At 34.7% G+C, this 72,089-nt stretch overlaps 2 protein-coding genes and 1 long non-coding RNA gene across 7 annotated transcripts; 2 read left to right on the top strand and 1 right to left on the bottom strand.

Annotated features, from left to right (window-relative positions):
* The first annotated feature begins 4,759 nt into the window (after window positions 1–4,759).
* On the top strand, window positions 4,760–13,063 carry LOC135120534 (uncharacterized). Of its 4 annotated transcripts, XM_064044857.1 has the most exons (8): window positions 4,760–5,060; window positions 8,681–9,165; window positions 9,276–9,631; window positions 9,685–9,880; window positions 10,258–10,376; window positions 10,433–10,708; window positions 11,716–11,985; window positions 12,036–13,063. In XM_064044857.1, the coding sequence occupies exons 5-8, from the start codon at window positions 10,346–10,348 to the stop codon at window positions 12,365–12,367; spliced, it is 909 nt and encodes a 302-aa protein (XP_063900927.1). In that variant the 5' UTR covers window positions 4,760–5,060; window positions 8,681–9,165; window positions 9,276–9,631; window positions 9,685–9,880; window positions 10,258–10,345; the 3' UTR covers window positions 12,368–13,063. The 4 variants fall into 4 exon arrangements, with proteins under 4 accessions (XP_063900927.1, XP_063900925.1, XP_063900929.1 ...); XM_064044855.1 differs by having other exon boundaries at window positions 8,681–9,631; XM_064044859.1 differs by lacking the exon at window positions 8,681–9,165.
* Window positions 13,064–13,161: 98 nt separating this feature from the next.
* On the top strand, window positions 13,162–14,800 carry LOC135120533 (uncharacterized). 2 transcript variants are annotated; one of them, XM_064044853.1, is made up of 3 exons: window positions 13,162–13,496; window positions 13,552–14,243; window positions 14,299–14,800. In XM_064044853.1, the coding sequence occupies exons 1-3, from the start codon at window positions 13,336–13,338 to the stop codon at window positions 14,649–14,651; spliced, it is 1,206 nt and encodes a 401-aa protein (XP_063900923.1). In that variant the 5' UTR covers window positions 13,162–13,335; the 3' UTR covers window positions 14,652–14,800. The 2 variants fall into 2 exon arrangements, with proteins under 2 accessions (XP_063900923.1, XP_063900924.1); XM_064044854.1 differs by having other exon boundaries at window positions 13,420–13,496; window positions 13,533–14,243.
* Window positions 14,801–15,060: 260 nt separating this feature from the next.
* Window positions 15,061–15,424, bottom strand: LOC135120535 (uncharacterized). The gene is made up of 2 exons (XR_010278646.1): window positions 15,291–15,424; window positions 15,061–15,237 (listed from the first exon to the last, which is right to left on the bottom strand). It is a non-coding gene; the product is annotated as an uncharacterized LOC135120535 (long non-coding RNA).
* Between the last annotated feature and the right edge of the window lie 56,665 nt (window positions 15,425–72,089).

The following is a 72,089-nucleotide window of genomic DNA, read 5'->3' on the forward strand; positions in this document are numbered from 1 at the left end:
AAGGTCGTAGCCAGTGCGTCGCTAGGAGTGTTTACAGCTTGTTAAAAAACTACTTCTATATTACTATCAGTGTTGGGCAGTATCTAGATACTTGTATCTAAATAAAGTATCTAGATACATTTTTGGGTATCTAGTATCTGTATCTAGATACAATCGAATTTAAGCACTAAATATCTGTATCTAGATACAAAATTAGTGGCGCAGATACAGATACATTTTTTTATTTCACTTTTTTTTTCAGTAATTATTAGTTGAGTTATACTACTAGTAGTAATTTTTGATACTTCATGTTGGTGATTTTGGTCACATAAACAAAAATAGAGGTAAGAGGTACACTAATAGTGTTCTGTCACGGAAATTTTCATATTTTAAATACCATCATTTCCTACATGGTAGCCTTCAGTACTTATACATCTTTAAATATAATCCTGAGGGGTAATAAATCTAAGCCATCGTAAGAAGATATTTTAAAAACCATAAACCGCAATTCACTATTCACTGCGTTTTACCCTTGTCGGGGCAATGTACTTTATCTGTGTACCAGTGGCGGCTGGTGGGTCAAAATTTCGGGTCGGCCAAATATTTTGAGTCTACACCTTGGTGTTATATATTTTCGTAATGTATGGCTGCTACTCATTAACCACTGACATTTTACGTGCCAGGATGTACAAAACATCTCAAATGTTTCGACCTGTTAAAATAATTTTTTATAGGAAATTGACTATGTCAGTTTGATTCCAAATACTATTAATCCTTAATTCTACTTGTTCTGCTTTATCATTAATTGAGAACCACCGAAAACATTATTTTTACTGAGTTCCGCGTCGACCGGCGGCTATACGGCTTGCCGACCCCGGACATCCACAATTAAATAATAATAATTAAATAATGACATGCAGTTAAAAAATATAAAAAAAGTAATAATAAAAGTACCAACTGTTAACTATCTTCATTTACATTTATTTATTTTTAATGTATATGACAAATTGTCAAATAAATTAATTGAATAATTGAAAAATTAAAATGATTTAAAACTTTAAATTCGTTTCTGAAATATCTGAAAACGCTTAGATGCTAAAAATACAGAAAAAGCGCATTTATGGTGTAGCTAAGTTATGTACGAAAAATAAAATTTTAGATAATTTAATGTAATTTTTTTCGTTTATTATTCATAGACAGAAAAATGTATTAAATCGACAATTATTATTTAAAAAAAAATAGTATGCACTGAAGAACATCGAAGCCGTTATTGTTTTGTAATTTGGTTAGCTATCTTAAATATTAAGCGTTTTAAAAACTAAATTCGCGTTGCTGGGTACGGCGAAGGAGGATTTCGCCGGACCTGGCACAACATACGTTCCGCCAGGTCTTTGTCTACTACAGTGTACTAGACAAAGAGAACGATGAAACCGTAAGCTGCTACGAAGTCGAAACATCGAGCATAATGCATTCCTGGGTACGGCTTGCCGAAATCTCGCCGGCAAAGCGTGTTTATCAGCATTTAAAATTAGCAACAAATGCTTTATTTTGTACCTACAACATAATAAAATATATTTTTAATATATATGATCTATCCTAACGTACATTCAAACTTTATTTCTTTTTTTATTTTCTAATTTCAACGCTTACTAAGTATTTTAAAATGACTGGTACGGCGTGGCCGACCCTGCCGCCCCTGACCAGCCGCCCCTGCTGTGTACCTGAGCAACCCGGGTCCGGTAGGCCCGCTGTTTGTATTTGTGTTATTAAAAATAAGAGTAATTTTAATAGTGAAAATATGTGTTTAAGGTATGTTATTATTTTTAGAAAATAATAATTGCGTGTTACATAATGATTAATGTTTTCAATTAGCACAAATTAGTTTGTAATCGACTAATCGAATGTTCAATACATACATTTCTCTCGCATAAATTGCATATTTGTTACTGTTTTATATCTTTATTTTTCGGACAAATGTAGCACCTTTTCCTGTTGCCACATGTGTCATTTCTTCACTTTTTCATTGTTGGACCTAACGCGAGGCGGGCTTGGCAGGTTCGTTTTGCCCTAGAATGTGCCGATTATGTTTAAATGTAATTAATTATCTTGGGCAATAAAATTAATATTTTTACAACCTTCCGTAGAATAATTTATCGTGATTCGTGATATATTCTCAGAAATCGTGAAACGAGATTAAAATAAAATGAGTTTCAACAAAAATCTGAAAATTTAAAGTTGCACTCTGGCGATTTCTGCCTGCCAGGCAGCCTTTGATCCTATAAGGGATTTAAATACCTTTCTAAGAAATTGTACTTATTTTGCCTTAAACGGAACCAGCAATGCTTCATAAAATGTATATACCTGCGGCACCGGGATAGACGAATACCGGACATGGTCATAAAAACATCGTAAGCCGATATTGAAGAATAATAATTTATGACAGGTTGCCGCCAACAGACCTTCAGCACAGAATAATCATTTCCGGTATTCTTTTGAAATAATAATTTTAATGCTGGAGATAATTATTAGATATACTCAAACACAATTTGGACAGTGTGGGAATAAAAACAAAAAAACATATTCTTTTTAAGCGTACGTAATAAATATTGGACAATTTGCGACACATCAATCAATGAGAGTTTAAAAATAAATTTCACATGTTCTAAACATTATAAAGGCACTTCTACTGCTATGGAAGTGGACGTTGTTTTAGAAGGGTTTAGGAAATTATGTATGTATGGTCTAATTTATGGCAAAATAATATCCGACGGAAACAGTAGTGTCTACAATAAATTACTGTCATCAGTGTCATTAATTAATATATATCATCTGCATGGTTCATAATTTCATATTCAAAAGATTGAATGTAAGAATCATATTATTCGCAATTACGTATCCGAGGAAGCGGTACAAAATTTGGCGAATAGCGAAGCGATGGCCTATTTGCAGGAAAAAAGAAAAGATTTTTCAGTCTTGCATAACTATGCAACTGTAAAATGTTTATTTTTTAAATTTAATACCACAATCCCTTCTTCTGCACCTGTGGAACGGGTGTTTAGTACTGGAAACCAAATTCTGACACCACGAAGAAATAATTTAGGTGATAATACTTTTGAAATGTTGTTAATTTTAAAAAATTCATTAAACAATACATAAAAAAATACATAAAAAGTTTTCAGTTATTTTATTCGCCAAAGTTTCAAAAAGTATCTGTTTTCTTGTATCTTGTATCTAGATACATTTCGAAAAAGTCGAAAACAATCTGTATCTAGATACTTTTATCTTCCATATATCTGTATCTGTATCTAGATACTTTTAAAAGTATCTGTCCCCAACACTGATTACTATATTACTTCAAATAAAAATACTCGATGCAATTTTTAATTTTTCAAACACAGGACCACACATTTGTGGTCTCCAAAATGTTATATTATGTTGATGTAGTCCAAAAGAAAAATATATTTGTAATCAAACTATCGCCGCGACAGCACTGGATCGAGCGTATGAAACACAACTCCGCGCGTTGGTTATAAATCAGAATGTATAAAGTACGGCGTTCATCGTTTGTAAGTCACAGCGTCCAAAATTTATACTAACTTATATTAGCAGCTATATTCAGAGTTTTCAAAATCTGTCTAACAGTCAGAATGTAAAAACGGAATGTGTGATTAAATAATCATTTATTCGTAAACGTCTATAAATTTGCTTAAGGTGCTTTATTTCCGCGATCCTCATACGATAAGAGACGGCTATTTGGATCGAAAACGTAAATTGGGCCAAAAATTTTGAAGTTATGTTATTAGCATTTCTGTTTGTATTGCCAAAAGGGTGTTGCAATTTTGCATTCATGAAGCGAACAGCTATGCTAAACTTAAGTTGCATATTTATCTTTACGTTTATTTACTCTCGAGTTAAATACACGTTTTGAAATTAAAGAAGCATTTTTTTTCATAGGACGCGTTCCGTCACTACCAAAATTTTAATAGTTAACTCAACAAACTGCATTTTTCTGAATATACCAATTTCTAGAATAGATACGTAAATTTATGAAGCCGCTTTCGTTGTTTTGTAACAATTTTTTTGTAATGATTCATAAAAATAGAATTTTCAGTAAGAACTTGACTTTCAAAAGTTCCAAATCAAAATTTAATATTCATCCCTAAAAGGAAGCGGAATATCTTGTTAAGTAATAATTATTTAGGCATCAAAGGTGAAATCGTATCATAACGTGCTTATCCCCGTAACACCGCTAAGAGAAGTCTCTTAGTCCGGAAAGCAGAAATAAAGTCAAAAATTTATAGGTTATATTATTAGAATTCTCGTTTGGTATTACCAAAACGGTGTTGCAATTTTCCATTCATATTGCGAACAGCAATGCGAAACTTAATTTGCATATTTACAAATAAGATAGTAAGAGATTAACGTCTCTGTTATTTTAATGTTAAACAGAATATCGCTTTTTTAATTAAAAATTGACTTGAATTGAAATTTTCAGCGCTGTTGCCACTTTATTGAGGCTCAAAATATTAACGAGAATGACAAATTTCTAATTTTTTACTGATAAATAGGTAACCATTGATAGCAGTATCGTAGCGTATTGAATAATTTTAAAGTTTATTTGTCTGCGTTATATGCCAGCATGAAAATGTTACTCATCGTTATTTTACTGCAAACATTTAAATCAAATTAGGGAACGATGCATCTGCATCTGATGCATCCAGCGTTGTCTCGTTGACCTTGGAAATCTGTAGCAAGTGTAATAACATTGTGCAATACTGTCTACTGCACTTGCCGCCAACCTACCAGCCTACCACCGCGTCCCGTCAGTCTCCAATTTGTAGTTGTAACGAAGAGTCGAATGTAGCCGCTGTTGTTGTTATCACGCTATTGTTGTTTATTGTGCCATCGTTGTTTATTCTGCCATCGTTGTTTATTCTGCCATCGTTGTTTATTCTGCCATCGTTGTTTATTCTGCCATCGTTGTTTATTCTGCCATCGTTGTTACGTAAAAAAAGTGAATTTTATCACAATATGTGTGACTCGGAAGCAGGAAGTTCTGGCCTAGGTCGTTCTAGAGAAAGGTAGGTGAATAATTTTTTTTATTACGCACTTCAATAACAATAATTTCTGGTGATTCTATACTTTGGCTTAAATTGTTGAACAAAACGTGTTGTGCAGATAACGCTAGGGGTGTTCCGGCCACAGTGGTTTGGTGGTCATTTTTTCACTTAGATTTTTATACATTTTAGTTGTGTATCATTAGTCCGATGTATTTGTTGAATGACGACCGCCATTAACCACACAAAGTAATTATAAAAAAAATCAAAAACTTAATTTTAACGCAAAAGTAGTCGTAGAGTCGGGTGGCGTAAAATAAGGGCCTGAATAGAGAATACTTTCATATTTAAAAGTAAATGTATTTCAGTGTGCCATCTTTTTGAATTCAGTTAGAAATACTGTTAAATTATGTGGTTGATCCATATTGGTAATCAAGAAAAAAAGCTCATTTATCAATGACCTCAGACTTGAAAAAAATTACATCTAAAACAACATTAAAGTTCCGTTATCATAAAAATTCAGATATTTATTTCTTAGCGATCTTTCTGTTAGTGTTATTAAATTGATCTTGTTTCAACGTTTTTGCCGTAGCCTGGTATTTTTTTCTTTTTCAAATTTTTAACTTACTATTGCTTTTGTTAAAGTTTAAAAACATATGCTGCCCATAAGGAATACGAAAGTTGAAAAATGTTGTAGATTGTTTTTAGTACTTGCATTTTTATGCTGCTCTTGTAGTGATACAGTTTGATTTCAATCGATAAGCTTCTACGACAAAAACAAAATTTTTCACAAAAATGGCTTTCTAAGAGTAAAACAATAAAAATGCTAATGCTAGTTTGCTAAATTTTTATAAATACATATATGTCTATGTCAGGGTTGGAAAAAATCGGATTAAAAAAAAAATCAAAAATCAATGATTAGTTTTTAAATTACATTTTTTTTGTTTTTTTTAATGTTTTTAATTTTTCTTTGATTTTTTTAGTTTTTCGGTTACCCACAGTAATTCAAACTTCAAAAGTAGTGAGACAAAAATTAAAAGTTATGTAACTAAATTTTAACTTTTAATTATTTTTATTCAGTTTTTAAAAGCTATATTTTAGTAGTTGTTGTAATTTTCATTTTCTAGGTATTTTCATACATTCACAAATGCGACTCTGCCTAGTTTGAATCGTGCCTCTATCGGCAAATGTAAACTGCAGCTGACGAAATAAATACTTTACGTTCCAAGAGTCTAATTCTATTAATTTTGGGAAAGTGTCGTAAAACCATTGTCAGTTTCTTTTATTGAAAGCTTGAAAGGGTCTGCATCCATTGTAGACGTAAACGTAAACATGCCAGATGCTTGTTTTTTGCTATTAATTTACGACACTGCCAAAGTTAGGAGAATTGGATTGTACTTGTAAATTGTAACGGATCTTTCGCCTTCGTGGTGTCCCGGAAAAATCTACGTAAATTGCGGCGGCACTCAGGTAGTACCCTTATTGAATTAAATTGCATTTAAAAGACTGTAACATGCATTATATGCTCGTAATTCAAAAAGAAAATTTAAAAAATCAAGAATGATTTAAATCAATGATTAAAAAAAAATACTTGGTTTAAATTACGATTTAAATCAAAAAGTCAGGCCAACCCTGGTCTAGGGACAATATCGAGTCTGCAACTTTCGCAAATGATAAAAACTACTTCGCGTCAGTTATACAACAGAACAATAAAATCGGAACGCCCTGCTATCAATTTGAATATATTTTAAGTCCATTGGCTTCAATTAATCAACAAATTTGTCTAATGTGTTACGCAGTTATTTAACAACACAGTAGAAAAGAGTATATGTTAATAGTGCTAGTAGTGGGAGTAGATTAGAGCTTGGGTAGTTATTAAAATCTAGTTGTATTGGCTTGCTTTCTTTCTTCTTCTAACAGACCTGAATTTTATCGCAAAAATTTCATATCATTATACAGGGTGAGTCACAAAACACGCGGTCATCGATAACTCATAAATTGTTAGAAAAAAAGTCAAGCACCAAAATTTACGATACTTTGAGGGCTGTATGCTAAAATTATTTTTATTTAACTCAGAATCTTCAGTTTATTAGGGTTGGGACACTGCTTGTTTTTTTTTTTTTTAATGAAACGCCCATATATTTCTACATTTACTAGCCATTTCCTGGTTTTTATAAGCATAATTTATCATTTAAAATCGATTGCGAGGTTGCCACGTTATTCCTTTTTTTTTAATTCTTTCGACAATGAAAGAGTTATCAAAAAAATCGCAAATTGTGTGTTACAATATTTGGCACTTTGTTGTCGTACCAATTAAATCAAATTTTAAAATACTCATTGTTTAAAAAAGTTCTGATAGTTTAATACAATTTACAAATATGGATATTTATATTTTTCCATTAGCACACAGTGTTTTATTACGATATCTTATTCTAATTTTGTGCTCATTTTTTCAATATGTCAATGTCTCTTAAAAAAGTAAAAAAAAAACATAGGAACTCTCAACTTTAAATATAGAAAATACTTAACAAATGGGGAAGAAAACAAAAAATAGAATGAGATGCGATAATAAAATACATGATGTTGTATTTGAAAAAATTGGAATATCGTTATTTGAAAATTGTAATACTTATTTTTTTGATAAACATTATGTACATGAAGATTTAATTTTATTTATACCACAACAAAGCGCGTCTTTCCACAAAATCTTGTTACACAAATTTAAAAAATAACCCTGCTGCGATTTTATTTGTGAATACTTTCATTCCCAAAAAAATTGAAGAAAATTGGAATAGCGTGCCAACGTGGCATCGGAATTTCAAAAATAAATTATCATTTCTAATAATTGATGAAACATCAAGGAACGCGCGGTAAATGACTCGCCCTGCGAAATTTGTAATATCTCATTACAAAGTATTTTGAAAAAACTACGAATAGGTAATAATAAAAAAATTAGAATACTCTGAAAGTGAGGGAAACTCTGGACATGCACATTTAGAAAAGCAGCGATATAGAACAAAAAAATAACAAAAATGATAAGTACATATCAGCATTTTTTTAATTTTGTAATTATTGGATATATTCTTCCCATTAACAGAAGATAAAAAGTACAGTAACCTATTGTTTACGTGAAATTTAGAAATAGTAAGTTCAACATGCATGTTTTGATTTCATTTTAAAATAATTCACTTACAATTTTATGTTATACAAAGTGTCAAACGATAACACAAGCTGCATTATCACGTCAAAACAAACCAACAATTATTAAGAAGTTGGGGCCATAGTTTGCTCCAATCCGAATTAAAATACGCTTTTGAGGATCTATTAACGCAGGGTCAGAAAGAGAACTAACGGCAAAATTGGCAAGGTCGATAACAGCACATTTGCGACCCCAACTTCTTAAGGATGATTTCTTGCTTGATTTGAAGTGATACAGCTTGCGTTAACGTTTGGCAATTCAAACCTGCCATCCTGTATAAAAGTAAAAAATACGCAACTCCGAAAAAAACGGTGTATATTCAAATTGTTCCCTGAAAACAGTTTTTAATTAATCTCTTTGAAGTCACAATTTTTCAACACTAGATTATATTTTGATTAAAGTGCAACACTTCAAGTCAAAGTTTCAGTATTTATTTTTGTCGTAGTTATTGTACGAAATTCTCGAAGGGGGAATGTAAAGATCCGATGTGCAATTTAAAGCATCCCTATAAGTTCTGTCGGGACTTTCAAATGGAGAGATGTCATAGAGAGTACTGTCGATACCTTCATGTGTCCTCAAAAGATGAAATCCAGTACAGAGAAACGCTATATCAAAGCGACACCATGAGGTACGAGACGTTGAGAACATTACAAATTTCGGGCATTTGTCAAGAATTTAAACAATTCGGCAACTGTAAATACGGAAGCAAATGCAAATTTACTCATAGGACAATAGAGGAACAAGAAAATGATAAGTTTATTTGTCCAGTCTGTTTCTCCGAAATAAGCATGACCTCTTGGTGCATTTTGAACCCTTGTATGCATAGTACTTGCGGAGGTTGTTTAAGAGAATTGATTGCACGTGATATGCCTCAATGCCCTGTATGCAGAGGCCAAATAGAGGAGGGAAGTTGTCCACTTTCTTTTATTGGTACTTTTTTTTTTAATTTTTCGTCTTTGACTCCAATTTAATCGATCAGCTTCAGTAGCTCATCGGTTCGATCCGCTGAAATTTTATGTGCTATATGATCTCGTTTTTAGAATTTTAACACCCACTCCCTGCAGAGAGTTCTTAATGAAGAGATGTAGAAGGGTTCAGTGCAAATACCGCCATGAATTTATTATATGTAACAAGATCCAATGTTTGGGCAGTTTAAAGTGCATCATGGTACATAATTTAACTCCGCAGGAAATAGAGCAGGTTGAAAGTGAGGAGATGCCTTTTTCACAAAATATTAATATCGAACTGCGTCGGCTAGCCTATGTTATAACAAATAGTTATAAAGCAGATATCCAGAATCATATGTGTACAAGGGAGCTCACAAGAACAGAAACTTGTATAAGAAAAACATGTGTAGTCTGTAAGCCTCAAGAAAACTATCCGTTGCCCCTCATGAGTATGTTATGACAAAATGTGTTTGACATTTTATTTTTCACTTTTTTTTATTAGGAAAAATTGTATGCCACTCCTGTAGATTGCCATTGTTGCCCAGTAAGTCTTTCTACTTAGTCACATGCGGGCATGTTATTTGTGAACAATGCTTATCTCATGCCAGAGTGGTGGTCTTAGAAGAGGACGACACAGTTTTATATTTCTGCCCTGATCCCTTGTGCGCTTCAATGACTGAAGTCAAAAGATTGCATTGGTAAGTAGTTTCGCTTTTTGCTTTCGTAGAAAATTGTTAGAAATTTAGCTTGTGATCAGTAGTGGAATCTTGGAACTTCATTTGGTACTTATAATTATGTAATTATTCGCTTCAAACAAAAATACTTAACAAGCAGGAAAAACCCGTTTTCCGGTTTCAAAATAGAAACAAAACGGGAATTTTGTTTTCTTGCTTCAAAACAAAAAAATTAAAACACGATATTTCAAAAGTTCGATACACCAATATGTGGCAAGGTGTATCTGGCTCAAAGCAAAAAATTGTCATGTTTTCGCATTTTTTCTTTTTCGTTTCGCCCAAGAAATTTTAGAACCAGTGTTTGTGTTATGGTCTTAACGAGTTCATCACTTATTTTTCAGAAAAAAAAAACGTCTTACCCATCACCTGACATATTCAGAGGGAACTCCTAAAATCTTTCAAATATGGCATAAAACACTCAAAAAAAGGATGCTGGACAATGTTATAATGAGTAGTTCAGGTAACTCATTTCTACTCTTTATAATCAATCTATTTCATGTCAATCTTCTTCTATAGATCTGAATGTTTTGAAATTGGCAAAACAACATTTAGAGGACACAGAATGTTGGCAAGTTGATTTGGTGCGACCAATAGAAGAGATCGTTTTTGAATACGTACCCTGCAGCCGATACGAGATAAGTGACAGCGACGAAGAACCTTTCCAAAGTAATGCTACCGACGAAGAATATGAGCCAACTTCTGAAGTGTCAGAAGAAAGCGATGAAAATGGCGAAACATCTGAGCACACGAAGTCTCAGTTACAGACTTGCAAGAAAAGATTGTTTGAAGGAGGTAGGTATTTCATTAAGTAATTATAATTACGAAATATTCAGGCTTTTTGTAAAAAAAATCCAAAACGTCTTTTTAATGGCCGACTTAGATTTTTTTACTCTTGTCTTAAACTCAGGTTTCTATTTTCTCGGATTCTGATCAATTTTATTAAAATGTCAATTTTTTTTCGTTAGCTTTCTTGCTAACATTTCCAAAGATGCTATAAAAATGATTAGTACCTAACTTAACATAATAAACGTAACTTACATAACACATGTAACACTAATTACCTATACATTATACATATGCTATTTCCAATATACTTTCGTGCATAAACATAAACCAATATTACACATTTTTGAAAACAAACAACTTACACACATCCATCACATATTTTTATTCGTCCATCTGAAAAATCTTTTCTTAACTCAAATGTTAAACTCCAAACCACCAATCGGGTGTTATGTAAGTTGCAAATAAGACTTTTGGCATACCAAAACTTTTTTTTTTAAATAACTAGAAAAATTTTTTCTAGCTATGCCTGATACCTAAATGTAGTATATTTTAATATACAGGGTTAGTATAAAGTCCCGGAACGGGCGAATAACTTTATTTGAAAAGTTTTTTGCTGAAATTTTTTTTGGATATATACCTACAACATTGATTGCATTGATTACAACATACAGGTTTTTTTGGCATTTTCTGATGCAGAATAAAAAACTAATTTCAGAAATTATCAACTTGTTTATTTCTAGTGAAACAACATCTGGGTGTTCCATTAAAGTTGCCATGTTTAATTATACATCCAAAGCAAATTTCAGAAAAAAAAACTTTTCAAATAACAAAGTTATTCAAACGTTTCGGGACTTTATACTAACCCTGTATAATTCTCTGGAACAACCCAATAAATAATGTATGCAATGCCATTTGAAAAGTAAGTTACTCTCATCTGTAGAGATTTTTACAACTTACGTTATACCTAATATTAGTCGTTTATAATGTTCTAATAATTTTTCAAATATTTATAGAAGGACAAAGTTCAAGTAGTTCTTCAATGCCCACTACCTCGAACCGCAATGAAGACTTTGACTTGATGTTTACGCCATTGGTTTCGCCTGTTGAAGAATCAAACTGCAGGATTTCCGCTCATTTGACCATTTATATAAAGAAATGTTTCGTTTCAATGAAGATACACACCGTTTTACATGAAGGGCATTACGTTTGTGATGCTTGCAGTGGAGATGACAATACCATCAGCGGATTTTTGTATTCTGGTTTGCCCGCGACAGACCATAAATGTATGTATAGTAACAAAAAAATGCAAATCGAAGTTTAATTTTTGTTGTAGGTAATAAACTTTCCGACAAAAACAGAACACTTGTGCTGCTGTCTAGAAATTTTGGCGAACGTGAAATCCAAGTGAAAGTTCGTTACTGTCTCCCCGTCGGAAAATTAATAGGGGAGGAACTGCCGATTGAAGAGGAACGTAAGTTCATAACACCGTTAATTATGGATTGTGGTTCTTCTGCCCTAGTAAACCCATTAACGTCAAAAACCAAAGGAAAACGCCATTGTTGTTATTTCTGTGAACAGTTTTTTGTTGAAATGTCTTCACATACATATTCTTCGAAAACACAAAGATCAGGAAGAAGTGAAAAATATTATGACTATGAAAGCTAATAGTGTGGAACGGAATGCTGCGTTACGAGAGATCAGGCGAAAGGGTGATTATAATTTTAACAAAAATGCCACCTGTGAGGAAAAAATTGCTATAAGGAGAGTAGTGACAGGACAAGCCTCCAATTTAATTACTTGCCCAAATTGTTTTGGTGAAATAATGACCAGAAACTTTGCTCGACATGAACGCAAATGTACTGGACGGCCACCAAATAGAAGAAATGTGCTTAAAGAAGCTCGCTTTAAGATTATCCAGAAGGAATTTACAGCGAATTCTTTCAGTCAGAAACTTTTTCTCGCTTTCTTAGAGCCTGTTCAAGTTGGGCTAATTCTACACGAGATATTAGAAGATAAATGTTTGAAACTTGTTGCTGAAAGATATTCCTTAATGCATCGAGGTTCATACAGCGCATTAAAGAACGATCGCCAACATTTGCGTAGAATGGCACGATTGATTTTAGATGTTAAAGACATAAACCCCTCCATTCTGGATTTTGAAGATCTGATACTCTATGGAGGTTATGATGCCTTACTAGAGGGAGTTTTCAATTTGTGTTCACTTGACAAGGAAACAGGCGAGTTTGGAAAGCCAAGTCTGGCAAAAGCTTTACGATCGAGTATTACATTTCTTTTAGACGCACTTAACGTTGATTATTTAACTCATAATCTTCCCACACAATGTGAAGAGCGTGGCCGTTTCGACAATTTCAAAACTCCATGATAAAAACTATGGAATCTATGTTGGCAGGTCAGCTGGTCGAACCAGCTTGCAAAGAAAAGCAGCCAAATTACATAATTTACCAAAGGCAAAGGACGTTAAATTATTTTCCACATTGATAGTTTCTGAAGCGGAGCAGGCGTATCAACGGTTACAGGACGGTTTCGATTTCGACACATGGCTAAAATTAGGAAAGGCTGCGTTGGCAAGAGTTATTGTGTACAATAGACGTAGAGTCAGTGAAGTTGCAAGTATGTCGTTGGAATTGTATAACAAAAAAATCGAACTTGATGATGAAATACTTCAATCCCTTCCAATGTATCAACGGGAGTTAGCGAATAAATACAAAGTTATGACTTTGATTGGAAAGCGTCTACATATATTACATGTGCTGTTGGACGAAAATCAATGCAGGTAAATGAGTACTTTGATTTTTCTACTTTTTAAAAGATTTTTGATTGTGTTGTAGGTATCTAGATATGTTTCTCCAATATCGAAAAGAAGCTGGTGTTCCCTATTCAAACAATTACCTTTTTGGTATACCTACGAGAGCGATGTTTATCGATGCTTCAGTTGTTTTAAGAGATTACTCAGAGAAATGTGGTGCTGAAGAACCGCATCTTTTACGTTCCACTTATTTAAGAAAACAAGTCGCAACCCTTTCCCAATTGTTAACAATGAATGACAATGAAATCGGTCAGATTGCAAAATTGATGGGTCATAGTCAGAAAGTCCATGAACAAGTATATCGACAAGACGAACTTTTATTTCAACTAACAGGGTGGGCAAAATTTTTGACTATCGTAGATGGAGAAGAACTCTTTTCATACAGAGGTAAAAGTCTCGACGAAATACTCACTATTGCACAAGATTTACCAGTACCTGAAGAGGATCCGGCGTTAGACGATCATATTACCTCTGAAGAATTATTAGGAGACAATCTCAGTTTGGATTCGTTTGAAACTACCTGTTCAACAGAAAGTACAATCAACAGAATGGAAACGAACCTCATGCAGGAGGTATCAACAGACACTCAAGTCTCACAATCAGGTGTGATAGAATGTTATACTACAGACAATATTACTGAAGTGCCTTCGGATCGTCGAAAGTGTGACAAAGTTACACATACTACACAAGAAGCGCTTTCTGAAAAAGTAGGGGGTACGTATGCTGAAAAGTCTAGAAAATTGTATATCATTGCTGATATTTTTTATAGCGAGAGCCAGTACTGAAGACCGGAGGATTGAAACACCAAAGAAAAAAATATCGAGTCACAGGGGAACTTTGAACACGAAGTCACCAAAATCGCAGAAATCACCAAGAAAAACGACAATCGCGGAGATAAAGCAGAAATTGCAAATAACTCCTGTAAAGAGAAGAGGAAAGAAACCATTCACCTCAGAGCAAATGTCTTTAATGCAGAGACATTTTTCGCAATACATATCCAGGGGTCATTTGGCACCACCGAAGCTGTGTGCAGAATTTGTTGAAACGAACCAGCTCTTCTCTGATCGCAGTGGTCGAGACGTGTACAACTGGATCCAGTATCAGAGAACTAAGCGAAGATGAAACTAGTGGATCAGCTGTCTCTTTTGTTTTTTTTTTTGTTTTGTTTACAAGTTGTGATAATTTTTGATATTTTTGTAATTTTAAACACTGACTTTACATGTTAATATTGTATTAAATTTTATAATATAATAAAAAATGTCTTAAATTCACAGCTCGTATTTTTAACTCGAGAGTAAACACAAACGTGCAAGTAATTGCTTTCTGCAAACAGGAATGCAGAATTGCAAAACCGTTGAATTCGAGACTAAATAAACGAAAATATAAAACTTAAGATTTGCATTGCTGTTCTCAAGATGAAAGCTTAATTGTAAAGCCGCTGTGTTCTGTTGTAAGTGTTGCAAATCATTGCGAATGTAGTATGCAACCAACCTTGCTCAATTTTTCGTTTAATTACATGAAAACATATCAATTTCCGAATTTTAAATCAAATAGATTTATTCAAGCTTTCATGTTTACAATATTTTGTATAAATGTTAATTATAATATGATGGTGGAGTTGTCAATGTCCAAGTAGACATCCTGGTAAATTTTTCAACACAGTCAGGATAACACATAAACGTTCCACGGGGCTAGAGAATATTCGGGCCTAAGAGACTAGCTGAGACACACACAAATTGTGTTATGCCATTTCTGACTTACCAACTTCATCGCCATCTGAATATGAGTAGAATCACTATAAAGCCATTAAACTCTTAGGCCGGTGTACCCCCTTCGCCTGCTAAGATGTGTAATAATGGCACGGGCCTAGAGCGTTGTATATCGTCATGGCTATTATTATTATTATTATTATTGAAACGAACACCAACAGGCCCTAACCCAATTAGGGTGTCCGAATGAAAGGCAGAGAATAATTGTTATATATTTATGAAACATTACGAGAAGAAAAAAGAACAAAAATATGAAAATAATTAAATTACGAATAGACATTAGATTTTGCGTTAATTAGGTTTTAAAATGTTTTAATAATTTACTTTTAATTGCTCTCTTCTTGTCAAAATATATATCAATATCTGGTAGGCTTTTTAAGATAGTGTTGTATGTCTGTTGTATCCACCTTATTGGAGAATTTTCTAAAGAGCAAGTTCTTGTTTTCTCAACATAAAATAAGTCTTTGTTCCTCGATCGAATTAGTTGTGCTCTATATGTAATTTGTGTCAATAGTTGTGGATCATTGACAGCACCATTTAACAATGTATTTAAAAATAAGATTCCAGCTATTTTCCTCCTTGTTTCGAGCGACATTATTTCAAATCTATTCAATAAGCTTTCTTGTGGAAAACCACCAAATTTTAGCTAGAAACTGTATTTTTGTCGATTTTTATTGAATTTGAACTATATTTCAACGTTTTTTGATGGTTCTGAGCCACCAAACACACTTAAAGCATGCAGAATCGACTCAGAATAGGAAAAGGAGACGTTTAGGTCAATTTTATGCATTCTGGCGTTCGTAGATACAAGAAAACTGTTAAAATTCTTCAGAAACGTCACTTTTGAAGTGTTTTCTTGTACTTTTAAGCCAATCAGATACCCTACGGGCTCGGAAAGTGCAACGAAACCATCAAATTTTAGCTAGAAACTGTATTTTTGTCGATTTTTATTGAATTTGAACTATATTTCAACGTTTTTTGATGGTTCTGAGCCACCAAACACACTTAAAGCATGCAGAATCGACTCAGAATAGGAAAAGGAGACGTTTAGGTCAATTTTATGCATTCTGGCGTTCGTAGATACAAGAAAACTGTTAAAATTCTTCAGAAACGTCACTTTTGAAGTGTTTTCTTGTACTTTTAAGCCAATCAGATACCCTACGGGCTCGGAAAGTGCAACGAAACCATCAAATTTTAGCTAGAAACTGTATTTTTGTCGATTTTTATTGAATTTGAACTATATTTCAACGTTTTTTGATGGTTCTGAGCCACCAAACACACTTAAAGCATGCAGAATCGACTCAGAATAGGAAAAGGAGACGTTTAGGTCAATTTTATGCATTCTGGCGTTCGTAGATATAAGAAAACTGTTAAAATTCTTCAGAAACGTCACTTTTGAAGTGTTTTCTTGTACTTTTAAGCCAATCAGATACCCTACGGGCTCGGAAAGTGCAACGAAACCATCAAATTTTAGTTAGAAACTGTATTTTTGTCGATTTTTATTGAATTTGAACTATATTTCAACGTTTTTTGATGGTTCTGAGCCACCAAACACACTTAAAGCATGCAGAATCGACTCAGAATAGGAAAAGGAGACGTTTAGGTCAATTTTATGCATTCTGGCGTTCGTAGATACAAGAAAACTGTTAAAATTCTTCAGAAACGTCACTTTTGAAGTGTTTTCTTGTACTTTTAAGCCAATCAGATACCCTACGGGCTCGGAAAGTGCAACGAAACCATCAAATTTTAGCTATAAACTGTATTTTTGTCGATTTTTATTGAATTTGAACTATATTTCAACGTTTTTTGATGGTTCTGAGCCACCAAACACACTTAAAGCATGCAGAATCGACTCAGAATAGGAAAAGGAGACGTTTAGGTCAATTTTATGCATTCTGGCGTTCGTAGATACAAGAAAACTGTTAAAATTCTTCAGAAACGTCACTTTTGAAGTGTTTTCTTGTACTTTTAAGCCAATCAGATACCCAACGGGCTCGGAAAGTGCAACGAAACCATCAAATTTTAGCTAGAAACTGTATTTTTGTCGATTTTTATTGAATTTGAACTATATTTCAACGTTTTTTGATGGTTCTGAGCCACCAAACACACTTAAAGCATGCAGAATCGACTCAGAATAGGAAAAGGAGACGTTTAGGTCAATTTTATGCATTCTGGCGTTCGTAGATACAAGAAAACTGTTAAAATTCTTCAGAAACGTCACTTTTGAAGTGTTTTCTTGTACTTTTAAGCCAATCAGATACCCTACGGGCTCGGAAAGTGCAACGAAACCATCAAATTTTAGCTAGAAACTGTATTTTTGTCGATTTTTATTGAATTTGAACTATATTTCAACGTTTTTTGATGGTTCTGAGCCACCAAACACACTTAAAGCATGCAGAATCGACTCAGAATAGGAAAAGGAGACGTTTAGGTCAATTTTATGCATTCTGGCGTTCGTAGATACAAGAAAACTGTTAAAATTCTTCAGAAACGTCACTTTTGAAGTGTTTTCTTGTACTTTTAAGCCAATCAGATACCCTACGGGCTCGGAAAGTGCAACGAAACCATCAAATTTTAGCTAGAAACTGTATTTTTGTCGATTTTTATTGAATTTGAACTATATTTCAACGTTTTTTGATGGTTCTGAGCCACCAAACACACTTAAAGCATGCAGAATCGACTCAGAATAGGAAAAGGAGACGTTTAGGTCAATTTTATGCATTCTGGCGTTCGTAGATACAAGAAAACTGTTAAAATTCTTCAGAAACGTCACTTTTGAAGTGTTTTCTTGTACTTTTAAGCCAATCAGATACCCTACGGGCTCGGAAAGTGCAACGAAACCATCAAATTTTAGCTAGAAACTGTATTTTTGTCGATTTTTATTGAATTTGAACTATATTTCAACGTTTTTTGATGGTTCTGAGCCACCAAACACACTTAAAGCATGCAGAATCGACTCAGAATAGGAAAAGGAGACGTTTAGGTCAATTTTATGCATTCTGGCGTTCGTAGATACAAGAAAACTGTTAAAATTCTTTAGAAACGTCACTTTTGAAGTGTTTTCTTGTACTTTTAAGCCAATCAGATACCCTACGGGCTCGGAAAGTGCAACGAAACCATCAAATTTTAGCTAGAAACTGTATTTTTGTCGATTTTTATTGAATTTGAACTATATTTCAACGTTTTTTGATGGTTCTGAGCCACCAAACACACTTAAAGCATGCAGAATCGACTCAGAATAGGAAAAGGAGACGTTTAGGTCAATTTTATGCATTCTGGCGTTCGTAGATACAAGAAAACTGTTAAAATTCTTCAGAAACGTCACTTTTGAAGTGTTTTCTTGCACTTTTAAGCCAATCAGATACCCTACGGGCTCGGAAAGTGCAACGAAACCATCAAATTTTAGCTAGAAACTGTATTTTTGTCGATTTTTATTGAATTTGAACTATATTTCAACGTTTTTTGATGGTTCTGAGCCACCAAACACACTTAAAGCTTGCAGAATCGACTCAGAATAGGAAAAGGAGACGTTTAGGTCAATTTTATGCATTCTGGCGTTCGTAGATACAAGAAAACTGTTAAAATTCTTCAGAAACGTCACTTTTGAAGTGTTTTCTTGTACTTTTAAGCCAATCAGATACCCTACCGGCTCGGAAAGTGCAACGAAACCATCAAATTTTAGCTAGAAACTGTATTTTTGTCGATTTTTATTGAATTTGAACTATATTTCAACGTTTTTTGATGGTTCTGAGCCACCAAACACACTTAAAGCATGCAGCATCGACTCAGAATAGGAAAAGGAGACGTTTAGGTCAATTTTATGCATTCTGGCGTTCGTAGATACAAGAAAACTGTTAAAATTCTTCAGAAACGTCACTTTTGAAGTGTTTTCTTGTACTTTTAAGCCAATCAGATACCCAACGGGCTCGGAAAGTGCAACGAAACCATCAAATTTTAGCTAGAAACTGTATTTTTGTCGATTTTTATTGAATTTGAACTATATTTCAACGTTTTTTGATGGTTCTGAGCCACCAAACACACTTAAAGCATGCAGAATCGACTCAGAATAGGAAAAGGAGACGTTTAGGTCAATTTTATGCATTCTGGCGTTCGTAGATACAAGAAAACTGTTAAAATTCTTCAGAAACGTCACTTTTGAAGTGTTTTCTTGTACTTTTAAGCCAATCAGATACCCTACGGGCTCGGAAAGTGCAACGAAACCATCAAATTTTAGCTAGAAACTGTATTTTTGTCGATTTTTATTGAATTTGAACTATATTTCAACGTTTTTTGATGGTTCTGAGCCACCAAACACACTTAAAGCATGCAGAATCGACTCAGAATAGGAAAAGGAGACGTTTAGGTCAATTTTATGCATTCTGGCGTTCGTAGATACAAGAAAACTGTTAAAATTCTTCAGAAACGTCAGTTTTGAAGTGTTTTCTTGTACTTTTAAGCCAATCAGATACCCTACGGGCTCGGAAAGTGCAACGAAACCATCAAATTTTAGCTAGAAACTGTATTTTTGTCGATTTTTATTGAATTTGAACTATATTTCAACGTTTTTTGATGGTTCTGAGCCACCAAACACACTTAAAGCATGCAGAATCGACTCAGAATAGGAAAAGGAGACGTTTAGGTCAATTTTATGCATTCTGGCGTTCGTAGATACAAGAAAACTGTTAAAATTCTTCAGAAACGTCACTTTTGAAGTGTTTTCTTGTACTTTTAAGCCAATCAGATACCCTACGGGCTCGGAAAGTGCAACGAAACCATCAAATTTTAGCTAGAAACTGTATTTTTGTCGATTTTTATTGAATTTGAACTATATTTCAACGTTTTTTGATGGTTCTGAGCCACCAAACACACTTAAAGCATGCAGAATCGACTCAGAATAGGAAAAGGAGACGTTTAGGTCAATTTTATGCATTCTGGCGTTCGTAGATACAAGAAAACTGTTAAAATTCTTCAGAAACGTCACTTTTAAAGTGTTTTCTTGTACTTTTAAGCCAATCAGATACCCTACGGGCTCGGAAAGGGCAACGAAACCATCAAATTTTAGCTAGAAACTGTATTTTTGTCGATTTTTATTGAATTTGAACTATATTTCAACGTTTTTTGATGGTTCTGAGCCACCAAACACACTTAAAGCATGCAGAATCGACTCAGAATAGGAAAAGGAGACGTTTAGGTCAATTTTATGCATTCTGGCGTTCGTAGATACAAGAAAACTGTTAAAATTCTTCAGAAACGTTACTTTTGAAGTGTTTTCTTGTACTTTTAAGCCAATCAGATACCCTACGGGCTCGGAAAGTGCAACGAAACCATCAAATTTTAGCTAGAAACTGTATTTTTGTCGATTTTTATTGAATTTGAACTATATTTCAACGTTTTTTGATGGTTCTGAGCCACCAAACACACTTAAAGCATGCAGAATCGACTCAGAATAGGAAAAGGAGACGTTTAGGTCAATTTTATGCATTCTGGCGTTCGTAGATACAAGAAAACTGTTAAAATTCTTCAGAAACGTCACTTTTGAAGTGTTTTCTTGTACTTTTAAGCCAATCAGATACCCTACGGGCTCGGAAAGTGCAACGAAACCATCAAATTTTAGCTAGAAACTGTATTTTTGTCGATTTTTATTGAATTTGAACTATATTTCAACGTTTTTTGATGGTTCTGAGCCACCAAACACACTTAAAGCATGCAGAATCGACTCAGAATAGGAAAAGGAGACGTTTAGGTCAATTTTATGCATTCTGGCGTTCGTAGATACAAGAAAACTGTTAAAATTCTTCAGAAACGTCACTTTTGAAGTGTTTTCTTGTACTTTTAAGCCAATCAGATACCCTACGGGCTCGGAAAGTGCAACGAAACCATCAAATTTTAGCTAGAAACTGTATTTTTGTCGATTTTTATTGAATTTGAACTATATTTCAACGTTTTTTGATGGTTCTGAGCCACCAAACACACTTAAAGCATGCAGAATCGACTCAGAATAGGAAAAGGAGACGTTTAGGTCAATTTTATGCATTCTGGCGTTCGTAGATACAAGAAAACTGTTAAAATTCTTCAGAAACGTCACTTTTGAAGTGTTTTCTTGTACTTTTAAGCCAATCAGATACCCTACGGGCTCGGAAAGTGCAACGAAACCATCAAATTTTAGCTAGAAACTGTATTTTTGTCGATTTTTATTGAATTTGAACTATATTTCAACGTTTTTTGATGGTTCTGAGCCACCAAACACACTTAAAGCATGCAGAATCGACTCAGAATAGGAAAAGGAGACGTTTAGGTCAATTTTATGCATTCTGGCGTTCGTAGATACAAGAAAACTGTTAAAATTCTTCAGAAACGTCACTTTTGAAGTGTTTTCTTGTACTTTTAAGCCAATCAGATACCCACCGGGCTCGGAAAGTGCAACGAAACCATCAAATTTTAGCTAGAAACTGTATTTTTGTCGATTTTTATTGAATTTGAACTATATTTCAACGTTTTTTGATGGTTCTGAGCCACCAAACACACTTAAAGCATGCAGAATCGACTCAGAATAGGAAAAGGAGACGTTTAGGTCAATTTTATGCATTCTGGCGTTCGTAGATACAAGAAAACTGTTAAAATTCTTCAGAAACGTCACTTTTGAAGTGTTTTCTTGTACTTTTAAGCCAATCAGATACCCTACGGGCTCGGAAAGTGCAACGAAACCATCAAATTTTAGCTAGAAACTGTACTTTTGTCGATTTTTATTGAATTTGAACTATATTTCAACGTTTTTTGATGGTTCTGAGCCACCAAACACACTTAAAGCATGCAGAATCGATTCAGAATAGGAAAAGGAGACGTTTAGGTCAATTTTATGCATTCTGGCGTTCGTAGATACAAGAAAACTGTTAAAATTCTTCAGAAACGTCACTTTTGAAGTGTTTTCTTGTACTTTTAAGCCAATCAGATACCCTACGGGCTCGGAAAGTGCAACGAAACCATCAAATTTTAGCTAGAAACTGTATTTTTGTCGATTTTTATTGAATTTGAACTATATTTCAACGTTTTTTGATGGTTCTGAGCCACCAAACACACTTAAAGCATGCAGAATCGACTCAGAATAGGAAAAGGAGACGTTTAGGTCAATTTTATGCATTCTGGCGTTCGTAGATACAAGAAAACTGTTAAAATTCTTCAGAAACGTCACTTTTGAAGTGTTTTCTTGTCCTTTTAAGCCAATCAGATACCCTACGGGCTCGGAAAGTGCAACGAAACCATCAAATTTTAGCTAGAAATTGTATTTTTGTCGATTTTTATTGAATTTGAACTATATTTCAACGTTTTTTGATGGTTCTGAGCCACCAAACACACTTAAAGCATGCAGAATCGACTCAGAATAGGAAAAGGAGACGTTTAGGTCAATTTTATGCATTCTGGCGTTCGTAGATACAAGAAAACTGTTAAAATTCTTCAGAAACGTCACTTTTGAAGTGTTTTCTTGTACTTTTAAGCCAATCAGATACCCTACGGGCTCGGAAAGTGCAACGAAACCATCAAATTTTAGCTAGAAACTGTATTTTTGTCGATTTTTATTGAATTTGAACTATATTTCAACGTTTTTTGATGGTTCTGAGCCACCAAACACACTTAAAGCATGCAGAATCGACTCAGAATAGGAAAAGGAGACGTCAAGGTCAATTTTATGCTTTCTGGCGTTCGTAGATACAAGAAAACTGTTAAAATTCTTCAGAAACGTCACTTTTGAAGTGTTTTCTTGTACTTTTAAGCCAATCAGATACCCTACGGGCTCGGAAAGTGCAACGAAACCATCAAATTTTAGCTAGAAACTGTATTTTTGTCGATTTTTATTGAATTTGAACTATATTTCAACGTTTTTTGATGGTTCTGAGCCACCAAACACACTTAAAGCATGCAGAATCGACTCAGAATAGGAAAAGGAGACGTTTAGGTCAATTTTATGCATTCTGGCGTTCGTAGATACAAGAAAACTGTTAAAATTCTTCAGAAACGTCACTTTTGAAGTGTTTTCTTGTACTTTTAAGCCAATCAGATACCCTACGGGCTCGGAAAGTGCAACGAAACCATCAAATTTTAGCTAGAAACTGTATTTTTGTCGATTTTTATTGAATTTGAACTATATTTCAACGTTTTTTGATGGTTCTGAGCCACCACACACACTTAAAGCATGCAGAATCGACTCAGAATAGGAAAAGGAGACGTTTAGGTCAATTTTATGCATTCTGGCGTTCGTAGATACAAGAAAACTGTTAAAATTCTTCAGAAACGTCACTTTTGAAGTGTTTTCTTGTACTTTTAAGCCAATCAGATACCCTACGGGCTCGGAAAGTGCAACGAAACCATCAAATTTTAGCTAGAAACTGTATTTTTGTCGATTTTTATTGAATTTGAACTATATTTCAACGTTTTTTGATGGTTCTGAGCCACCAAACACACTTAAAGCATGCAGAATCGACTCAGAATAGGAAAAGGAGACGTTTAGGTCAATTTTATGCATTCTGGCGTTCGTAGATACAAGAAAACTGTTAAAATTCTTCAGAAACGTCACTTTTGAAGTGTTTTCTTGTACTTTTAAGCCAATCAGATACCCTACGGGCTCGGAAAGTGCAACGAAACCATCAAATTTTAGCTAGAAACTGTATTTTTGTCGATTTTTATTGAATTTGAACTATATTTCAACGTTTTTTGATGGTTCTGAGCCACCAAACACACTTAAAGCATGCAGAATCGACTCAGAATAGGAAAAGGAGACGTTTAGGTCAATGTTATGCATTCTGGCGTTCGTAGATACAAGAAAACTGTTAAAATTCTTCAGAAACGTCACTTTTGAAGTGTTTTCTTGTACTTTTAAGCCAATCAGATACCCAACGGGCTCGGAAAGTGCAACGAAACCATCAAATTTTAGCTAGAAACTGTATTTTTGTCGATTTTTATTGAATTTGAACTATATTTCAACGTTTTTTGATGGTTCTGAGCCACCAAACACACTTAAAGCATGCAGAATCGATTCAGAATAGGAAAAGGAGACGTTTAGGTCAATTTTATGCATTCTGGCGTTCGTAGATACAAGAAAACTGTTAAAATTCTTCAGAAACGTCACTTTTGAAGTGTTTTCTTGTACTTTTAAGCCAATCAGATACCCTACGGGCTCGGAAAGTGCAACGAAACCATCAAATTTTAGCTAGAAACTGTATTTTTGTCGATTTTTATTGAATTTGAACTATATTTCAACGTTTTTTGATGGTTCTGAGCCACCAAACACACTTAAAGCATGCAGAATCGACTCAGAATAGGAAAAGGAGACGTTTAGGTCAATTTTATGCATTCTGGCGTTCGTAGATACAAGAAAACTGTTAAAATTCTTCAGAAACGTCACTTTTGAAGTGTTTTCTTGTACTTTTAAGCCAATCAGATACCCTACGGGCTCGGAAAGTGCAACGAAACCATCAAATTTTAGCTAGAAACTGTATTTTTGTCGATTTTTATTGAATTTGAACTATATTTCAACGTTTTTTGATGGTTCTGAGCCACCAAACACACTTAAAGCATGCAGAATCGACTCAGAATAGGAAAAGGAGACGTTTAGGTCAATTTTATGCATTCTGGCGTTCGTAGATACAAGAAAAGTGTTAAAATTCTTCAGAAACGTCACTTTTGAAGTGTTTTCTTGCACTTTTAAGCCAATCAGATACCCTACGGGCTCGGAAAGTGCAACGAAACCATCAAATTTTAGCTAGAAACTGTATTTTTGTCGATTTTTATTGAATTTGAACTATATTTCAACGTTTTTTGATGGTTCTGAGCCACCAAACACACTTAAAGCATGCAGAATCGACTCAGAATAGGAAAAGGAGACGTTTAGGTCAATTTTATGCATTCTGGCGTTCGTAGATACAAGAAAACTGTTAAAATTCTTCAGAAACGTCACTTTTGAAGTGTTTTCTTGTACTTTTAAGCCAATCAGATACCCTACGGGCTCGGAAAGTGCAACGAAACCATCAAATTTTAGCTAGAAACTGTATTTTTGTCGATCTTTATTGAATTTGAACTATATTTCAACGTTTTTTGATGGTTCTGAGCCACCAAACACACTTAAACATGCAGAATCGACTCAGAATAGGAAAAGGAGACGTTTAGGTCAATTTTATTCCTTCTGGCGTTCGTAGATACAAGAAAACTGTTAAAATTCTTCAGAAACGTCACTTTTGAAGTGTTTTCTTGTACTTTTAAGCCAATCAGATACCCTACGGGCTCGGAAAGTGCAACGAAACCATCAAATTTTAGCTAGAAACTGTATTTTTGTCGATTTTTATTGAATTTGAACTATATTTCAACGTTTTTTGATGGTTCTGAGCCACCAAACACACTTAAAGCATGCAGAATCGACTCAGAATAGGAAAAGGAGACGTTTAGGTCAATTTTATGCATTCTGGCGTTCGTAGATACAAGAAAACTGTTAAAATTCTTCAGAAACGTCACTTTTGAAGTGTTTTCTTGTACTTTTAAGCCAATCAGATACCCTACGGGCTCGGAAAGTGCAACGAAACCATCAAATTTTAGCTAGAAACTGTATTTTTGTCGATTTTTATTGAATTTGAACTATATTTCAACGTTTTTTGATGGTTCTGAGCCACCAAACACACTTAAAGCATGCAGAATCGACTCAGAATAGGAAAAGGAGACGTTTAGGTCAATTTTATGCATTCTGGCGTTCGTAGATACAAGAAAACTGTTAAAATTCTTCAGAAACGTCACTTTTGAAGTGTTTTCTTGTACTTTTAAGCCAATCAGATACCCTACGGGCTCGGAAAGTGCAACGAAACCATCAAATTTTAGCTAGAAACTGTATTTTTGTCGATTTTTATTGAATTTGAACTATATTTCAACGTTTTTTGATGGTTCTGAGCCACCAAACACACTTAAAGCATGCAGAATCGACTCAGAATAGGAAAAGGAGAAGTTTAGGTCAATTTTATGCATTCTGGCGTTCGTAGATACAAGAAAACTGTTAAAATTCTTCAGAAACGTCACTTTTGAAGTGTTTTCTTGTACTTTTAAGCCAATCAGATACCCTACGGGCTCGGAAAGTGCAACGAAACCATCAAATTTTAGCTAGAAACTGTATTTTTGTCGATTTTTATTGAATTTGAACTATATTTCAACGTTTTTTGATGGTTCTGAGCCACCAAACACACTTAAAGCATGCAGAATCGACTCAGAATAGGAAAAGGAGACGTTTAGGTCAATTTTATGCTTTCTGGCGTTCGTAGATACAAGAAAACTGTTAAAATTCTTCAGAAACGTCACTTTTGAAGTGTTTTCTTGTACTTTTAAGCCAATCAGATACCCTACGGTCTCGGAAAGTGCAACGAAACCATCAAATTTTAGCTAGAAACTGTATTTTTGTCGATTTTCATTGAATTTGAACTATATTTCAACGTTTTTTGATGGTTCTGAGCCACCAAACACACTTAAAGCATGCAGAATCGACTCAGAATAGGAAAAGGAGACGTTTAGGTCAATTTTATGCATTCTGGCGTTCGTAGATACAAGAAAACTGTTAAAATTCTTCAGAAACGTCACTTTTGAAGTGTTTTCTTGTACTTGTAAACCAATCAGATACCCTACGGGCTCGGAAAGTGCAACGAAACCATCAAATTTTAGCTAGAAACTGTATTTTTGTCGATTTTTATTGAATTTGAACTATATTTCAACGTTTTTTGATGGTTCTGAGCCACCAAACACACTTAAAGCATGCAGAATCGACTCAGAATAGGAAAAGGAGACGTTTAGGTCAATTTTATGCATTCTGGCGTTCGTAGATACAAGAAAACTGTTAAAATTCTTCAGAAACGTCACTTTTGAAGTGTTTTCTTGTACTTTTAAGCCAATCAGATACCCTACGGGCTCGGAAAGTGCAACGAAACCATCAAATTTTAGCTAGAAACTATATTTTTGTTGCTTTTTATTGAATTTGAACTATATTTCAACGTTTTTTGATGGTTCTGAGCCACCAAACACACTTAAAGCATGCAGAATCGACTCAGAATAGGAAAAGGAGAAGTTTAGGTCAATTTTATGCATTCTGGCGTTCGTAGATACAAGAAAACTGTTAAAATTCTTCAGAAACTTCACTTTTGAAGTGTTTTCTTGTACTTTTAAGCCAATCAGATACCCAACGGGCTCGGAAAGTGCAACGAAACCATCAAATTTTAGCTAGAAACTGTATTTTTGTCGATTTTTATTGAATTTGAACTATATTTCAACGTTTTTTGATGGTTCTGAGCCACCAAACACACTTAAAGCATGCAGAATCGACTCAGAATAGGAAAAGGAGACGTTTAGGTCAATTTTATGCATTCTGGCGTTCGTAGATACAAGAAAACTGTTAAAATTCTTCAGAAACGTCACTTTTGAAGTGTTTTCTTGTACTTTTAAGCCAATCAGATACCCTACGGGCTCGGAAAGTGCAACGAAACCATCAAATTTTAGCTAGAAACTGTATTTTTGTCGATTTTTATTGAATTTGAACTATATTTCAACGTTTTTTGATGGTTCTGAGCCACCAAACACACTTAAAGCATGCAGAATCGACTCAGAATAGGAAAAGGAGACGTTTAGGTCAATTTTATGCATTCTGGCGTTCGTAGATACAAGAAAACTGTTAAAATTCTTCAGAAACGTCACTTTTGAAGTGTTTTCTTGTACTTTTAAGCCAATCAGATACCCTACGGGCTCGGAAAGTGCAACGAAACCATCAAATTTTAGCTAGAAACTGTATTTTTGTCGATTTTTATTGAATTTGAACTATATTTCAACGTTTTTTGATGGTTCTGAGCCACCAAACACACTTAAAGCATGCAGAATCGACTCAGAATAGGAAAAGGAGACGTTTAGGTCAATTTTATGCATTCTGGCGTTCGTAGATACAAGAAAACTGTTAAAATTCTTCAGAAACGTCACTTTTGAAGTGTTTTCTTGTACTTTTAAGCCAATCAGATACCCTACGGGCTCGGAAAGTGCAACGAAACCATCAAATTTTAGCTAGAAACTGTATTTTTGTCGATTTTTATTGAATTTGAACTATATTTCAACGTTTTTTGATGGTTCTGAGCCACCAAACACACTTAAAGCATGCAGAATCGACTCAGAATAGGAAAAGGAGACGTTTAGGTCAATTTTATGCATTCTGGCGTTCGTAGATACAAGAAAACTGTTAAAATTCTTCAGAAACGTCACTTTTGAAGTGTTTTCTTGTACTTTTAAGCCAATCAGATACCCTACGGGCTCGGAAAGTGCAACGAAACCATCAAATTTTAGCTAGAAACTGTATTTTTGTCGATTTTTATTGAATTTGAACTATATTTCAACGTTTTTTGATGGTTCTGAGCCACCAAACACACTTAAAGCATGCAGAATCGACTCAGAATAGGAAAAGGAGACGTTTAGGTCAATTTTATGCATTCTGGCGTTCGTAGATACAAGAAAACTGTTAAAATTCTTCAGAAACGTCACTTTTGAAGTGTTTTCTTGTACTTTTAAGCCAATCAGATACCCTACGGGCTCGGAAAGTGCAACGAAACCATCAAATTTTAGCTAGAAACTGTATTTTTGTCGATTTTTATTGAATTTGAACTATATTTCAACGTTTTTTGATGGTTCTGAGCCACCAAACACACTTAAAGCATGCAGAATCGACTCAGAATAGGAAAAGGAGACGTTTAGGTCAATTTTATGCATTCTGGCGTTCGTAGATACAAGAAAACTGTTAAAATTCTTCAGAAACGTCACTTTTGAAGTGTTTTCTTGTACTTTTAAGCCAATCAGATACCCTACGGGCTCGGAAAGTGCAACGAAACCATCAAATTTTAGCTAGAAACTGTATTTTTGTCGATTTTTATTGAATTTGAACTATATTTCAACGTTTTTTGATGGTTCTGAGCCACCAAACACACTTAAAGCATGCAGAATCGACTCAGAATAGGAAAAGGAGACGTTTAGGTCAATTTTATGCATTCTGGCGTTCGTAGATACAAGAAAACTGTTAAAATTCTTCAGAAACGTCACTTTTGAAGTGTTTTCTTGTACTTTTAAGCCAATCAGATACCCTACGGGCTCGGAAAGTGCAACGAAACCATCAAATTTTAGCTAGAAACTGTATTTTTGTCGATTTTTATTGAATTTGAACTATATTTCAACGTTTTTTGATGGTTCTGAGCCACCAAACACACTTAAAGCATGCAGAATCGACTCAGAATAGGAAAAGGAGACGTTTAGGTCAATTTTATGCATTCTGGCGTTCGTAGATACAAGAAAACTGTTAAAATTCTTCAGAAACGTCACTTTTGAAGTGTTTTCTTGTACTTTTAAGCCAATCAGATACCCTACGGGCTCGGAAAGTGCAACGAAACCATCAAATTTTAGCTAGAAACTGTATTTTTGTCGATTTTTATTGAATTTGAACTATATTTCAACGTTTTTTGATGGTTCTGAGCCACCAAACACACTTAAAGCATGCAGAATCGACTCAGAATAGGAAAAGGAGACGTTTAGGTCAATTTTATGCTTTCTGGCGTTCGTAGATACAAGAAAACTGTTAAAATTCTTCAGAAACGTCACTTTTGAAGTGTTTTCTTGTACTTTTAAGCCAATCAGATACCCTACGGGCTCGGAAAGTGCAACGAAACCATCAAATTTTAGCTTGAAACTGTATTTTTGTCGATTTTTATTGAATTTGAACTATATTTCAACGTTTTTTGATGGTTCTCAGCCACCAAACACACTTAAAGCATGCAGAATCGACTCAGAATAGGAAAAGGAGACGTTTAGGTCAATTTTATGCATTCTGGCGTTCGTAGATACAAGAAAACTGTTAAAATTCTTCAGAAACGTCACTTTTGAAGTGTTTTCTTGTACTTTTAAGCCAATCAGATACCCTACGGGCTCGGAAAGTGCAACGAAACCATCAAATTTTAGCTAGAAACTGTATTTTTGTCGATTTTTATTGAATTTGAACTATATTTCAACGTTTTTTGATGGTTCTGAGCCACCAAACACACTTAAAGCATGCAGAATCGACTCAGAATAGGAAAAGGAGACGTTTAGGTCAATTTTATGCATTCTGGCGTTCGTAGATACAAGAAAACTGTTAAAATTCTTCAGAAACGTCACTTTTGAAGTGTTTTCTTGTACTTTTAAGCCAATCAGATACCCTACGGGCTCGGAAAGTGCAACGAAACCATCAAATTTTAGCTAGAAACTGTATTTTTGTCGATTTTTATTGAATTTGAACTTATTTCAACGTTTTTTGATGGTTCTGAGCCACCAAACACACTTAAAGCATGCAGAATCGACTCAGAATAGGAAAAGGAGACGTTTAGGTCAATTTTATGCATTCTGGCGTTCGTAGATACAAGAAAACTGTTAAAATTCTTCAGAAACGTCACTTTTGAAGTGTTTTCTTGTACTTTTAAGCCAATCAGATACCCTACGGGCTCGGAAAGTGCAACGAAACCATCAAATTTTAGCTAGAAACTATATTTTTGTCGATTTTTATTGAATTTGAACTATATTTCAACGTTTTTTGATGGTTCTGAGCCACCAAACACACTTAAAGCATGCAGAATCGACTCAGAATAGGAAAAGGAGAAGTTTAGGTCAATTTTATGCATTCTGGCGTTCGTAGATACAAGAAAACTGTTAAAATTCTTCAGAAACTTCACTTTTGAAGTGTTTTCTTGTACTTTTAAGCCAATCAGATACCCTACGGGCTCGGAAAGTGCAACGAAACCATCAAATTTTAGCTAGAAACTGTATTTTTGTCGATTTTTATTGAATTTGAACTATATTTCAACGTTTTTTGATGGTTCTGAGCCACCAAACACACTTAAAGCATGCAGAATCGACTCAGAATAGGAAAAGGAGACGTTTAGGTCAATTTTATGCATTCTGGCGTTCGTAGATACAAGAAAACTGTTAAAATTCTTCAGAAACGTCACTTTTGAAGTGTTTTCTTGTACTTTTAAGCCAATCAGATACCCTACGGGCTCGGAAAGTGCAACGAAACCATCAAATTTTAGCTAGAAACTGTATTTTTGTCGATTTTTATTGAATTTGAACTTATTTCAACGTTTTTTGATGGTTCTGAGCCACCAAACACACTTAAAGCATGCAGAATCGACTCAGAATAGGAAAAGGAGACGTTTAGGTCAATTTTATGCATTCTGGCGTTCGTAGATACAAGAAAACTGTTAAAATTCTTCAGAAACGTCACTTTTGAAGTGTTTTCTTGTACTTTTAAGCCAATCAGATACCCTACGGGCTCGGAAAGTGCAACGAAACCATCAAATTTTAGCTAGAAACTATATTTTTGTCGATTTTTATTGAATTTGAACTATATTTCAACGTTTTTTGATGGTTCTGAGCCACCAAACACACTTAAAGCATGCAGAATCGACTCAGAATAGGAAAAGGAGACGTTTAGGTCAATTTTATGCATTCTGGCGTTCGTAGATACAAGAAAACTGTTAAAATTCTTCAGAAACGTCACTTTTGAAGTGTTTTCTTGTACTTTTAAGCCAATCAGATACCCTACGGGCTCGGAAAGTGCAACGAAACCATCAAATTTTAGCTAGAAACTGTATTTTTGTCGATTTTTATTGAATTTGAACTATATTTCAACGTTTTTTGATGGTTCTGAGCCACCAAACACACTTAAAGCATGCAGAATCGACTCAGAATAGGAAAAGGAGATGTTTAGGTCAATTTTATGCATTCTGGCGTTCGTAGATACAAGAAAACTGTTAAAATTCTTCAGAAACGTCACTTTTGAAGTGTTTTCTTGTACTTTTAAGCCAATCAGATACCCTAGGGGCTCGGAAAGTGCAACGAAACCATCAAATTTTAGCTAGAAACTGTATTTTTGTCGATTTTTATTGAATTTGAACTATATTTCAACGTTTTTTGATGGTTCTGAGCCACCAAACACACTTAAAGCATGCAGAATCGACTCAGAATAGGAAAAGGAGACGTTTAGGTCAATTTTATGCATTCTGGCGTTCGTAGATACAAGAAAACTGTTAAAATTCTTCAGAAACGTCACTTTTGAAGTGTTTTCTTGTACTTTTAAGCCAATCAGATACCCTACGGGCTCGGAAAGTGCAACGAAACCATCAAATTTTAGCTAGAAACTGTATTTTTGTCGATTTTTATTGAATTTGAACTATATTTCAACGTTTTTTGATGGTTCTGAGCCACCAAACACACTTAAAGCATGCAGAATCGACTCAGAATAGGAAAAGAAGACGTTTAGGTCAATTTTATGCATTCTGGCGTTCGTAGATACAAGAAAACTGTTAAAATTCTTCAGAAACGTCACTTTTGAAGTGTTTTCTTGTACTTTTAAGACAATCAGATACCCTACGGGCTCGGAAAGTGCAACGAAACCATCAAATTTTAGCTAGAAACTGTATTTTTGTCGATTTTTATTGAATTTGAACTATATTTCAACGTTTTTTGATGGTTCTGAGCCACCAAACACACTTAAAGCATGCAGAATCGACTCAGAATAGGAAAAGGAGACGTTTAGGTCAATTTTATGCATTCTGGCGTTCGTAGATACAAGAAAACTGTTAAAATTCTTCAGAAACGTCACTTTTGAAGTGTTTTCTTGTACTTTTAAGCCAATCAGATACCCTACGGGCTCGGAAAGTGCAACGAAACCATCAAATTTTAGCTAGAAACTGTATTTTTGTCGATTTTTATTGAATTTGAACTATATTTCAACGTTTTTTGATGGTTCTGAGCCACCAAACACACTTAAAGCATGCAGAATCGACTCAGAATAGGAAAACGAGACGTTTAGGTCAATTTTATGCATTCTGGCGTTCGTAGATACAAGAAAACTGTTAAAATTCTTCAGAAACGTCACTTTTGAAGTGTTTTCTTGTACTTTTAAGCCAATCAGATACCCTAGGGGCTCGGAAAGTGCAACGAAACCATCAAATTTTAGCTAGAAACTGTATTTTTGTCGATTTTTATTGAATTTGAACTATATTTCAACGTTTTTTGATGGTTCTGAGCCACCAAACACACTTAAAGCATGCAGAATCGACTCAGAATAGGAAAAGGAGACGTTTAGGTCAATTTTATGCATTCTGGCGTTCGTAGATACAAGAAAACTGTTAAAATTCTTCAGAAACGTCACTTTTGAAGTGTTTTCTTGTACTTTTAAGCCAATCAGATACCCTACGGGCTCGGAAAGTGCAACGAAACCATCAAATTTTAGCTAGAAACTGTATTTTTGTCGATTTTTATTGAATTTGAACTATATTTTTTTTTCACAAAAAAGTGCTGTGTACGTGAACGTGAAATATGCTCTCCAACTTTAAGGGTTAATATTTTGTGTTTACCAACAGTATTTTTGTGTTATTTTGTACTCAAGTTTTCAGTAAACTTTGTCTTAAGGGCCAGGTAGTAGTTTAGCTGCCTGTGATATTTTTAATTGGGTTTACTGTACGTTTTATATTTTTGCAAATATCATTGTTTACTTTTAACAGTTCCAGTCACCGCCACGCTGCTTGCGTGGCGCCAAGTGACATCCTCGGTGCACCGTAAACTCGTGGAATATCTCTCAGCTGATCTTTGTTTACAAATTGATTATTTCATATTATAGGTTATCCTCGGCTTGTTAATTTCTGTTATATTTATTCTCAATAATGCTTTCAGTTTGTGGGTCGTGTATGGCACATATTAAACCCTCCTCTGGATCGCTTTGCTGTGGTGGTGTTTGTGACAAACGTTTTCATCTTGAGTGTGTTAACGTCCCTGCTGAAGCTCATAATTATTTAGAATCAGTTCCTGGAATGAGTTGGAAATGTTCTGACTGTTTACGTAAGTGTTTCTGTGTTGATTCCACCAACTTAGATTCTCTTCTTCAGGATAAATTTAGTGAATTAGTTGCAAACTTGACTCATACTTTTTCTGTTTTAAAAGCTGATCTGCTGAATAATTTTGAAAAAGAACGTTCAGTGGTAAGTAAAGAGTCGAAGGTTACACAAAAATATTCTGACATAATTAGAGACAAGAGTAAACCAGCTATTATAATTGAGCCAAAAGGTGATGGTGTTAATTCTGAACGTACAAAATCTGAAATTGCAGAGAAAATTAATCCATTTGATTCTGGCTTACGTATTGCTAAAGTTAAATCTGTTAAGAAGGGTGGAGTTCTTGTTGGTTGTTCAACAACTGATGACAACTCTCGTTTCAAAAGAATTGCAGAAGAAAAGCTTTCTGAATCCTATGTGATTAAAGAAGTCAAGGGAATTCTTCCTAGGGTCAAAATAGTTGGCATTACAGAGAAATATTCAGATGATCAATTGCAGGATTTGATTGAATATGTCATAAAAGTAAACAGTGATATCTTTGATCCTAATGCAGTCTGTAAATTGCTTAAATTCTTTCCGACAAAAAAGAAAGCCAATATTTTTCAAGCTGTTTTACAAGTGGATAAACTTTCTTATGAACGATTAATTAATTGTGGTGGACTATTTGTGGGATATGATTATTGTCATGCTTTTGATGCTGTTGAGTTGAACAGGTGTTACAAATGTAATAGCTTTGGACACTCTTCGCGTTACTGTAATCAACCCGTATGTTGTCCAAGATGTTCAGAAAAACATTATGTTAAAGAGTGTAAGGCTGTCAATTTGAAATGTAGCAATTGTGTTAATGCTTCTAAAAATAAAGATCTGGAAATTGATTGTGGGCATGCAGCTTGGGATTCTCATTGTCCCACTTATCAGAAAGCGCTTCAAAAATTAAAACATGATATTCTCGCATTATAGCAACCAGATTTTCCATTTTTTCATAGTTCTGAATTATTGATTGACACTATCAAGCACGATAATGCAAAAATTCAGTTAGAGTCCAGTAGTAGTACATGTAATTCTCAATTCCACTGCTTCTACCAGAACGTGCGTGGTTTACGTTCAAAAATAAATCAGTTTTATAGCAACATTTTTTTACATTCTGATTATGACATAATTATCTTAACTGAAACTTGGCTCAATAGTGATATTGCTGACAGTGAACTTTTTCCCAATAACTTTACTGTCTTCAGACAAGACAGAAATTTTCAAGCACTTAATCTTTCTCGTGGTGGTGGTACGCTAATTGCTGTTTCCAATATTTTGAATTGCACTCCTCTAGATTTATCAATAGTTTGTAGTGAAATTCCATGCATTGACATTACAGGTGTCAAAATATTGAGTCTTAAACATAATATTATTATAATTGTAGTATATATACCTCCCAGTACAAACATTCGTGATTTTAATAAGTTTTTTGAGTCTTTACAATCTCTTGATATTATGATTAACTCTAATCTAGTATTGCTGGGTGATTTTAACGTTCCTAATTTTAGTTTTGGCATTTCAGATCAATTTACATTTACTCTCTCCAATTTTAGTGAGTTTAATAATTTTGTTCAATATAATAACGTTTGGAATTCGCATCAACATATTCTTGATTTAGTTTTTTCAAATGTGAATTGTCATGTTAATCTGGCTCATTTTGGTCTTGTAAATTTAGATTCACATCACCCACCTCTGGATATATACGTGGATAACAAAAATTCATCACAGTGTAGATTCCCTATAAATATTAATGCAAGCCAGTATAATTTTAAAAAGGCGAACTTTCAACTGCTTTATGAAATGTTGTCGTCCTGTAATTGGGAATATAATGATGATGTTATAGACGTCGACCAGGCATGCTTGTTATTTTACAGTAAGTTATATGAAATACTTGATTTAACCGTTCCCAAAACTAAGCTGAGGAGTGTGTATCGCTTTAAGTTTCCACCGTGGTTTAATGAGGAAATAATGCATCATATTAGACAAAAGGATAAGTTTCATAAGTTGTATAAAAAGTATAAATCGGATTACTATTACCACTTATTTAAGCAACAGAGATCTCTTTGTAAACAACTTGCAGATGCTGCTTATAAAAACTATATTTCTAATATTCAGAGCTGTATCTCTAATGATCCTAAAGCTTTTTGGTCATTCATTCAAAATAAAAAGGGTGGTACGAGAATTCCTTGCTTCATGAGATATAAAGATTCAGATCTGTCCTCGCCCACTGATATAGTTGATGCTTTTGGGGAATTTTTTGATAGCGTGTATATTAATTCTGATCCTTTATATGCTGATAGCTTAATAAGTGATATTGCTCCGCAACTAAATGTTTCTGTTGACTCTGTTACTGAGGAGGATATTCTATTTGCATTGAAAAAGTCAAAAGACACCATGACTGCAGGACCTGATGGTATACCCAGTTTTTTATTGCGTGACTGTGCATGTCTTTTTGTTTCACCTCTTCTAAAATTATTTAATCTTATATTGCAAAAGAGTACTATGCCCGCTCTTTGGAAGCAAACATGCATTTGTCCTGTGTATAAATCAGGTGATGTCACTGAGATTAAAAATTATCGTCCCATAAGCCTGTTGTGCAACTTTGCGAAGATTTTCGAGACAATTTTGTATAAACATATTTATTCTAGAGTTAGTCCTTTCATTAATTCCTGTCAGCATGGTTTCGTTCAAAAAAGATCAACTGTCACTAATTTAGGTTGTTTTGCACAATATGTTTCAGAAATAATTGACAATAGAGGTCAAGTGGATTCAATTTATATGGACATAAGCAAAGCTTTTGATCAGATTGATCACTTTATATTACTGAGTAAATTAAAAGCGTATGGGTTTTCTGATCAACTGATTTCATTTTTTCGTGAATATCTTACCAAAAGGGAACAAAGAGTACGATATCGAAATTTTTACTCGAGTCCAATTTATCCAACATCCGGAGTACCCCAAGGATCCAACTTGGGACCACTCTTGTTTCTTATTTTTATCAATGATATCACAGTTGAGGTATCTTGTAAAGCACTACTTTTCGCTGACGACTTGAAATTATTTTTAGAAATTAAAAGTGAAGAAGACTGCATGACACTTCAGAATAATATAAAGCACATTGCAGAATATTGTAAAAAAAACTGTTTAACTCTTAATAAAGATAAATGTTATATAGTCACTTACACCAAAAGACACGAACCTATAAGTTTTTCTTATGAAGTTACCGGCAAGAGTTTGGTCAGGAAGGAGAGTATAAGAGATCTAGGTGTCATATTTGACTCAAGGTTTATGTTTGTGGAACATATGTATGACATAATAGCAAAAGCATTTAAATTCTACGGTTTTGTGTATAGAAATTGTAATGAATTCACCAGCTTAAGAGCTCTTAACAATTTATATTTTACAATGATAAGATCGCGACTTGAATATGCGTGTATAATATGGTATCCATTATGTAATACTCATATCACTCATCTGGAAACCGTACAGCGTAAATACCTAAAATTCTTGTGTTACCGTTTGGATGGGTTCTATCCTGAAAGAGGCATTGATCATCTAAATTTATTGAATCGATTTGGGTTTACATCATTAGAAGTAAGAAGAATTGTTGCTGTAGTAAAGTTTTCATATAATTTAATGCACAATAAGATAGATTGTCCTGAGTTATTAAGTAAACTTTTATTTATAGTTCCTCGTAGCAACTCCCGTAACAGAATTATTATTTATGGTCAGAATTACAGAACAAATGTACTACGTAAATCTCCTGTAACCCTTATGACTGATGCTTGTAACAAAATATCGAAGGATTGTGACTTGTGGGCAGATTCACTAATTAGTATAATCAAAGTAGTTCTAAGATATTTTAAATATAATTAGGGCTTAAATTTTACTTTGTATTGTGGATATAATGCTTTATTTTTTTAATGGTGCTCTATTACAGTAATGATGTGTTATTATTAATTTTTGCATATTGTAGGAATTTATGTTTTTTTTTTTTTTTTTTTTTCTATATTACAGTTAAACAATGTTTTAGATAATGTTATATTAAGTTAATTTCCATGTAATTGGGTGTAACCTGTTTGGAAATAAATCATATCATATCATATCATATCATATATTTCAACGTTTTTTGATGGTTCTGAGCCACCAAACACACTTAAAGCATGCAGAATCGACTCAGAATAGGAAAAGGAGACGTTTAGGTCAATTTTATGCATTCTGGCGTTCGTAGATACAAGAAAACTGTTAAAATTCTTCAGAAACGTCACTTTTGAAGTGTTTTCTTGTACTTTTAAGCCAATCAGATACCCTACGGGCTCGGAAAGTGCAACGAAACCATCAAATTTTAGCTAGAAACTGTATTTTTGTCGATTTTTATTGAATTTGAACTATATTTCAACGTTTTTTGATGGTTCTGAGCCACCAAACACACTTAAAGCATGCAGAATCGACTCAGAATAGGAAAAGGAGACGTTTAGGTCAATTTTATGCATTCTGGCGTTCGTAGATACAAGAAAACTGTTAAAATTCTTCAGAAACGTCACTTTTGAAGTGTTTTCTTGTACTTTTAAGCCAATCAGATACCCTAGGGGCTCGGAAAGTGCAACGAAACCATCAAATTTTAGCTAGAAACTGTATTTTTGTCGATTTTTATTGAATTTGAACTATATTTCAACGTTTTTTGATGGTTCTGAGCCACCAAACACACTTAAAGCATGCAGAATCGACTCAGAATAGGAAAAGGAGACGATTAGGTCAATTTTATGCATTCTGGCGTTCGTAGATACAAGAAAACTGTTAAAATTCTTCAGAAACGTCACTTTTGAAGTGTTTTCTTGTACTTTTAAGCCAATCAGATACCCTACGGGCTCGGAAAGTGCAACGAAACCATCAAATTTTAGCTAGAAACTGTATTTTTGTCGATTTTTATTGAATTTGAACTATATTTCAACGTTTTTTGATGGTTCTGAGCCACCAAACACACTTAAAGCATCCAGAATCGACTCAGAATAGGAAAAGGAGACGTTTAGGTCAATTTTATGCATTCTGGCGTTCGTAGATACAAGAAAACTGTTAAAATTCTTCAGAAACGTCACTTTTGAAGTGTTTTCTTGTACTTTTAAGCCAATCAGATACCCTACGGGCTCGGAAAGTGCAACGAAACCATCAAATTTTAGCTAGAAACTGTATTTTTGTCGATTTTTATTGAATTTGAACTATATTTCAACGTTTTTTGATGGTTCTGAGCCACCAAACACACTTAAAGCATGCAGAATCGACTCAGAATAGGAAAAGGAGACGTTTAGGTCAATTTTATGCATTCTGGCGTTCGTAGATACAAGAAAACTGTTAAAATTCTTCAGAAACGTCACTTTTGAAGTGTTTTCTTGTAATTTTAAGCCAATCAGATACCCTACGGGCTCGGAAAGTGCAACGAAACCATCAAATTTTAGCTAGAAACTGTATTTTTGTCGATTTTTATTGAATTTGAACTATATTTCAACGTTTTTTGATGGATCTGAGCCACCAAACACACTTAAAGCATGCAGAATCGACTCAGAATAGGAAAAGGAGACGTTTAGGTCAATTTTATGCATTCTGGCGTTCGTAGATACAAGAAAACTGTTAAAATTCTTCAGAAACGTCACTTTTGAAGTGTTTTCTTGTACTTTTAAGCCAATCAGATACCCTACGGGCTCGGAAAGTGCAACGAAACCATCAAATTTTAGCTAGAAACTGTATTTTTGTCGATTTTTATTGAATTTGAACTATATTTCAACGTTTTTTGATGGTTCTGAGCCACCAAACACACTTAAAGCATGCAGAATCGACTCAGAATAGGAAAACGAGACGTTTAGGTCAATTTTATGCATTCTGGCGTTCGTAGATACAAGAAAACTGTTAAAATTCTTCAGAAACGTCACTTTTGAAGTGTTTTCTTGTACTTTTAAGCCAATCAGATACCCTAAGGGCTCGGAAAGTGCAACGAAACCATCAAATTTTAGCTAGAAACTATTTTTGTCGATTTTTATTGAATTTGAACTATATTTCACGTTTTTTGATGGTTCTGAGCCACCAAACACACTTAAAGCATGCAGAATCGACTCAGAATAGGAAAAGGAGACGTTTAGGTCAATTTTATGCATTCTGGCGTTCGTAGATACAAGAAAACTGTTAAAATTCTTCAGAAACGTCACTTTTGAAGTGTTTTCTTGTCCTTTTAAGCCAATCAGATACCCTATGGGCTCGGAAAGTGCAACGAAACCATCAAATTTTAGCTAGAAACTGTATTTTTGTCGATTTTTATTGAATTTGAACTATATTTCAACGTTTTTTGATGGTTCTGAGCCACCAAACACACTTAAAGCATCCAGAATCGACTCAGAATAGGAAAAGGAGACGTTTAGGTCAATTTTATGCATTCTGGCGTTCGTAGATACAAGAAAACTGTTAAAATTCTTCAGAAACGTCACTTTTGAAGTGTTTTCTTGTACTTTTAAGCCAATCAGATACCCTACGGGCTCGGAAAGTGCAACGAAACCATCAAATTTTAGCTAGAAACTGTATTTTTGTCGATTTTTATTGAATTTGAACTATATTTCAACGTTTTTTGATGGTTCTGAGCCACCAAACACACTTAAAGCATGCAGAATCGACTCAGAATAGGAAAAGGAGACGTTTAGGTCAATTTTATGCATTCTGGCGTTCGTAGATACAAGAAAACTGTTAAAATTCTTCAGAAACGTCACTTTTGAAGTGTTTTCTTGTACTTTTAAGCCAATCAGATACCCTACGGGCTCGGAAAGTGCAACGAAACCATCAAATTTTAGCTAGAAACTGTATTTTTGTCGATTTTTATTGAATTTGAACTATATTTCAACGTTTTTTGATGGTTCTGAGCCACCAAACACACTTAAAGCATGCAGAATCGACTCAGAATAGGAAAAGGAGACGTTTAGGTCAATTTTATGCATTCTGGCGTTCGTAGATACAAGAAAACTGTTAAAATTCTTCAGAAACGTCACTTTTGAAGTGTTTTCTTGTACTTTTAAGCCAATCAGATACCCTACGGGCTCGGAAAGTGCAACGAAACCATCAAATTTTAGCTAGAAACTGTATTTTTGTCGATTTTTATTGAATTTGAACTATATTTCAACGTTTTTTGATGGTTCTGAGCCACCAAACACACTTAAAGCATGCAGAATCGACTCAGAATAGGAAAACGAGACGTTTAGGTCAATTTTATGCATTCTGGCGTTCGTAGATACAAGAAAACTGTTAAAATTCTTCAGAAACGTCACTTTTGAAGTGTTTTCTTGTACTTTTAAGCCAATCAGATACCCTACGGGCTCGGAAAGTGCAACGAAACCATCAAATTTTAGCTAGAAACTGTATTTCTGTCGATTTTTATTGAATTTGAACTATATTTCAACGTTTTTTGATGGTTCTGAGCCACCAAACACACTTAAAGCATGCAGAATCGACTCAAAATAGGAAAAGGAGACGTTTAGGTCAATTTTATGCATTCTGGCGTTCGTAGATACAAGAAAACTGTTAAAATTCTTCAGAAACGTCACTTTTGAAGTGTTTTCTTGTACTTTTAAGCCAATCAGATACCCTACGGGCTCCGAAAGTGCAACGAAACCATCAAATTTTAGCTAGAAACTGTATTTTTGTCGATTTTTATTGAATTTGAACTATATTTCAACGTTTTTTGATGGTTCTGAGCCACCAAACACACTTAAAGCATGCAGAATCGACTCAGAATAGGAAAAGGAGACGTTTAGGTCAATTTTATGCATTCTGGCGTTCGTAGATACAAGAAAACTGTTAAAATTCTTCAGAAACGTCACTTTAGAAGTGTTTTCTTGTACTTTTAAGCCAATCAGATACCCTACGGGCTCGGAAAGTGCAACGAAACCATCAAATTTTAGCTAGAAACTGTATTTTTGTCGATTTTTATTGAATTTGAACTATATTTCAACGTTTTTTGATGGTTCTGAGCCACCAAACACACTTAAAGCATGCAGAATCGACTCAGAATAGGAAAAGGAGACGTTTAGGTCAATTTTATGCATTCTGGCGTTCGTAGATACAAGAAAACTGTTAAAATTCTTCAGAAACGTCACTTTAGAAGTGTTTTCTTGTACTTTTAAGCCAATCAGATACCCTACGGGCTCGGAAAGTGCAACGAAACCATCAAATTTTAGCTAGAAACTGTATTTTTGTCGATTTTTATTGAATTTGAACTATATTTCAACGTTTTTTGATGGTTCTGAGCCACCAAACACACTTAAAGCATGCAGAATCGACTCAGAATAGGAAAAGGAGACGTTTAGGTCAATTTTATGCATTCTGGCGTTCGTAGATACAAGAAAACTGTTAAAATTCTTCAGAAACGTCACTTTTGAAGTGTTTTCTTGTACTTTTAAGCCAATCAGATACCCTACGGGCTCGGAAAGTGCAACGAAACCATCAAATTTTAGCTAGAAACTGTATTTTTGTCGATTTTTATTGAATTTGAACTATATTTCAACATTTTTTGATGGTTCTGAGCCACCAAACACACTTAAAGCATGCAGAATCGACTCAGAATAGGAAAAGGAGACGTTTAGGTCAATTTTATGCATTCTGGCGTTCGTAGATACAAGAAAACTGTTAAAATTCTTCAGAAACGTCACTTTTGAAGTGTTTTCTTGTACTTTTAAGCCAATCAGATACCCAACGGGCTCGGAAAGTGCAACGAAACCATCAAATTTTAGCTAGAAACTGTATTTTTGTCGATTTTTATTGAATTTGAACTATATTTCAACGTTTTTTGATGGTTCTGAGCCACCAAACACACTTAAAGCATGCAGAATCGACTCAGAATAGGAAAAGGAGACGTTTAGGTCAATTTTATGCATTCTGGCGTTCGTAGATACAAGAAAACTGTTAAAATTCTTCAGAAACGTCACTTTTGAAGTGTCTTCTTGTACTTTTAAGCCAATCAGATACCCTACGGGCTCGGAAAGTGCAACGAAACCATCAAATTTTAGCTAGAAACTGTATTTTTGTCGATTTTTATTGAATTTGAACTATATTTCAACGTTTTTTGATGGTTCTGAGCCACCAAACACACTTAAAGCATGCAGAATCGACTCAGAATAGGAAAAGGAGACGTTTAGGTCAATTTTATGCATTCTGGCGTTCGTAGATACAAGAAAACTGTTAAAATTCTTCAGAAACGTCACTTTTGAAGTGTTTTCTTGTACTTTTAAGCCAATCAGATACCCTACGGGCTCGGAAAGTGCAACGAAACCATCAAATTTTAGCTAGAAACTGTATTTCTGTCGATTTTTATTGAATTTGAACTATATTTCAACGTTTTTTGATGGTTCTGAGCCACCAAACACACTTAAAGCATGCAGAATCGACTCAAAATAGGAAAAGGAGACGTTTAGGTCAATTTTATGCATTCTGGCGTTCGTAGATACAAGAAAACTGTTAAAATTCTTCAGAAACGTCACTTTTGAAGTGTTTTCTTGTACTTTTAAGCCAATCAGATACCCTACGGGCTCCGAAAGTGCAACGAAACCATCAAATTTTAGCTAGAAACTGTATTTTTGTCGATTTTTATTGAATTTGAACTATATTTCAACGTTTTTTGATGGTTCTGAGCCACCAAACACACTTAAAGCATGCAGAATCGACTCAGAATAGGAAAAGGAGACGTTTAGGTCAATTTTATGCATTCTGGCGTTCGTAGATACAAGAAAACTGTTAAAATTCTTCAGAAACGTCACTTTAGAAGTGTTTTCTTGTACTTTTAAGCCAATCAGATACCCTACGGGCTCGGAAAGTGCAACGAAACCATCAAATTTTAGCTAGAAACTGTATTTTTGTCGATTTTTATTGAATTTGAACTATATTTCAACGTTTTTTGATGGTTCTGAGCCACCAAACACACTTAAAGCATGCAGAATCGACTCAGAATAGGAAAAGGAGACGTTTAGGTCAATTTTATGCATTCTGGCGTTCGTAGATACAAGAAAACTGTTAAAATTCTTCAGAAACGTCACTTTTGAAGTGTTTTCTTGTACTTTTAAGCCAATCAGATACCCTACGGGCTCGGAAAGTGCAACGAAACCATCAAATTTTAGCTAGAAACTGTATTTTTGTCGATTTTTATTGAATTTGAACTATATTTCAACATTTTTTGATGGTTCTGAGCCACCAAACACACTTAAAGCATGCAGAATCGACTCAGAATAGGAAAAGGAGACGTTTAGGTCAATTTTATGCATTCTGGCGTTCGTAGATACAAGAAAACTGTTAAAATTCTTCAGAAACGTCACTTTTGAAGTGTTTTCTTGTACTTTTAAGCCAATCAGATACCCAACGGGCTCGGAAAGTGCAACGAAACCATCAAATTTTAGCTAGAAACTGTATTTTTGTCGATTTTTATTGAATTTGAACTATATTTCAACATTTTTTGATGGTTCTGAGCCACCAAACACACTTAAAGCATGCAGAATCGACTCAGAATAGGAAAAGGAGACGTTTAGGTCAATTTTATGCATTCTGGCGTTCGTAGATACAAGAAAACTGTTAAAATTCTTCAGAAACGTCACTTTTGAAGTGTCTTCTTGTACTTTTAAGCCAATCAGATACCCTACGGGCTCGGAAAGTGCAACGAAACCATCAAATTTTAGCTAGAAACTGTATTTTTGTCGATTTTTATTGAATTTGAACTATATTTCAACGTTTTTTGATGGTTCTGAGCCACCAAACACACTTAAAGCATGCAGAATCGACTCAGAATAGGAAAAGGAGACGTTTAGGTCAATTTTATGCATTCTGGCGTTCGTAGATACAAGAAAACTGTTAAAATTCTTCAGAAACGTCACTTTTGAAGTGTTTTCTTGTACTTTTAAGCCAATCAGATACCCTACGGGCTCGGAAAGTGCAACGAAACCATCAAATTTTAGCTAGAAACTGTATTTTTGTCGATTTTTGTTGAATTTGAACTATATTTCAACGTTTTTTGATGCTTCTGAGCCACCAAACACACTTAAAGCATGCAGAATCGACTCAGAATAGGAAAAGGAGACGTTTAGGTCAATTTTATGCATTCTGGCGTTCGTAGATACAAGAAAACTGTTAAAATTCTTCAGAAACGTCACTTTTGAAGTGTTTTCTTGTACTTTTAAGCCAATCAGATACCCTACGGGCTCGGAACTGCAACGAAACCATCAAATTTTAGCTAGAAACTGTATTTTTGTCGATTTTTATTGAATTTGAACTATGTTTCAACGTTTTTTGATGGTTCTGAGCCACCAAACACACTTAAAGCATGCAGAATCGACTCAGAATAGGAAAAGGAGACGTTTAGGTCAATTTTATGCATTCTGGCGTTCGTAGATACAAGAAAACTGTTAAAATTCTTCAGAAACGTCACTTTTGAAGTGTTTTCTTGTACTTTTAAGCCAATCAGATACCCTACGGGCTCGGAAAGTGCAACGAAACCATCAAATTTTAGCTAGAAACTGTATTTTTGTCGATTTTTATTGAATTTGAACTATATTTCAACGTTTTTTGATGGTTCTGAGCCACCAAACACACTTAAAGCATGCAGAATCGACTCAGAATAGGAAAAGGAGACGTTTAGGTCAATTTTATGCATTCTGGCGTTCGTAGATACAAGAAAACTGTTAAAATTCTTCAGAAACGTCACTTTTGAAGTGTTTTCTTGTACTTTTAAGCCAATCAGATACCCTACGGGCTCGGAAAGTGCAACGAAACCATCAAATTTTAGCTAGAAACTGTATTTTTGTCGATTTTTGTTGAATTTGAACTATATTTCAACGTTTTTTGATGCTTCTGAGCCACCAAACACACTTAAAGCATGCAGAATCGACTCAGAATAGGAAAAGGAGACGTTTAGGTCAATTTTATGCATTCTGGCGTTCGTAGATACAAGAAAACTGTTAAAATTCTTCAGAAACGTCACTTTTGAAGTGTTTTCTTGTACTTTTAAGCCAATCAGATACCCTACGGGCTCGGAACTGCAACGAAACCATCAAATTTTAGCTAGAAACTGTATTTTTGTCGATTTTTATTGAATTTGAACTATATTTCAACGTTTTTTGATGGTTCTGAGCCACCAAACACACTTAAAGCATGCAGAATCGACTCAGATTAGGAAAAGGAGACGTTTAGGTCAATTTTATGCATTCTGGCGTTCGTAGATACAAGAAAACTGTTAAAATTCTTCAGAAACGTCACTTTTGAAGTGTTTTCTTGTACTTTTAAGCCAATCAGATACCCTACGGGCTCGGAAAGTGCAACGAAACCATCAAATTTTAGCTAGAAACTGTATTTTTGTCGATTTTTATTGAATTTGAACTATATTTCAACGTTTTTTGATGGTTCTGAGCCACCAAACACACTTAAAGCATGCAGAATCGACTCAGAATAGGAAAAGGAGACGTTTAGGTCAATTTTATGCATTCTGGCGTTCGTACATGCAAGAAAACTGTTAAAATTCTTCAGAAACGTCACTTTTGAAGTGTTTTCTTGTACTTTTAAGCCAATCAGATACCCTACGGGCTCGGAAAGTGCAACGAAACCATCAAATTTTAGCTAGAAACTGTATTTTTGTCGATTTTTATTGAATTTGAACTATATTTCAACGTTTTTTGATGGTTCTGAGCCACCAAACACACTTAAAGCATGCAGAATCGACTCAGAATAGGAAAAGTAGACGTTTAGGTCAATTTTATGCATTCTGGCGTTCGTAGATACAAGAAAACTGTTAAAATTCTTCAGAAACGTCACTTTTGAAGTGTTTTCTTGTACTTTTAAGCCAATCAGATACCCTACGTTCTCGGAAAGTGCAACGAAACCATCAAATTTTAGCTAGAAACTGTATTTTTGTCGATTTTTATTGAATTTGAACTATATTTCAACGTTTTTTGATGGTTCTGAGCCACCAAACACACTTAAAGCATGCAGAATCGACTCAGAATAGGAAAAGGAGACGTTTAGGTCAATTTTATGCATTCTGGCGTTCGTAGATACAAGAAAACTGTTAAAATTCTTCAGAAACGTCACTTTTGAAGTGTTTTCTTGTATTTTTAAGCCAATCAGATACCCTACGGGCTCGGAAAGTGAAACGAAACCATCAAATTTTAGCTAGAAACTGTATTTTTGTCGATTTTTATTGAATTTGAACTATATTTCAATGTTTTTTGATGGTTCTGAGCCACCAAACACACTTAAAGCATGCAGAATCGACTCAGAATAGGAAAAGGAGACGTTTAGGTCAATTTTATGCATTCTGGCGTTCGTAGATACAAGAAAACTGTTAAAATTCTTCAGAAACGTCACTTTTGAAGTGTTTTCTTGTACTTTTAAGCCAATCAGATACTATTTATATCCTTTTCCTATTCTGAGTCGATTCTGCATGCTTTAAGTGTGTTTGGTGGCTCAGAACCATCAAAAAACGTTGAAATATAGTTCAAATTCAATAAAAATCGACAAAAATACAGTTTCTAGCTAAAATTTGATGGTTTCGTTGCACTTTCCGAGCCCGTTGGGTATCTGATTGGCTTAAAAGTACAAGAAAACACTTCAAAAGTGACGTTTCTGAAGAATTTTAACAGTTTTCTTGTATCTACGAACGCCAGAATGCATAAAATTGACCTAAACGTCTCCTTTTCCTATTCTGAGTCGATTCTGCATGCTTTAAGTGTGTTTGGTGGCTCAGAACCATCAAAAAACGTTGAAATATAGTTCAAATTCAATAAAAATCGACAAAAATACAGTTTCTAGCTAAAATTTGATGGTTTCGTTGCACTTTCCGAGCCCGTAGGGTATCTGATTGGCTTAAAAGTACAAGAAAACACTTCAAAAGTGACGTTTCTGAAGAATTTTAACAGTTTTCTTGTATCTACGAACGCCAGAATGCATAAAATTGACCTAAACGTCTCCTTTTCCTATTCTGAGTCGATTCTGCATGCTTTAAGTGTGTTTGGTGGCTCAGAACCATCAAAAAACGTTGAAATATAGTTCAAATTCAATAAAAATCGACAAAAATACAGTTTCTAGCTAAAATTTGATGGTTTCGTTGCACTTTCCGAGCCCGTAGGGTATCTGATTGGCTTAAAAGTACAAGAAAACACTTCAAAAGTGACGTTTCTGAAGAATTTTAACAGTTTTCTTGTATCTACGAACGCCAGAATGCATAAAATTGACCTAAACGTCTCCTTTTCCTATTCTGAGTCGATTCTGCATGCTTTAAGTGTGTTTGGTGGCTCAGAACCATCAAAAAACGTTGAAATATAGTTCAAATTCAATAAAAATCGACAAAAATACAGTTTCTAGCTAAAATTTGATGGTTTCGTTGCACTTTCCGAGCCCGTAGGGTATCTGATTGGCTTAAAAGTACAAGAAAACACTTCAAAAGTGACGTTTCTGAAGAATTTTAACAGTTTTCTTGTATCTACGAACGCCAGAATGCATAAAATTGACCTAAACGTCTCCTTTTCCTATTCTGAGTCGATTCTGCATGCTTTAAGTGTGTTTGGTGGCTCAGAACCATCAAAAAACGTTGAAATATAGTTCAAATTCAATAAAAATCGACAAAAATACAGTTTCTAGCTAAAATTTGATGGTTTCGTTGCACTTTCCGAGCCCGTAGGGTATCTGATTGGCTTAAAAGTACAAGAAAACACTTCAAAAGTGACGTTTCTGAAGAATTTTAACAGTTTTCTTGTATCTACGAACGCCAGAATGCATAAAATTGACCTAAACGTCTCCTTTTCCTATTCTGAGTCGATTCTGCATGCTTTAAGTGTGTTTGGTGGCTCAGAACCATCAAAAAACGTTGAAATATAGTTTAAATTCAATAAAAATCGACAAAAATACAGTTTCTAGCTAAAATTTTATGGTTTCGTTGCACTTTCCGAGCCCGTAGGGTATCTGATTGGCTTAAAAGTACAAGAAAACACTTCAAAAGTGACGTTTCTGAAGAATTTTAACAGTTTTCTTGTATCTACGAACGCCAGAATGCATAAAATTGACCTAAACGTCTCCTTTTCCTATTCTGAGTCGATTCTGCATGCTTTAAGTGTGTTTGGTGGCTCAGAACCATCAAAAAACGTTGAAATATAGTTCAAATTCAATAAAAATCGACAAAAATACAGTTTCTAGCTAAAATTTGATGGTTTCGTTGCAATTTCCGAGCCCGTAAGGTATCTGATTGGCTTAAAAGTACAAGAAAACACTTCAAAAGTGACGTTTCTGAAGAATTTTAACAGTTTTCTTGTATCTACGAACGCCAGAATGCATAAAATTGACCTAAACGTCTCCTTTTCCTATTCTGAGTCGATTCTGCATGCTTTAAGTGTGTTTGGTGGCTCAGAACCATCAAAAAACGTTGAAATATAGTTCAAATTCAATAAAAATCGACAAAAATACAGTTTCTAGCTAAAATTTGATGGTTTCGTTGCACTTTCCGAGCCCGTAGGGTATCTGATTGGCTTAAAAGTACAAGAAAACACTTCAAAAGTGACGTTTCTGAAGAATTTTAACAGTTTTCTTGTATCTACGAACGCCAGAATGCATAAAATTGACCTAAACGTCTCCTTCTCCTATTCTGAGTCGATTCTGCATGCTTTAAGTGTGTTTGGTGGCTCAGAACCATCAAAAAACTTTGAAATATAGTTCAAATTCAATAAAAATCGACAAAAATACAGTTTCTAGCTAAAATTTGATGGTTTCGTTGCACTTTCCGAGACCGTAGGGTATCTGATTGGCTTAAAAGTACAAGAAAACACTTCAAAAGTGACGTTTCTGAAGAATTTTAACAGTTTTCTTGTATCTACGAACGCCAGAATGCATAAAATTGACCTAAACGTCTCCTTTTCCTATTCTGAGTCGATTCTGCATGCTTTAAGTGTGTTTGGTGGCTCAGAACCATCAAAAAACGTTGAAATATAGTTCAAATTCAATAAAAATCGACAAAAATACAGTTTCTAGCTAAAATTTGATGGTTTCGTTGCACTTTCCGAGCCCGTAGGGTATCTGATTTGCTTAAAAGTACAAGAAAACACTTCAAAAGTGACGTTTCTGAAGAATTTTAACAGTTTTCTTGTATCTACGAACGCCAGAATGCATAAAATTGACCTAAACGTCTCCTTTTCCTATTCTGAGTCGATTCTGCATGCTTTAAGTGTGTTTGGTGGCTCAGAACCATCAAAAAACGTTGAAATATAGTTCAAATTCAATAAAAATCGACAAAAATACAGTTTCTAGCTAAAATTTGATGGTTTCGTTGCACTTTCCGAGCCCGTAGGGTATCTGATTGGCTTAAAAGTACAAGAAAACACTTCAAAAGTGACGTTTCTGAAGAATTTTAACAGTTTTCTTGTATCTACGAACGCCAGAATGCATAAAATTGACCTAAACGTCTCCTTTTCCTATTCTGAGTCGATTCTGCATGCTTTAAGTGTGTTTGGTGGCTCAGAACCATCAAAAAACGCTGAAATATAGTTCAAATTCAATAAAAATCGACAAAAATACAGTTTCTAGCTAAAATTTGATGGTTTCGTTGCACTTTCCGAGTCCGTAGGGTATCTGATTGGCTTAAAAGTACAAGAAAACACTTCAAAAGTGACTTTTCTGAAGAATTTTAACAGTTTTCTTGTATCTACGAACGCCAGAATGCATAAAATTGACCTAAACGTCTCCTTTTCCTATTCTGAGTCGATTCTGCATGCTTTAAGTGTGTTTGGTGGCTCAGAACCATCAAAAAACGTTGAAATATAGTTCAAATTCAATAAAAATCGACAAAAATACAGTTTCTAGCTAAAATTTGATGGTTTCGTTGCACTTTCCGAGCCCGTAGGGTATCTGATTGGCTTAAAAGTACAAGAAAACACTTCAAAAGTGATGTTTCTGAAGAATTTTAACAGTTTTCTTGTATCTACGAACGCCAGAATGCATAAATTTGACCTAAACGTCTCCTTTTCCTATTCTGAGTCGATTCTGCATGCTTTAAGTGTGTTTGGTGGCTCAGAACCATCAAAAAACGTTGAAATATAGTTCAAATTCAATAAAAATCGACAAAAATACAGTTTCTAGCTAAAATTTGATGGTTTCGTTGCACTTTCCGAGCCCGTTGGTTATCTGATTGGCTTAAAAGTACAAGAAAACACTTCAAAAGTGACGTTTCTGAAGAATTTTAACAGTTTTCTTGTATCTACGAACGCCAGAATGCATAAAATTGACCTAAACGTCTCCTTTTCCTATTCTGAGTCGATTCTGCATGCTTTAAGTGTGTTTGGTGGCTCAGAACCATCAAAAAACGTTGAAATATAGTTCAAATTCAATAAAAATCGACAAAAATACAGTTTCTAGCTAAAATTTTATGGTTTCGTTGCACTTTCCGAGCCCGTAGGGTATCTGATTGGCTTAAAAGTACAAGAAAACACTTCAAAAGTGACGTTTCTGAAGAATTTTAACAGTTTTCTTGTATCTACGAACGCCAGAATGCATAAAATTGACCTAAACGTCTCCTTTTCCTATTCTGAGTCGATTCTGCATGCTTTAAGTGTGTTTGGTGGCTCAGAACCATCAAAAAACGTTGAAATATAGTTCAAATTCAATAAAAATCGACAAAAATACAGTTTCTAGCTAAAATTTGATGGTTTCGTTGCACTTTCCGAGCCCGTAGGGTATCTGATTGGCTTAAAAGTACAAGAAAACACCTCAAAAGTGACGTTTCTGAAGAATTTTAACAGTTTTCTTGTATCTACGAACGCCAGAATGCATAAATTTGACCTAAACGTCTCCTTTTCCTATTCTGAGTCGATTCTGCATGCTTTAAGTGTGTTTGGTGGCTCAGAACCATCAAAAAACGTTGAAATATAGTTCAAATTCAATAAAAATCGACAAAAATACAGTTTCTAGCTAAAATTTGATGGTTTCGTTGCACTTTCCGAGCCCGTTGGGTATCTGATTGGCTTAAAAGTACAAGAAAACACTTCAAAAGTGACGTTTCTGAAGAATTTTAACAGTTTTCTTGTATCTACGAACGCCAGAATGCATAAAATTGACCTAAACGTCTCCTTTTCCTATTCTGAGTCGATTCTGCATGCTTTAAGTGTGTTTGGTGGCTCAGAACCATCAAAAAACGTTGAAATATAGTTCAAATTCAATAAAAATCGACAAAAATACAGTTTCTAGCTAAAATTTGATGGTTTCGTTGCACTTTCCGAGCCCGTAGGGTATCTGATTGGCTTAAAAGTACAAGAAAACACTTCAAAAGTGACGTTTCTGAAGAATTTTAACAGTTTTCTTGTATCTACGAACGCCAGAATGCATAAATTTGACCTAAACGTCTCCTTTTCCTATTCTGAGTCGATTCTGCATGCTTTAAGTGTGTTTGGTGGCTCAGAACCATCAAAAAACGTTGAAATATAGTTCAAATTCAATAAAAATCGACAAAAATACAGTTTCTAGCTAAAATTTGATGGTTTCGTTGCACTTTCCGAGCCCGTTGGGTATCTGATTGGCTTAAAAGTACAAGAAAACACTTCAAAAGTGACGTTTCTGAAGAATTTTAACAGTTTTCTTGTATCTACGAACGCCAGAATGCATAAAATTGACCTAAACGTCTCCTTTTCCTATTCTGAGTCGATTCTGCATGCTTTAAGTGTGTTTGGTGGCTCAGAACCATCAAAAAACGTTGAAATATAGTTCAAATTCAATAAAAATCGACAAAAATACAGTTTCTAGCTAAAATTTTATGGTTTCGTTGCACTTTCCGAGCCCGTAGGGTATCTGATTGGCTTAAAAGTACAAGAAAACACTTCAAAAGTGACGTTTCTGAAGAATTTTAACAGTTTTCTTGTATCTACGAACGCCAGAATGCATAAAATTGACCTAAACGTCTCCTTTTCCTATTCTGAGTCGATTCTGCATGCTTTAAGTGTGTTTGGTGGCTCAGAACCATCAAAAAACGTTGAAATATAGTTCAAATTCAATAAAAATCGACAAAAATACAGTTTCTAGCTAAAATTTGATGGTTTCGTTGCACTTTCCGAGCCCGTAGGGTATCTGATTGGCTTAAAAGTACAAGAAAACACTTCAAAAGTGACGTTTCTGAAGAATTTTAACAGTTTTCTTGTATCTACGAACGCCAGAATGCATAAAATTGACCTAAACGTCTCCTTTTCCTATTCTGAGTCGATTCTGCATGCTTTAAGTGTGTTTGGTGGCTCAGAACCATCAAAAAACGTTGAAATATAGTTCAAATTCAATAAAAATCGACAAAAATACAGTTTCTAGCTAAAATTTGATGGTTTCGTTGCACTTTCCGAGCCCGTAGGGTATCTGATTGGCTTAAAAGTACAAGAAAACACTTCAAAAGTGACGTTTCTGAAGAATTTTAACAGTTTTCTTGTATCTACGAACGCCAGAATGCATAAAATTGACCTAAACGTCTCCTTTTCCTATTCTGAGTCGATTCTGCATGCTTTAAGTGTGTTTGGTGGCTCAGAACCATCAAAAAACGTTGAAATATAGTTTAAATTCAATAAAAATCGACAAAAATACAGTTTCTAGCTAAAATTTTATGGTTTCGTTGCACTTTCCGAGCCCGTAGGGTATCTGATTGGCTTAAAAGTACAAGAAAACACTTCAAAAGTGACGTTTCTGAAGAATTTTAACAGTTTTCTTGTATCTACGAACGCCAGAATGCATAAAATTGACCTAAACGTCTCCTTTTCCTATTCTGAGTCGATTCTGCATGCTTTAAGTGTGTTTGGTGGCTCAGAACCATCAAAAAACGTTGAAATATAGTTCAAATTCAATAAAAATCGACAAAAATACAGTTTCTAGCTAAAATTTGATGGTTTCGTTGCAATTTCCGAGCCCGTAAGGTATCTGATTGGCTTAAAAGTACAAGAAAACACTTCAAAAGTGACGTTTCTGAAGAATTTTAACAGTTTTCTTGTATCTACGAACGCCAGAATGCATAAAATTGACCTAAACGTCTCCTTTTCCTATTCTGAGTCGATTCTGCATGCTTTAAGTGTGTTTGGTGGCTCAGAACCATCAAAAAACGTTGAAATATAGTTCAAATTCAATAAAAATCGACAAAAATACAGTTTCTAGCTAAAATTTGATGGTTTCGTTGCACTTTCCGAGCCCGTAGGGTATCTGATTGGCTTAAAAGTACAAGAAAACACTTCAAAAGTGACGTTTCTGAAGAATTTTAACAGTTTTCTTGTATCTACGAACGCCAGAATGCATAAAATTGACCTAAACGTCTCCTTCTCCTATTCTGAGTCGATTCTGCATGCTTTAAGTGTGTTTGGTGGCTCAGAACCATCAAAAAACTTTGAAATATAGTTCAAATTCAATAAAAATCGACAAAAATACAGTTTCTAGCTAAAATTTGATGGTTTCGTTGCACTTTCCGAGACCGTAGGGTATCTGATTGGCTTAAAAGTACAAGAAAACACTTCAAAAGTGACGTTTCTGAAGAATTTTAACAGTTTTCTTGTATCTACGAACGCCAGAATGCATAAAATTGACCTAAACGTCTCCTTTTCCTATTCTGAGTCGATTCTGCATGCTTTAAGTGTGTTTGGTGGCTCAGAACCATCAAAAAACGTTGAAATATAGTTCAAATTCAATAAAAATCGACAAAAATACAGTTTCTAGCTAAAATTTGATGGTTTCGTTGCACTTTCCGAGCCCGTAGGGTATCTGATTTGCTTAAAAGTACAAGAAAACACTTCAAAAGTGACGTTTCTGAAGAATTTTAACAGTTTTCTTGTATCTACGAACGCCAGAATGCATAAAATTGACCTAAACGTCTCCTTTTCCTATTCTGAGTCGATTCTGCATGCTTTAAGTGTGTTTGGTGGCTCAGAACCATCAAAAAACGTTGAAATATAGTTCAAATTCAATAAAAATCGACAAAAATACAGTTTCTAGCTAAAATTTGATGGTTTCGTTGCACTTTCCGAGCCCGTAGGGTATCTGATTGGCTTAAAAGTACAAGAAAACACTTCAAAAGTGACGTTTCTGAAGAATTTTAACAGTTTTCTTGTATCTACGAACGCCAGAATGCATAAAATTGACCTAAACGTCTCCTTTTCCTATTCTGAGTCGATTCTGCATGCTTTAAGTGTGTTTGGTGGCTCAGAACCATCAAAAAACGCTGAAATATAGTTCAAATTCAATAAAAATCGACAAAAATACAGTTTCTAGCTAAAATTTGATGGTTTCGTTGCACTTTCCGAGTCCGTAGGGTATCTGATTGGCTTAAAAGTACAAGAAAACACTTCAAAAGTGACTTTTCTGAAGAATTTTAACAGTTTTCTTGTATCTACGAACGCCAGAATGCATAAAATTGACCTAAACGTCTCCTTTTCCTATTCTGAGTCGATTCTGCATGCTTTAAGTGTGTTTGGTGGCTCAGAACCATCAAAAAACGTTGAAATATAGTTCAAATTCAATAAAAATCGACAAAAATACAGTTTCTAGCTAAAATTTGATGGTTTCGTTGCACTTTCCGAGCCCGTAGGGTATCTGATTGGCTTAAAAGTACAAGAAAACACTTCAAAAGTGATGTTTCTGAAGAATTTTAACAGTTTTCTTGTATCTACGAACGCCAGAATGCATAAATTTGACCTAAACGTCTCCTTTTCCTATTCTGAGTCGATTCTGCATGCTTTAAGTGTGTTTGGTGGCTCAGAACCATCAAAAAACGTTGAAATATAGTTCAAATTCAATAAAAATCGACAAAAATACAGTTTCTAGCTAAAATTTGATGGTTTCGTTGCACTTTCCGAGCCCGTTGGGTATCTGATTGGCTTAAAAGTACAAGAAAACACTTCAAAAGTGACGTTTCTGAAGAATTTTAACAGTTTTCTTGTATCTACGAACGCCAGAATGCATAAAATTGACCTAAACGTCTCCTTTTCCTATTCTGAGTCGATTCTGCATGCTTTAAGTGTGTTTGGTGGCTCAGAACCATCAAAAAACGTTGAAATATAGTTCAAATTCAATAAAAATCGACAAAAATACAGTTTCTAGCTAAAATTTTATGGTTTCGTTGCACTTTCCGAGCCCGTAGGGTATCTGATTGGCTTAAAAGTACAAGAAAACACTTCAAAAGTGACGTTTCTGAAGAATTTTAACAGTTTTCTTGTATCTACGAACGCCAGAATGCATAAAATTGACCTAAACGTCTCCTTTTCCTATTCTGAGTCGATTCTGCATGCTTTAAGTGTGTTTGGTGGCTCAGAACCATCAAAAAACGTTGAAATATAGTTCAAATTCAATAAAAATCGACAAAAATACAGTTTCTAGCTAAAATTTGATGGTTTCGTTGCACTTTCCGAGCCCGTAGGGTATCTGATTGGCTTAAAAGTACAAGAAAACACCTCAAAAGTGACGTTTCTGAAGAATTTTAACAGTTTTCTTGTATCTACGAACGCCAGAATGCATAAATTTGACCTAAACGTCTCCTTTTCCTATTCTGAGTCGATTCTGCATGCTTTAAGTGTGTTTGGTGGCTCAGAACCATCAAAAAACGTTGAAATATAGTTCAAATTCAATAAAAATCGACAAAAATACAGTTTCTAGCTAAAATTTGATGGTTTCGTTGCACTTTCCGAGCCCGTTGGGTATCTGATTGGCTTAAAAGTACAAGAAAACACTTCAAAAGTGACGTTTCTGAAGAATTTTAACAGTTTTCTTGTATCTACGAACGCCAGAATGCATAAAATTGACCTAAACGTCTCCTTTTCCTATTCTGAGTCGATTCTGCATGCTTTAAGTGTGTTTGGTGGCTCAGAACCATCAAAAAACGTTGAAATATAGTTCAAATTCAATAAAAATCGACAAAAAACAGTTTCTAGCTAAAATTTGATGGTTTCGTTGCACTTTCCGAGCCCGTAGGGTATCTGATTGGCTTAAAAGTACAAGAAAACACTTCAAAAGTGACGTTTCTGAAGAATTTTAACAGTTTTCTTGTATCTACGAACGCCAGAATGCATAAATTTGACCTAAACGTCTCCTTTTCCTATTCTGAGTCGATTCTGCATGCTTTAAGTGTGTTTGGTGGCTCAGAACCATCAAAAAACGTTGAAATATAGTTCAAATTCAATAAAAATCGACAAAAATACAGTTTCTAGCTAAAATTTGATGGTTTCGTTGCACTTTCCGAGCCCGTTGGGTATCTGATTGGCTTAAAAGTACAAGAAAACACTTCAAAAGTGACGTTTCTGAAGAATTTTAACAGTTTTCTTGTATCTACGAACGCCAGAATGCATAAAATTGACCTAAACGTCTCCTTTTCCTATTCTGAGTCGATTCTGCATGCTTTAAGTGTGTTTGGTGGCTCAGAACCATCAAAAAACGTTGAAATATAGTTCAAATTCAATAAAAATCGACAAAAATACAGTTTCTAGCTAAAATTTTATGGTTTCGTTGCACTTTCCGAGCCCGTAGGGTATCTGATTGGCTTAAAAGTACAAGAAAACACTTCAAAAGTGACGTTTCTGAAGAATTTTAACAGTTTTCTTGTATCTACGAACGCCAGAATGCATAAAATTGACCTAAACGTCTCCTTTTCCTATTCTGAGTCGATTCTGCATGCTTTAAGTGTGTTTGGTGGCTCAGAACCATCAAAAAACGTTGAAATATAGTTCAAATTCAATAAAAATCGACAAAAATACAGTTTCTAGCTAAAATTTGATGGTTTCGTTGCACTTTCCGAGCCCGTAGGGTATCTGATTGGCTTAAAAGTACAAGAAAACACTTCAAAAGTGACGTTTCTGAAGAATTTTAACAGTTTTCTTGTATCTACGAACGCCAGAATGCATAAAATTGACCTAAACGTCTCCTTTTCCTATTCTGAGTCGATTCTGCATGCTTTAAGTGTGTTTGGTGGCTCAGAACCATCAAAAAACGTTGAAATATAGTTCAAATTCAATAAAAATCGACAAAAATACAGTTTCTAGCTAAAATTTGATGGTTTCGTTGCACTTTCCGAGCCCGTAGGGTATCTGATTGGCTTAAAAGTACAAGAAAACACTTCAAAAGTGACGTTTCTGAAGAATTTTAACAGTTTTCTTGTATCTACGAACGCCAGAATGCATAAAATTGACCTAAACGTCTCCTTTTCCTATTCTGAGTCGATTCTGCATGCTTTAAGTGTGTTTGGTGGCTCAGAACCATCAAAAAACGTTGAAATATAGTTCAAATTCAATAAAAATCGACAAAAATACAGTTTCTAGCTAAAATTTGATGGTTTCGTTGCACTTTCCGAGCCTGTAGGGTATCTGATGGGCTTAAAAGTACAAGAAAACACTTCAAAAGTGACGTTTCTGAAGAATTTTAACAGTTTTCTTGTATCTACGAACGCCAGAATGCATAAAATTGACCTAAACATCTCCTTTTCCTATTCTGAGTCGATTCTGCATGCTTTAAGTGTGTTTGGTGGCTCAGAACCATCAAAAAACGTTGAAATATAGTTCAAATTCAATAAAAATCGACAAAAATACAGTTTCTAGCTAAAATTTGATGGTTTCGTTGCACTTTTCGAGCCCGTAGGGTATCTGATTGGCTTAAAAGTACAAGAAAACACTTCAAAAGTGACGTTTCTGAAGAATTTTAACAGTTTTCTTGTTTCTACGAACGCCAGAATGCATAAAATTGACCTAAACGTCTCCTTTTCCTATTCTGAGTCGATTCTGCATGCTTTAAGTGTGTTTGGTGGCTCAGAACCATCAAAAAACGTTGAAATATAGTTCAAATTCAATAAAAATCGACAAAAATACAGTTTATAGCTAAAATTTTATGGTTTCGTTGCACTTTCCGAGCCCGTAGGGTATCTGATTGGCTTAAAAGTACAAGAAAACACTTCAAAAGTGACGTTTCTGAAGAATTTTAACAGTTTTCTTGTATCTACGAACGCCAGAATGCATAAAATTGACCTAAACGTCTCCTTTTCCTATTCTGAGTCGATTCTGCATGCTTTAAGTGTGTTTGGTGGCTCAGAACCATCAAAAAACGTTGAAATATAGTTCAAATTCAATAAAAATCGACAAAAATACAGTTTCTAGCTAAAATTTGATGGTTTCGTTGCACCTTCCGAGCCCGTAGGGTATCTGATTGGCTTAAAAGTACAAGAAAACACTTCAAAAGTGACGTTTCTGAAGAATTTTAACAGTTTTCTTGTATCTACGAACGCCAGAATGCATAAAATTGACCTAAACGTCTCCTTTTCCTATTCTGAGTCGATTCTGCATGCTTTAAGTGTGTTTGGTGGCTGAGAACCATCAAAAAACGTTGAAATATAGTTCAAATTCAATAAAAATCGACAAAAATACAGTTTCTAGCTAAAATTTGATGGTTTCGTTGCACTTTCCGAGCCTGTAGGGTATCTGATTGGCTTAAAAGTACAAGAAAACACTTCAAAAGTGACGTTTCTGAAGAATTTTAACAGTTTTCTTGTATCTACGAACGCCAGAATGCATAAAATTGACCTAAACATCTCCTTTTCCTATTCTGAGTCGATTCTGCATGCTTTAAGTGTGTTTGGTGGCTCAGAACCATCAAAAAACGTTGAAATATAGTTCAAATTCAATAAAAATCGACAAAAATACAGTTTCTAGCTAAAATTTGATGGTTTCGTTGCACTTTTCGAGCCCGTAGGGTATCTGATTGGCTTAAAAGTACAAGAAAACACTTCAAAAGTGACGTTTCTGAAGAATTTTAACAGTTTTCTTGTATCTACGAACGCCAGAATGCATAAAATTGACCTAAACGTCTCCTTTTCCTATTCTGAGTCGATTCTGCATGCTTTAAGTGTGTTTGGTGGCTCAGAACCATCAAAAAACGTTGAAATATAGTTCAAATTCAATAAAAATCGACAAAAATACAGTTTATAGCTAAAATTTTATGGTTTCGTTGCACTTTCCGAGCCCGTAGGGTATCTGATTGGCTTAAAAGTACAAGAAAACACTTCAAAAGTGACGTTTCTGAAGAATTTTAACAGTTTTCTTGTATCTACGAACGCCAGAATGCATAAAATTGACCTAAACGTCTCCTTTTCCTATTCTGAGTCGATTCTGCATGCTTTAAGTGTGTTTGGTGGCTCAGAACCATCAAAAAACGTTGAAATATAGTTCAAATTCAATAAAAATCGACAAAAATACAGTTTCTAGCTAAAATTTGATGGTTTCGTTGCACCTTCCGAGCCCGTAGGGTATCTGATTGGCTTAAAAGTACAAGAAAACACTTCAAAAGTGACGTTTCTGAAGAATTTTAACAGTTTTCTTGTATCTACGAACGCCAGAATGCATAAAATTGACCTAAACGTCTCCTTTTCCTATTCTGAGTCGATTCTGCATGCTTTAAGTGTGTTTGGTGGCTCAGAACCATCAAAAAACGTTGAAATATAGTTCAAATTCAATAAAAATCGACAAAAATACAGTTTCTAGCTAAAATTTGATGGTTTCGTTGCACTTTCCGAGCCCGTAGGGTATCTGATTGGCTTAAAAGTACAAGAAAACACTTCAAAAGTGACGTTTCTGAAGAATTTTAACAGTTTTCTTGTATCTACGAACGCCAGAATGCATAAAATTGACCTAAACGTCTCCTTTTCCTATTCTGAGTCGATTCTGCATGCTTTAAGTGTGTTTGGTGGCTCAGGACCATCAAAAAACGTTGAAATATAGTTCAAATTCAATAAAAATCGACAAAAATACAGTTTCTAGCTAAAATTTGATGGTTTCGTTGCACTTTCCGAGCCCGTGGGGTATCTGATTGGCTTAAAAGTACAAGAAAACACTTCAAAAGTGACGTTTCTGAAGAATTTTAACAGTTTTCTTGTATCTACGAACGCCAGAATGCATAAAATTGACCTAAACGTCTCCTTTTCCTATTCTGAGTCGATTCTGCATGCTTTAAGTGTGTTTGGTGGCTCAGAACCATCAAAAAACGTTGAAATATAGTTCAAATTCAATAAAAATCGACAAAAATACAGTTTCTAGCTAAAATTTGATGGTTTCGTTGCACTTTCCGAGCCCGTAGGGTATCTGATTGGCTTAAAAGTACAAGAAAACACTTCAAAAGTGACGTTTCTGAAGAATTTTAACAGTTTTCTTGTATCTACGAACGCCAGAATGCATAAAATTGACCTAAACGTCTCCTTTTCCTATTCTGAGTCGATTCTGCATGCTTTAAGTGTGTTTGGTGGCTCAGGACCATCAAAAAACGTTGAAATATAGTTCAAATTCAATAAAAATCGACAAAAATACAGTTTCTAGCTAAAATTTGATGGTTTCGTTGCACTTTCCGAGCCCGTGGGGTATCTCATTGGCTTAAAAGTACAAGAAAACACTTCAAAAGTGACGTTTCTGAAGAATTTTAACAGTTTTCTTGTATCTACGAACGCCAGAATGCATAAAATTGACCTAAACGTCTCCTTTTCCTATTCTGAGTCGATTCTGCATACTTTAAGTGTGTTTGGTGGCTCAGAACCATCAAAAAACGTTGAAATATAGTTCAAATTCAATAAAAATCGACAAAAATACAGTTTCTAGCTAAAATTTGATGGTTTCGTTGCACTTTCCGAGCCCGTAGGGTATCTGATTGGCTTAAAAGTACAAGAAAACACTTCAAAAGTGACGTTTCTGAAGAATTTTAACAGTTTTCTTGTATCTACGAACGCCAGAATGCATAAAATTGACCTAAACGTCTCCTTTTCCTATTCTGAGTCGATTCTGCATGCTTTAAGTGTGTTTGGTGGCTCAGAACCATCAAAAAACGTTGAAATATAGTTCAAATTCAATAAAAATCGACAAAAATACAGTTTCTAGCTAAAATTTGATGGTTTCGTTGCACTTTCCGAGCCCGTAGGGTATCTGATTGGCTTAAAAGTACAAGAAAACACTTCAAAAGTGACGTTTCTGAAGAATTTTAACAGTTTTCTTGTATCTACGAACGCCAGAATGCATAAAATTGACCTAAACGTCTCCTTTTCCTATTCTGAGTCGATTCTGCATGCTTTAAGTGTGTTTGGTGGCTGAGAACCATCAAAAAACGTTGAAATATAGTTCAAATTCAATAAAAATCGACAAAAATACAGTTTCTAGCTAAAATTTGATTGTTTCGTTGCACTTTCCGAGCCCGTAGGGTATCTGATTGGCTTAAAAGTACAAGAAAACACTTCAAAAGTGATGTTTCTAAAGAATTTTAACAGTTTTCTTGTATCTACGAACGCCAGAATGCATAAAATTGACCTAAACGTCTCCTTTTCCTATTCTGAGTCGATTCTGCATGCTTTAAGTGTGTTTGGTGGCTGAGAACCATCAAAAAACGTTGAAATATAGTTCAAATTCAATAAAAATCGACAAAAATACAGTTTCTAGCTAAAATTTGATGGTTTCGTTGCACTTTCCGAGCCCGTAGGTTATCTGATTGGCTTAAAAGTACAAGAAAACACTTCAAAAGTGACGTTTCTGAAGAATTTTAACAGTTTTCTTGTATCTACGAACGCCAGAATGCATAAAATTGACCTAAACGTCTCCTTTTCCTATTCTGAGTCGATTCTGCATGCTTTAAGTGTGTTTGGTGGCTCAGAACCATCAAAAAACGTTGAAACATAGTTCAAATTCAATAAAAATCGACAAAAATACAGTTTCTAGCTAAAATTTGATGGTTTCGTTGCACTTTCCGAGCCCGTTGGGTATCTGATTGGCTTAAAAGTACAAGAAAACACTTCAAAAGTGACGTTTCTGAAGAATTTTAACAGTTTTCTTGTATCTACGAACGCCAGAATGCATAAAATTGACCTAAACGTCTCCTTTTCCTATTCTGAGTCGATTCTGCATGCTTTAAGTGTGTTTGGTGGCTCAGAACCATCAAAAAACGTTAAAATATAGTTCAAATTCAATAAAAATCCACAAAAATACAGTTTCTAGCTAAAATTTGATGGTTTCGTTGCACTTTCCGAGCCCGTTGGGTATCTGATTGGCTTAAAACTACAAGAAAACACTTCAAAAGTGACGTTTCTGAAGAATTTTAACAGTTTTCTTGTATCTACGAACGCCAGAATGCATAAAATTGACCTAAACGTCTCCTTTTCCTATTCTGAGTCGATTCTGCATGCTTTAAGTGTGTTTGGTGGCTCAGAACCATCAAAAAACGTTGAAATATAGTTCAAATTCAATAAAAATCGACAAAAATACAGTTTCTAGCTAAAATTTGATGGTTTCGTTGCACTTTCCGAGCCCGTAGGGTATCTGATTGGCTTAAAAGTACAAGAAAACACTTCAAAAGTGACGTTTCTGAAGAATTTTAACAGTTTTCTTGTATCTACGAACGCCAGAATGCATAAAATTGACCTAAACGTCTCCTTTTCCTATTCTGAGTCGATTCTGCATGCTTTAAGTGTGTTTGGTGGCTCAGAACCATCAAAAAACGTTGAAATATAGTTCAAATTCAATAAAAATCGACAAAAATACAGTTTCTAGCTAAAATTTGATGGTTTCGTTGCACTTTCCGAGCCCGTAGGGTATCTGATTGGCTTAAAAGTACAAGAAAACACTTCAAAAGTGACGTTTCTGAAGAATTTTAACAGTTTTCTTGTATCTACGAACGCCAGAATGCATAAAATTGACCTAAACGTCTCCTTTTCCTATTCTGAGTCGATTCTGCATGCTTTAAGTGTGTTTGGTGGCTCAGAACCATCAAAAAACGTTGAAATATAGTTCAAATTCAATAAAAATCGACAAAAATACAGTTTCTAGCTAAAATTTGATGGTTTCGTTGCACTTTCCGAGCCCGTAGGGTATCTGATTGGCTTAAAAGTACAAGAAAACACTTCAAAAGTGACGTTTCTGAAGAATTTTAACAGTTTTCTTGTATCTACTAACGCCAGAATGCATAAAATTGACCTAAACGTCTCCTTTTCCTATTCTGAGTCGATTCTGCATGCTTTAAGTGTGTTTGGTGGCTCAGAACCATCAAAAAACGTTGAAATATAGTTCAAATTCAATAAAAATCGACAAAAATACAGTTTCTAGCTAAAATTTGATGGTTTCGTTGCACTTTCCGAGCCCGTAGGGTATCTGATTGGCTTAAAAGTACAAGAAAACACTTCAAAAGTGACGTTTCTGAAGAATTTTAACAGTTTTCTTGTATCTACGAACGCCAGAATGCATAAAATTGACCTAAACGTCTCCTTTTCCTATTCTGAGTCGATTCTGCATGCTTTAAGTGTGTTTGGTGGCTCAGAACCATCAAAAAACGTTGAAATATAGTTCAAATTCAATAAAAATCGACAAAAATACAGTTTCTAGCTAAAATTTGATGGTTTCGTTGCACTTTCCGAGCCCGTTGGGTATCTGATTGGCTTAAAACTACAAGAAAACACTTCAAAAGTGACGTTTCTGAAGAATTTTAACAGTTTTCTTGTATCTACGAACGCCAGAATGCATAAAATTGACCTAAACGTCTCCTTTTCCTATTCTGAGTCGATTCTGCATGCTTTAAGTGTGTTTGGTGGCTCAGAACCATCAAAAAACGTTGAAATATAGTTCAAATTCAATAAAAATCGACAAAAATACAGTTTCTAGCTAAAATTTGATGGTTTCGTTGCACTTTCCGAGCCCGTAGGGTATCTGATTGGCTTAAAAGTACAAGAAAACACTTCAAAAGTGACGTTTCTGAAGAATTTTAACAGTTTTCTTGTATCTACGAACGCCAGAATGCATAAAATTGACCTAAACGTCTCCTTTTCCTATTCTGAGTCGATTCTGCATGCTTTAAGCGTGTTTGGTGGCTCAGAACCATCAAAAAACGTTGAAATATAGTTCAAATTCAATAAAAATCGACAAAAATACAGTTTCTAGCTAAAATTTGATGGTTTCGTTGCACTTTCCGAGCCCGTTGGGTATCTGATTGGCTTAAAAGTACAAGAAAACACTTCAAAAGTGACGTTTCTGAAGAATTTTAACAGTTTTCTTGTATCTACGAACGCCAGAATGCATAAAATTGACCTAAACGTCTCCTTTTCCTATTCTGAGTCGATTCTGCATGCTTTAATTGTGTTTGGTGGCTCAGAACCATCAAAAAACGTTGAAATATAGTTCAAATTCAATAAAAATCGACAAAAATACAGTTTCTAGCTAAAATTTGATGGTTTCGTTGCACTTTCCGAGCCCGTGGGGTATCTGATTGGCTTAAAAGTACAAGAAAACACTTCAAAAGTGACGTTTCTGAAGAATTTTAACAGTTTTCTTGTATCTACGAACGCCAGAATGCATAAAATTGACCTAAACGTCTCCTTTTCCTATTCTGAGTCGATTCTGCATGCTTTAAGTGTGTTTGGTGGCTCAGAACCATCAAAAAACGTTGAAATATAGTTCAAATTCAATAAAAATCGACAAAAATACAGTTTCTAGCTAAAATTTGATGGTTTCGTTGCACTTTCCGAGCCCGTAGGGTATCTGATTGGCTTAAAAGTACAAGAAAACACTTCAAAAGTGACGTTTCTGAAGAATTTTAACAGTTTTCTTGTATCTACGAACGCCAGAATGCATAAAATTGACCTAAACGTCTCCTTTTCCTATTCTGAGTCGATTCTGCATGCTTTAACTGTGTTTGGTGGCTCGGAACCATCAAAAAACGTTGAAATATAGTTCAAATTCAATAAAAATCGACAAAAATACAGTTTCTAGCTAAAATTTGATGGTTTCGTTGCACTTTCCGAGCCCGTAGGGTATCTGATTGGCTTAAAAGTACAAGAAAACACTTCAAAAGTGACGTTTCTGAAGAATTTTAACAGTTTTCTTGTATCTACGAAAGCCAGAATGCATAAAATTGACCTAAACGTCTCCTTTTCCTATTCTGAGTCGATTCGGCATGCTTTAAGTGTGTTTGGTGGCTCAGAACCATCAAAAAACGTTGAAATATAGTTCAAATTCAATAAAAATCGACAAAAATACAGTTTCTAGCTAAAATTTGATGGTTTCGTTGCACTTTCCGAGCCCGTAGGGTATCTGATTGGCTTAAAAGTACAAGAAAACACTTCAAAAGTGACGTTTCTGAAGAATTTTAACAGTTTTCTTGTATCTACGAACGCCAGAATGCATAAAATTGACCTAAACGTCTCCTTTTCCTATTCTGAGTCGATTCGGCATGCTTTAAGTGTGTTTGGTGGCTCAGAACCATCAAAAAACGTTGAAATATAGTTCAAATTCAATAAAAATCGACAAAAATACAGTTTCTAGCTAAAATTTGATGGTTTCGTTGCACTTTCCGAGCCCGTAGGGTATCTGATTGGCTTAAAAGTACAAGAAAACACTTCAAAAGTGACGTTTCTGAAGAATTTTAACAGTTTTCTTGTATCTACGAACGCCAGAATGCATAAAATTGACCTAAACGTCTCCTTTTCCTATTCTGAGTCGATTCTGCATGCTTTAAGCGTGTTTGGTGGCTCAGAACCATCAAAAAACGTTGAAATATAGTTCAAATTCAATAAAAATCGACAAAAATACAGTTTCTAGCTAAAATTTGATGGTTTCGTTGCACTTTCCGAGCCCGTAGGGTATCTGATTGGCTTAAAAGTACAAGAAAACACTTCAAAAGTGACGTTTCTGAAGAATTTTAACAGTTTTCTTGTATCTACGAACGCCAGAATGCATAAAATTGACCTAAACGTCTCCTTTTCCTATTCTGAGTCGATTCTGCATGCTTTAAGTGTGTTTGGTGGCTCAGAACCATCAAAAAACGTTGAAATATAGTTCAAATTCAATAAAAATCGACAAAAATACAGTTTCTAGCTAAAATTTGATGGTTTCGTTGCACTTTCCGAGCCCGTAGGGTATCTGATTGGCTTAAAAGTACAAGAAAACACTTCAAAAGTGACGTTTCTGAAGAATTTTAACAGTTTTCTTGTATCTACGAACGCCAGAATGCATAAAATTGACCTAAACGTCTCCTTTTCCTATTCTGAGTCGATTCTGCATGCTTTAAGTGTGTTTGGTGGCTCAGAACCATCAAAAAACGTTGAAATATAGTTCAAATTCAATAAAAATCGACAAAAATACAGTTTCTAGCTAAAATTTGATGGTTTCGTTGCACTTTCCGAGCCCGTAGGGTATCTGATTGGCTTAAAAGTACAAGAAAACACTTCAAAAGTGACGTTTCTGAAGAATTTTAACAGTTTTCTTGTATCTACGAACGCCAGAATGCATAAAATTGACCTAAACGTCTCCTTTTCCTATTCTGAGTCGATTCTGCATGCTTTAACTGTGTTTGGTAGCTCAGAACCATCAAAAAACGTTGAAATATAGTTCAAATTCAATAAAAATCGACAAAAATACAGTTTCTAGCTAAAATTTGATGGTTTCGTTGCACTTTCCGAGCCCGTAGGGTATCTGATTGGCTTAAAAGTACAAGAAAACACTTCAAAAGTGACGTTTCTGAAGAATTTTAACAGTTTTCTTGTATCTACGAAAGCCAGAATGCATAAAATTGACCTAAACGTCTCCTTTTCCTATTCTGAGTCGATTCGGCATGCTTTAAGTGTGTTTGGTGGCTCAGAACCATCAAAAAACGTTGAAATATAGTTCAAATTCAATAAAAATCGACAAAAATACAGTTTCTAGCTAAAATTTGATGGTTTCGTTGCACTTTCCGAGCCCGTAGGGTATCTGATTGGCTTAAAAGTACAAGAAAACACTTCAAAAGTGACGTTTCTGAAGAATTTTAACAGTTTTCTTGTATCTACGAACGCCAGAATGCATAAAATTGACCTAAACGTCTCCTTTTCCTATTCTGAGTCGATTCTGCATGCTTTAAGTGTGTTTGGTGGCTCAGAACCATCAAAAAACGTTGAAATATAGTTCAAATTCAATAAAAATCGACAAAAATACAGTTTCTAGCTAAAATTTGATGGTTTCGTTGCACTTTCCGAGCCCGTAGGGTATCTGATTGGCTTAAAAGTACAAGAAAACACTTCAAAAGTGACGTTTCTGAAGAATTTTAACAGTTTTCTTGTATCTACGAACGCCAGAATGCATAAAATTGACCTAAACGTCTCCTTTTCCTATTCTGAGTCGATTCTGCATGCTTTAAGTGTGTTTGGTGGCTCAGAACCATAAAAAAACGTTGAAATATAGTTCAAATTCAATAAAAATCGACAAAAATACAGTTTCTAGCTAAAATTTGATGGTTTCGTTGCACTTTCCGAGCCCGTAGGGTATCTGATTGGCTTAAAAGTACAAGAAAACACTTCAAAAGTGACGTTTCTGAAGAATTTTAACAGTTTTCTTGTATCTACGAAAGCCAGAATGCATAAAATTGACCTAAACGTCTCCTTTTCCTATTCTGAGTCGATTCGGCATGCTTTAAGTGTGTTTGGTGGCTCAGAACCATCAAAAAACGTTGAAATATAGTTCAAATTCAATAAAAATCGACAAAAATACAGTTTCTAGCTAAAATTTGATGGTTTCGTTGCACTTTCCGAGCCCGTTGGGTATCTGATTGGCTTAAAAGTACAAGAAAACACTTCAAAAGTGACGTTTCTGAAGAATTTTAACAGTTTTCTTGTATCTACGAACGCCAGAATGCATAAAATTGACCTAAACGTCTCCTTTTCCTATTCTGAGTCGATTCTGCATGCTTTAAGTGTGTTTGGTGGCTCAGAACCATCAAAAAACGTTGAAATATAGTTCAAATTCAATAAAAATCGACAAAAATACAGTTTCTAGCTAAAATTTGATGGTTTCGTTGCACTTTCCGAGCCCGTAGGGTATCTGATTGGCTTAAAAGTACAAGAAAACACTTCAAAAGTGACGTTTCTGAAGAATTTTAACAGTTTTCTTGTATCTACGAACGCCAGAATGCATAAAATTGACCTAAACGTCTCCTTTTCCTATTCTGAGTCGATTCTGCATGCTTTAAGTGTGTTTGGTGGCTCAGAACCATCAAAAAACGTTGAAATATAGTTCAAATTCAATAAAAATCGACAAAAATACAGTTTCTAGCTAAAATTTGATGGTTTCGTTGCACTTTCCGAGCCCGTAGGGTATCTGATTGGCTTAAAAGTACAAGAAAACACTTCAAAAGTGACGTTTCTGAAGAATTTTAACAGTTTTCTTGTATCTACGAACGCCAGAATGCATAAAATTGACCTAAACGTCTCCTTTTCCTATTCTGAGTCGATTCTGCATGCTTTAAGCGTGTTTGGTGGCTCAGAACCATCAAAAAACGTTGAAATATAGTTCAAATTCAATAAAAATCGACAAAAATACAGTTTCTAGCTAAAATTTGATGGTTTCGTTGCACTTTCCGAGCCCGTAGGGTATCTGATTGGCTTAAAAGTACAAGAAAACACTTCAAAAGTGACGTTTCTGAAGAATTTTAACAGTTTTCTTGTATCTACGAACGCCAGAATGCATAAAATTGACCTAAACGTCTCCTTTTCCTATTCTGAGTCGATTCTGCATGCTTTAAGTGTGTTTGGTGGCTCAGAACCATCAAAAAACGTTGAAATATAGTTCAAATTCAATAAAAATCGACAAAAATACAGTTTCTAGCTAAAATTTGATGGTTTCGTTGCACTTTCCGAGCCCGTAGGGTATCTGATTGGCTTAAAAGTACAAGAAAACACTTCAAAAGTGACGTTTCTGAAGAATTTTAACAGTTTTCTTGTATCTACGAACGCCAGAATGCATAAAATTGACCTAAACGTCTCCTTTTCCTATTCTGAGTCGATTCTGCATGCTTTAAGTGTGTTTGGTGGCTCAGAACCATCAAAAAACGTTGAAATATAGTTCAAATTCAATAAAAATCGACAAAAATACAGTTTCTAGCTAAAATTTGATGGTTTCGTTGCACTTTCCGAGCCCGTAGGGTATCTGATTGGCTTAAAAGTACAAGAAAACACTTCAAAAGTGACGTTTCTGAAGAATTTTAACAGTTTTCTTGTATCTACGAACGCCAGAATGCATAAAATTGACCTAAACGTCTCCTTTTCCTATTCTGAGTCGATTCTGCATGCTTTAACTGTGTTTGGTAGCTCAGAACCATCAAAAAACGTTGAAATATAGTTCAAATTCAATAAAAATCGACAAAAATACAGTTTCTAGCTAAAATTTGATGGTTTCGTTGCACTTTCCGAGCCCGTAGGGTATCTGATTGGCTTAAAAGTACAAGAAAACACTTCAAAAGTGACGTTTCTGAAGAATTTTAACAGTTTTCTTGTATCTACGAAAGCCAGAATGCATAAAATTGACCTAAACGTCTCCTTTTCCTATTCTGAGTCGATTCGGCATGCTTTAAGTGTGTTTGGTGGCTCAGAACCATCAAAAAACGTTGAAATATAGTTCAAATTCAATAAAAATCGACAAAAATACAGTTTCTAGCTAAAATTTGATGGTTTCGTTGCACTTTCCGAGCCCGTTGGGTATCTGATTGGCTTAAAAGTACAAGAAAACACTTCAAAAGTGACGTTTCTGAAGAATTTTAACAGTTTTCTTGTATCTACGAACGCCAGAATGCATAAAATTGACCTAAACGTCTCCTTTTCCTATTCTGAGTCGATTCTGCATGCTTTAAGTGTGTTTGGTGGCTCAGAACCATCAAAAAACGTTGAAATATAGTTCAAATTCAATAAGAATCGACAAAAATACAGTTTCTAGCTAAAATTTGATGGTTTCGTTGCACTTTCCGAGCCCATAGGGTATCTGATTGGCTTAAAAGTACAAGAAAACACTTCAAAAGTGACGTTTCTGAAGAATTTTAACAGTTTTCTTGTATCTACGAACGCCAGAATGCATAAAATTGACCTAAACGTCTCCTTTTCCTATTCTGAGTCGATTCTGCATGCTTTAAGTGTGTTTGGTGGCTCAGAACCATCAAAAAACGTTGAAATATAGTTCAAATTCAATAAAAATCGACAAAAATACAGTTTCTAGCTAAAATTTGATGGTTTCGTTGCACTTTCCGAGCCCGTAGGTTATCTGATTGGCTTAAATGTACAAGAAAACACTTCAAAAGTGACGTTTCTGAAGAATTTTAACAGTTTTCTTGTATCTACGAACGCCAGAATGCATAAAATTGACCTAAACGTCTCCTTTTCCTATTCTGAGTCGATTCTGCATGCTTTAAGTGTGTTTGGTGGCTCAGAACCATCAAAAACGTTGAAATATAGTTCAAATTCAATAAAAATCGACAAAAATACAGTTTCTAGCTAAAATTTGATGGTTTCGTTGCACTTTCCGAGCCCGTAGGGTATCTGATTGGCTTAAAAGTACAAGAAAACACTTCAAAAGTGACGTTTCTGAAGAATTTTAACAGTTTTCTTGTATCTACGAACGCCAGAATGCATAAAATTGACCTAAACGTCTCCTTTTCCCTATTCTGAGTCGATTCTGCATGCTTTAAGTGTGTTTGGTGGCTCAGAACCATCAAAAAACGTTGAAATATAGTTCAAATTCAATAAAAATCGACACAAATACAGTTTCTAGCTAAAATTTGATTGTTTCGTTGCACTTTCCGAGCCCGTAGGGTATCTGATTGGCTTAAAAGTACAAGAAAACACTTCAAAAGTGACGTTTCTGAAGAATTTTAACAGTTTTCTTGTATCTACGAACGCCAGAATGCATAAAATTGACCTAAACGTCTCCTTTTCCTATTCTGAGTCGATTCTGCATGCTTTAAGTGTGTTTGGTGGCTCAGAACCATCAAAAAACGTTGAAATATAGTTCAAATTCAATAAAAATCGACAAAAATACAGTTTCTAGCTAAAATTTGATGGTTTCGTTGCACTTTCC

This window comes from Zophobas morio, unplaced genomic scaffold, assembly GCF_036711695.1.
Source record: "Zophobas morio isolate AGI-343-1 ecotype UQ-CSIRO unplaced genomic scaffold, CSIRO_AGI_Zmor_V1 ptg000387l, whole genome shotgun sequence".
NCBI classification, from domain to species: Eukaryota; Metazoa; Arthropoda; class Insecta; order Coleoptera; family Tenebrionidae; genus Zophobas; species Zophobas morio.

What these genes read in the sequence shown, in the direction of transcription:
- LOC135120533 (XM_064044853.1), top strand. Translation starts at nt 13,336, where the DNA reads ATGTCGTTGGAATTGTATAACAAAAAAATCGAACTTGATGATGAAATA. An exon ending in TTGGACGAAAATCAATGCAG is followed by an intron (nt 13,497 to 13,551) that starts GTAAATGAGTAC and finishes ATTGTGTTGTAG; the next exon opens with GTATCTAGATATGTTTCTCC. An exon ending in GCTTTCTGAAAAAGTAGGGG is followed by an intron (nt 14,244 to 14,298) that starts GTACGTATGCTG and finishes TATTTTTTATAG; the next exon opens with CGAGAGCCAGTACTGAAGAC.
- LOC135120534 (XM_064044855.1), top strand. Translation starts at nt 10,346, where the DNA reads ATGCTGGACAATGTTATAATGAGTAGTTCAG. An exon ending in TGTTATAATGAGTAGTTCAG is followed by an intron (nt 10,377 to 10,432) that starts GTAACTCATTTC and finishes CTTCTTCTATAG; the next exon opens with ATCTGAATGTTTTGAAATTG. An exon ending in GAAAAGATTGTTTGAAGGAG is followed by an intron (nt 10,709 to 11,715) that starts GTAGGTATTTCA and finishes AAATATTTATAG; the next exon opens with AAGGACAAAGTTCAAGTAGT.